Source organism: Microcaecilia unicolor, chromosome 4 (assembly GCF_901765095.1).
Source record: "Microcaecilia unicolor chromosome 4, aMicUni1.1, whole genome shotgun sequence".
Lineage (NCBI taxonomy): Eukaryota > Metazoa > Chordata > Amphibia > Gymnophiona > Siphonopidae > Microcaecilia > Microcaecilia unicolor.
The window spans coordinates 171,569,768-171,621,663 of NC_044034.1; the positions used below are offsets into that span (position 1 = coordinate 171,569,768).

At 43.0% G+C, this 51,896-nt stretch overlaps 1 protein-coding gene and 1 long non-coding RNA gene across 2 annotated transcripts; both read right to left on the reverse strand.

The window, feature by feature from the left end:
• Nucleotides 1–10,343: 10,343 nt before the first annotated feature.
• Nucleotides 10,344–12,499, reverse strand: RASSF10 (Ras association domain family member 10). Its single transcript, XM_030199494.1, has one exon. It carries the CDS (start codon nucleotides 12,163–12,165, stop codon nucleotides 10,813–10,815), a length of 1,353 nt encoding a protein of 450 aa, XP_030055354.1. The 5' UTR covers nucleotides 12,166–12,499; the 3' UTR covers nucleotides 10,344–10,812.
• Nucleotides 12,500–32,870: 20,371 nt separating this feature from the next.
• LOC115467985 lies at nucleotides 32,871–42,214 on the reverse strand. The gene is made up of 3 exons (XR_003941796.1): nucleotides 42,204–42,214; nucleotides 36,846–36,853; nucleotides 32,871–32,971 (listed from the first exon to the last, which is right to left on the reverse strand). It is a non-coding gene; the product is annotated as an uncharacterized LOC115467985 (long non-coding RNA).
• Nucleotides 42,215–51,896: the final 9,682 nt, after the last annotated feature.

A 51,896-nucleotide genomic window follows, 5' to 3' on the forward strand; every position in this document is an offset into this window, starting at 1 on the left:
GGAGGTGTGGGGCTTGAGGAGGAGGATTAGGCAGTAGGCAAGGGGGTAACCCTCATGATGTGCTGAACCCACAGTGAAAGGGGCACCTCCTCAGTCCCCTGAAGTACTCTCTCCCAAGCGACACAGCCTGAGCGGTAATATCTCAACCTGTTAAATCATAGAAGGGATAGTACCACTAAGCACAACACTCAGATGTATTAAAAATAGCGTCACATCTTCCAAAAGCAATGGATACTGCGTCTTCCCTCTGCTGGGCCCCTGTGGAAACAGGAAGTTATGTCAAAGGAGGGGCCGGGGCACGGCAGAAGGAAGACACTGGGGCTAATGCAGGCAGCATTAGGTGATACACTGTCAGTATTCAAAAGGGGGAAATTACATTTAAAGGTAGACAGGGAAGATGGCCTGAGACAGAAAGCGGAAAGGGGTTACTGGCTCTTTTTTTCCCTGTATACACAACGCTGCCAGGTAAGCTGTGGGCCAGCTTAATTTATAGGGCCAGTTGCATCACAGGCACCCTTTATCTCTGGTGCCCTGGGCCAGAGTCTCACCTGGTCCATAGGTTAAGCCGGCCCTGTCTATATGGCTTGATAAAAATGCAGCTTTTTGAACACTGGTGTTAACATCATCGGCCAGCATGAGCCAGTGGAAGAAAGAAAGACATCATCATCTCATCAAAGGAGATACTGTGGTTCCTTAATAGCCTGAAGTTACTGCAAGATGCAGTAAGAGAGAATTGTTGGCTACATATCAATAAAGAATACATGTTTTCCCAACATCCTATAGATAGGCATGAAGTGTCGTTTGAAAGTGTAAACACTATACTTTTGCCCCCTGTTGCGTCTGTGCTCACCTCGCCCTCTGGTGGCCAGAACTGGTGGCTGCTGTGGACTGTCACCCGTTCCAGATTTCAGCTTAGTCCGGTCCGGATCTTCCAGGCTGCCAGGGTTGCTTGTGCTGTTTGAGCCTGCACAGCACCCATAGTTGCCTGGTGATTGCAGCAGCTGAGTTCGAACTGCTTCTGGGCTTATCAGCCATCTTGGAACATTTCTGCTTTGCCTTTGCATTGCATCTAAGGCCCTGGTATGTTAGTGCTTGTTGCTCTGCTGCCTAGTTTTGAATCCTTGTCTTGATTCTTGTCTGTTCTTGCCAGTCAGTGTGTAGTTAGATTAGGTTGTTGTTAGTTTGCTAGTCTTGTCTCTGGGCTTTAGTTTTGCGTTTAGTCCTTGTCTGTTTGTATCCTGCTGGCTGCTCTGCAGCTTTTAGTTCTGTGTCTTGTTAGTCAGTGTTTTGTTCCCTGTTTCAGTGGCTGCTTGCAGCTTCCAGTTTCTGTCCCCTAGCTTGTCCTGTCCCTGCCTTGTGTTGTATTGTCTACCCCAGTTTTCTGCCTTGCTGCCCATGTTCCTTCCTTTCCCCTGTGACACTCAGTCCCTGTGTTGCCTAGCTGTTATCCAGCTCCTGCTCTGCCCTGCAAAGTCCTGTGGGCCACCTGAAGCTGGGAGCTTAACTCCTGGTGGAAAGTGGCCAGGTACAGGTGAAGCCTAACTGTTGTCAGAGTTCTGCCTTGCCCCTAGTGTGGGGTGGTTTTGCCTGCCACTGCCGCTCCTCGGCAGTGGCCCAAGGGCTCACAACCCAGTTCCAGATTTGAAAACGTGACACCCCCAAACCAATAGATTTTTTTCAATTACATTTTTGACAATTACAGTTTTAAAATGGCACATGATCTAAAAAAGAACAGAAAAGGCCTGAGCAGTGGCTGGTCAGCGACTGCTGTAATAGAGCTGTGCACAGTTTCAGTGTGAGCTATGGGATCCAGGAGCAGAGAGAGAGACTATGAGCCAGACCAGAGATCCTTATCCCACAGAAGAAACTGATATATTGAGTTTTGAAACTTATTTTTCCCAAGCCTTTGGAACTCAGCAATAGTAATTTTTCTGTCTCCAGCGTTTAATCCATTTTAATAAAGGTGTGTTTGTTCTTGTTTGTGTGATTCTTTCCTATTCATAATGGATTTCATTTCTGTTTCCAGTTTTTATGTTATTTAGTTTGTATTGTAAACCGCCCAGACAGTGGTATAGCAAATTTTAATAAACATAAACAACATTATGTCATCTCTCCCTCAGATTGGTTTATCACAAATACACCAATAAGTGTCTGAATTAGTACGTGTCTATCCGGCAGACATGGTAGATAATCGATCTGATAAAAGATGGCCATTAGATGCAGTGAGTTAGGGGTGGTTGGGTGGTTATTCTCATACATTTCCCGAAAGGGGGTTTAAACATTCCCCTTTCAGGAAAACATAGGTAAATGAGAGGGAGATTTTAGGGAGCGTTGTTATTCTGAGGAAGATCTGATGGAGGGAGCTAAGTGAGACCATAAACTGGTAGATAGTATACTGCTGCTTGAACTCCATTTTAAGATGCTCCACCGCCTCTACATTCACCCTACAAGGGCCCACAAGATGGGAAAGGGAAAGTGAAATGGGACTTGATATACCGCCTTTCTGAGGTTTTTGCAACTACATTCAACGCGGTTTACATATATTCAGGTATTTATTTTGTACCAGGGGCAATGAAGGGTTAAGTGACTTGCCCAGAAAAGTGTCATTGAGGGCTTTCCTAAAATGTGGGAAGAAAGAGGCACCATCAAACATGTTACACAGACCTGCTCCTGCTTTGAGAATTTTTGGGATGCTCTATGGATACATTAAGTACCATGCTAGAAGTGCAGTCGCAAAAAACTCCAATAGCGTGTTTGCTTGATATCATCAGTGATTTGCCCATTCATTCAAGTGCACGAGTGGTTTGTTTGAAAGGCTTGCCTGATTGTGAAATGATGCTTACTGTTCCAGTGGATCAGTGCAGATCCCCTATTATAATTCTTTAGTGGAATCAAGTGCATGAACTGTTGAGACTGAAGCATTTGTTGGCGGAAACAGTAGGAAAGATGTTAAAAAAGCATTTTATGAAAATATGGGACCCCTTTTGGGGATCACTGGCACTTTAGTACGGACTGCAATAATGAATAATGAAATTTAATAAAAAGATTTAAACATGTAAAAAAAAAACATTTTTGCAGTGTTTCATGGCTTTCTGCTGGTCGCATACCATTGAACTGTATTGAAATTAGAGCTGAGCCATGGGGACAACAATCATGCCATAATACTCCAGAACAGACTGTTGGGTGAGGTGCTGAAAGGAATGGAGATGGGGACGACTTTAGAGCCTTCTACATGGGAAGGGCATTTCTATAACAGGGTGCCACTTGAATGACAGCAAGGAAATGAGAGCTGTTCTGTAAGGGTGTGTTATGTGGCATAGTGCATAAATGCGAGGGGGCATGGGAGGGGCATGGGAAAGTGTGTGCAACTTACATGTGTCCTGGCTGCATTTACATGCTACAGTTTTGCCAGGTCTATGGTTGGTGTAACCGTGGGCATGTTATATCTGGGCACCCAAATGCTATTTCAGAATTTATTATTTACAGAGGCTTGATATGCCGACATATCCCATGGGGAATGACTTCAAAGCAGTGTACAACAATCAATGCTATATGGAGAGGTTTAGGGTACAGTGAGGGGTAGTGTAAAGTGCAAAGTTCACAGAGAAGTTGGGTAAGCAAGAGTAAAAAGATGTCTTTAGGGCAGTTTTGAATACATGGTAGGAAGATTCTAGGCAAAGAGCAGAAGGTAGTACATTCCAAAGCTTCGGTCCAATACAACTGATGGCACAAGCCCTCGTGGATTCTAGATGAATGACAGAGGGAGGGAGTAGTGCAAGGAGTCCTGCTTCAGAAGAATGTAGTGCACAAGATGGGGTGTATTGGTAACAGAAGATGAGAAAGGTAATCAGGAGGCATAGGAAGATATGACTTAAATACCAGAACTAAGATCTTAAACTGGATTCGCTCAGAAAGTGGCAACCAATTGATCATCATTGCATGACATTGGGGCATTGAAAGGAGGTAGCAGTTGTAGAATTGTCCGCTATTCCCCCCCCCCCCCCCCCCCCCCAGACACACATTTGGGCCTGACTTATTAAGACTTTTCTCTCATTCTGTATCTATAGGGGGGGGCTTAGAAATCCCTTAAAATATCTGGGTGAAAGAGTACTAGGTCAGTCCTCTCAATTAACTTTCAGGCCCCTAATCCGCCCCTCCTTCCCCCCCCCCCCCCCCCCCCGACACAGTGTGCCTTTAAATACATGGATAATTGGGCTATTTGAAAACTGATCACTCCTCTTTCAGGTAAAAATACACACTGATAATTTCTTTCAGTTAGTGTGGTGTCAGAACCTATTGTTTTGCTTTGCCTACAGCTGCTCTTTGCTGCCTTCCAGAAGCTGCTGCCCTAGGTCATCTCCTAGTCTTGCCTAATGGTTGAGCTGGCCCTGTCTAGCCCTAAGGATAAGTGTCTATGGGCTTAAATGTACTGCCTGTAGTAATGCATAGCACTAGGCCAGTGTTTCTTTATGGTAAGGCCCAGGAGCCAGTAGAAGCTCCTACTGAACCTAAGCGCTTCTCTGACTCTTCCCTCAGTAACTACTCACCCTCCAGCTTCTCCAAAAATGTGTTACCTGCACCACTGTTCTTTTTCTCCAGCACTGTGTGGTTGTGAGTTTGAACTGTGCACTGCCAAAATTCTTGCAAGTAAGGCTAGTGTTAAGGAAACACAACTAGGGCAGTTGCCCTGGGCCCTCAGGCCATAGGGGCCCCAAGCCTGCCCAAAGCTGAAAAAGGCACAGCCCACATTTCTGCTCTGAATACTGGTCCTGACTGAGAGCAATGCAGGAGTTTGGGTATCTCATGGTTTGAACTTACTGAGAAGTGCACAGATCAATTTGCAGGCAGTGCTGGCTGCAAATCGCCAGATAAGGCCATTGTTGAGGGGTTAAAAACTGGTAGAAAATCTGGCTTGGATGGGATTGGAGTGAAGACTCAGACAGGGTGACTGGTGAGAGAGATGAGTGGGGCTTCAGACTGGCTGGGATGCCATTGAGGGAGAGTACATATTGGGGAAAATAATGCATTAGAATTCAGGGCTGGTGTTAGGGATGCAAACAGGGTAGTTGGAGGGAAAGCTGGGCTGAAGAGCATGGGAGGTGCAGACTTTGAGTTTTATGAGTCACTGAGTGTGCTTGAGCAGCTAGGCTGACCACATCATTATTCAATAATGGTCCTGGCTCTCACTTTGGAGGCATTTTGCCAAAGTGGCCCTGGTTTGGAAACTAGTGAAAATTGCTACACTAGGTTATCTGTGTGTCAGTGAAGAAAAAAAAAGCCTCAACACAGTGAATCTCAGAATTCAAGACCAGCAAAAGGACAGAAAAACAGATTTAGAGGAAGCAAACCTTTTTTATTTTTTTTAATTTTCAGTGCTTGATCTATTGCAAGTGTGGAGGAGTAGCCTAGTGGTTAGTGCAACAGACTTTGATCCTGGGGACTGGGTTCAATTCCCACTGACGCTCCTTGTGACTTTGGGCAAGTCACTTAGCCCATAAGTACCTGTATATATTATGTAAACTGCTTTGAATATAGTTGCAAAAAACCACAGACAGACAGTATATCAAGTCCAATTCCATCCCTGAGGTAACTGTACAGTTTAAAATTTCTATTACAGGTATTTTGCACTGTTCCTATTGGGCTCACAATCTTTATATGTGGAGCAATGGAGGGCTAAGTGACTTGCTCAGGGTCACATGGAACTACAAAGGGAATTGAACCTGGTTCCCCAAGATCTCAACCCACTGCTGACCGTCAGGCAGCAGCGGGAATCAAGCCCAGTTTCCCAGGTCCACAACCTGCTGCACTAACCATTAGGCCACTCCTCCACTCAACCTTGTATGTTTGTCCTCTGTGCAGAGTGTGAGGTGATAGATGCATGTAGAGGGCTTTTTCTACAATGAAATCCTTAGATTTATCTAACATGACTAGCAGAAAGTACAATGATTTCTAGATAACATCTCAAGTCTAATGCACATGCATTAAGAGGGTAATTCTATAAATAAGGCACTAACCTTTATGTGGCAAAAAAAATATGTAACTGACTAGAATATTGGCATAAATGCACAATCCAATTGCATGCTATTCTGTAAATGCATGCATATCTTAGTGTACAGATGGGTGTACACATGGGCGGAATCTGAGGGTGAAGGGAAAGAAGGAGTGGAGGGAGAGATACTGGACTGCAGCGGTAGGGATTCAATTCAAAAGTTGGCTCAGGGCACCACAGTTGAGGCGGCTCTGGGTCTCCCCCTTAATCCTCCAGTGTTTTCCCCTCATAACTGATAGTTCAGAAATATAGTGGCCTCTGAACTTAATTAGGGGCATTAGGTATGTAGGTTTCCTAATGGCAGATACACCTACATGTCTATGTTCTCACATGCTGTGGTGTAAGAACCGCCAGTTAGGCGTGTAAGTTACCAAGTTGTCTCCATTGGTGTTTTAGATGTCAACACATGTATAGTAGTTGCACAAAGCCATTACATAGTAACGTGAGTAACATAGTAGATGACGGCAGAGAAAGACCTGCACAGTCCATCCCGTCTGCCCAACAAGATAAACTCATATGTGCTACTTTATGTATATACCTGATCTTGATTTGTATGTGCCATTTCAGGGCACAGACCATAGAATTCTGCCCATCACTGGCCCCGCCTCCCAACCACTAGCCCCACCTCCCACCACTGGCTTTGCCACCCAATCTCCGCTGAGCTTCTGAGGATCCATTCCTTCTGACAGGATTCCTTTATGTTTATCCCATGCATTTTTGAATTCTGTTACCGTTTTCATCTCCACCACCTCCCGCGGGAGGGCATTCCAAGTATGTGTGCATTCCTGCATAGATTTTAGAAAAGGCTCTGCATTGACAGATCATTTTCTAAAATACTATTAGAATTGGAACACATCCCAAGTAAGTTGCTTCAATTCATATTTCAACATTCTATCTAACATGGGGCTGCCCATGTCTTACTGATATCATATTTTATTTTAATTGACTCATTTTGTAATCAAATTTGTATTTTTGATTTATGGTGTACTTTCTTGGGATCCTAGTTCAGATTGTTTTATATTATTTATATAAGGCTGTATATTCCCCTCATTATATAAATAATGCATTTTGCTATCCACTCTAGACAGCCTACAGCTGGAAAAGCAGTTTACAAGTTTTCAATGAAATGAAATAGATCAGATCCAGACCTGTTTGAGGCCCTAGCTGAGAATCCATACTTCAGAAATCATGCATCTATTGGGAGATCTGAGATCTAAATCAGAATCATTGACCAAGAAAAATGAATCTGGGCTCATTAACCTGATTCCTGCAGTCTGTATCTCGGAATCTCCACACAGTTTGTCAGGGATGTTATCTGAACTGTGAAGAATGAAGACACCTGCTTGTGCTATCCCTAAACCAACATACCCTTAGATTTCAGGAGCAATGACATTCACAGAAGTTGGGAGCTCTGCAGGCATCCTTTACTTATAGTCTTCTCATAGTGCCAAGTGGCACATTCACCTATAGTACTGAAACAATCTGCAATTCAAGCATGACCGTTTTCTCTTTGATCATAGACTGGGGCTCAAAAGGTACCCTGCTTCCCATGGGAAAGCTCTGTGGGAGGAAAGCAAGAGACAATGTTTAACTCCCTACTCTAGAACAGATAAACCAGACAGGGACAAGTCAACTAAAGACTGATAATTCCACAAAAAGGAAATAGAATAGGTAAAATCATACAGTACACAATATCCCACCCCTCCGGATTCTAAATATCGTGCCTAGAGATCTGTGCTGAAATCCAAGCATATTCTATAACAACACGCATAACTTAATTGGCTTAACAAGCTAATCAGCATTGCTATCAGCTCTTAACAAGCAATAATGAGTACTAATTGGCATTAATTAAAATGTATGCAAAGAACTTGCTAAGTGCATTCTGTAATGCAATACGCCTAGCTTCTAATGTGTGCAGGCAAAAAGGGGTGTGGTTATGGGCATAGAAATGGGCCTTTTTTGGGTGTTCTGTAATTTACACACATTGTTATAGAATACGACCAAGTGCCCCTAAATCTACACTAATTTCTGTGCCAATTTTATAGGCACCGTATGTAGAATCTCCCCCTATACCTGCAAAACTTTGTTTCACTCAGAATTCAATGTGCTTCAGTAGCTAGTTGTTTTTTCATTTTTACAAATTACACCATGTTTCCATTAAAAAAAAACCTTGAACATAAAAAAAGGCTGGATAAAAATATATTCCAATTAAATTAAATCTAGAAACCTACTTTTGATGGGCCACACTGATAGGATCAGGTTCAGTTTAGTGAGAGCTGATAAGCGGGAAGAGCAGACCGTGAATTTCAGCTTCTCCCGTTGCACTCTTCAGAATTCTCCTAAACTTGAAAACCCGGCATTTAAATATTTATACATGTATTTAATCAGTTTCACACTGGATCAGACATGCAGTACAATATGTAATGAGACTGTGACATATATTGATGTTTTGATAACCTAATCCCTGTTGTGGGATGAGGGGGAATTTTGTAATGAAGACTCTCCTGTAAATTTGAAAATGTGCCTTGTATGGTAGTAAAACTTAGTTTTCTCCTTTCTTGATTTGATTCTGAGATTTTTGAACATTTCTTGTTAAATGCAGCTCTCAAGGGAAGATACACATTTTTGGAACATGGTATATAGCTATTTAAATATGACTCTTTTAAAACCCAAAAATGAATCATATCTGAAAAAAGTGTCCTGTGGACACTTTTGAACCTGCATTTGGTTATGGAAGACATCTTACTTCTCCTTCTCAGTCCCCGCAGATTAATCCCAGGGTTTGTTCATTCTACAATGCATTGCTACTCTGCAAGGATAGTGATAGAAATTCATCTAAGGCTACCAAGGTATTGCAGATGACAGATTCATATTAGATAAGCTACTGAACTGAACAAGAAACTTCTGAGCAATTTAGGATAATCACAGCTCCATCCTAAGGCCTATATCCCCTAATTCCATATATATAGTGCTCAAAATTGTGTGTGCAAATTTGGACACACATCCAAATCGTGCATGCAATTTAATTGCTTAATGAGCCAATAGCGCTGATAATTTGCCGCTAACAATTGGCAATAATAGAAATTTATGCATGAATCTTTATAGTTGTTATTCTAGAAAGATGTTCATGTAAATTTCTGCATGTGGATCTAAAATGGGGGTGTGACTATGGGAGGGGCATGGGCGGGGCTTGGGCATTTCTAGGATTGGTGCACAGCGTTATAGACTTCAGGAGATCCACATCTAATTTAGGTGCGGGGATTTATACCAGGGTTCAGTTGGTGTAAATCCTCATGCCTGAAATTGGGTGCAGACCCTGGCACTTACCGCGATTCAATAAATGACACCCAACTTTCAGCGTCATTTCTAGAATACTGCATAGCTTGCTTTTTTTTGCTGCCCATATTCTAGCCATAGGCTCTTTTAACTCTCATTTTGGCATTCACTGCACCAACCAAGAGCATTTAAACTGAAACTGACTGCTTGAAGCCGTTAATCTTCATAGATTACTCTGGTAAACGTTGGTATCTCCAAAAGAGAAACATACTAAGCTCTTTTGAGAGCACTGAAACATCTATTAAGAGTGGCAGACTGACTACCATTTCTTACTTTGATGTTTTAATCACAGTTTGCAACTCAAACTCATGAAAGCATCAAAAATCTTTAGGAGCTGCAAGGTATGTAATCATTTTTAATCTGAGTTCTTTGAATGTGCAGAAGGCCAAGCTAATAAAAGCTGACCCCCTTTTTAAAAAACCTGTTACGGAGTAGGTGAGATCTTTCTATAGAACTGACTGACTGACTTATTTATCTGTATTTTGCTCACACCTTTTTCAGTAGTACCTGAGTAGTTTTCCAAAGCTATCCTTCCTTCATCATGACCTGTAAAATGAGCATAGCTCTGGAAAGCTAATTACAGATTTATTAAATTAGCCCAGACTGTTTGTTGACCCTTATTTTTACATATCCAAGTGGATTAATACAGTAATCCCAATTCGTTTTTCAAATGGTACAAAGCACAGAAGAGTTTGTAGACACAAACATATTTTCCTTGCAGAAACAGAGGATTAATATCCTTATTCATCAAAATGTTTCAACTGAAAAGATTCCAGCTGGGAAACAGGTAAATTCCAAAGCTGGATAAAATACAAAACCTTCATCTCATGACATTTTAAATACAATAAAAAGACCAAAGTATTAATGTGCAAGTCCAAAAGGGATGACAGGCCTCTCTGTCAGGAGTGGAAATAAGTTTCCTTTTATTTCTGCATTTTACAGTATAAACTTTAAAAAAAAAAACTTCAGAGGTTACCATTTAACCACAAACTTCCTAGAGGAAGGTAACTTTCCTGCAGAAGCACTAACTAGGCACTTAACATTCCGTCTTTGCAATAAAACCCACTGAAATGTACTTAATTCTTTAAACGCATGGTACAGGTAACTCCTTCCATTCAAAATGCTGCCATTTACCTTTGACACTGGAAAGAACGCCAAGAAATCGTTTACAGAAGTGAATAGATTGCAGTGGCTTCCTGAGGAACATTTGTTAGCACAAAATACAGAAATATGGTTTCTATGTAAACTGGTATTTCCCCCATAATCACAAGTTCCAGTCTGTAGTACTAACAACGGTGTTTCCTCCAACCAAACCAGTCTTTTTGAACGCGTGCAACTTCTTTTTGTTAATTTAAGCAAAACTTGCGGAGAATGCATCCTCCCCCTACCACTGTCCCTGAGCTTTCTGATGGGTTGTATAGAGAAGTCTACACGAGTGATTCACTGTGCGATACCGGTACCGAAACCGAATCCGAATCCTGGCTGTGCATGGAGCTCAGCCCCGTGTCCGAATCCTCGTCGTTGGCCTCACACTCTTTGCACAGTCCCCCCGTCTCGGCCCAAACCCCGGGGCTGTCCGGGGGAGACCTTGGGACGGGGCTGCCGCAGCTGCTGCCATCTCCAGCCCCCGCTTCCGGGGTGTCCGGGGACTCTAAAGCCTGCAGGGTGGCTAACAAAGTCTGCATTTCGGCCTCCTTGTCCTCGCACACTTTCTGTGTATAATCCAAGTCGCCTCTGACCGCCTCCAGGTCTGTGTTCAGTCGGAGGCCTATGTACAGGCTGGTGCTCAGCTGCGTTTTGACCCTCTCCTGCTCCAGGAGCAGCTCGTCCCCGGAGCTGCCTAATTCCAGGGGGCTGCCGCAGGACTCCGTCTCCTTGGCTGCCAGCTCCTCCTTGCGTCGGTCCATCCACCTCTGATTCAGTTCCTCCTCGATTTCGGCTGCCATTCGCTCCTGCAGTTGCTCCTGCTCCGAAAGTCGCTCGTGCAGCTCGATGACCTCCTGGCACTTTTTGGCATACTCCTCGAGCACAGCGAGCGCCTCCGCTCCCCCGTCTGGATCGTGCTCCCTCCCGGACCCCCCTTTTTCGGGGCTGGCACCCTCCAAATAGGTGTCTTGCACGTAGTTCACCCCGTGCCTCTTCATTCTGTCAAAGTGAATTTTCGCTTCGTACCTGTCGATCTCCCTGTCCAGCTCTTTAATCCTTTGGATCTGCTGGCGGATGGTGTGATCCTGGGACAGCACCAAGTGCACCAAAGTTTCCATTCTCTCCACCGAAGACGAATCTTTCGGCAGAGCCTCCTGTCGCTTCTTGTTGATTTTGGCCAGTTTCCGAAACGCTTTCCTCACCACCCTGCGTTGCTTCTCTTGGGTGAGGGTCATTGCCATCCTGGCTGCCCCTTTCAAGTTGCAGGGACTCTCTTTGCTCGGAACCACCCGTGCCTCGGCGCTCCTGGGTCCATTGTTGGGCAGGGAAGCCTCGCTCCTCACCAGTACGAAGCGCACGTTCTCCTGCTCCTCTCCCCAAGCCGTCCAGAGTCTTAGGATCTTGGTTTTGTTGGGTAAGATCCTTTCGAAGCCCCTCCATTTCTCCACCATGCAGTACGACCGGGGAGGTCCCGAGAGCATAGCTCTGGCCCCGCTCTCCGTCTGATGGTTCTGGTTGTGATCGTCCAGGAGAACCTGGACCACATCCGAGCAGGTGGTGCGTCTGGTCAGCCCCGAGACCAGTTTCTCTTCCTGGCAAAGCCACACGGAGATTTTGCACTCCTCCTTCTCCATCTGAGCTTTTCCAAGGGGAACGAACTGCCCGGGAGGCAGAGCAAAGTCAAAACAGGCTGGTCGGACAGGTGTGGAGAAAAGCTTCGTAGGAGACCCGAGGAAAAAAAAAAGCCAGCTATCCTGCTCAAAGTTTCTCTCTTCTCACAGGTGGCTTGGAAGCAACAGCACAAACGCACCCAGTAAATTCAGATTTCAACCCGTCTGTAAGGTCTGAAGTCAAAAAGGCTTCTAAAGCGCTCTAAAGGAAAACGCAGTCTGGTTTGGCGCGGTGTGTGGTTTGAGGCTTCGCTCCCTGCTGGGATCCTCCTGCCCGTGGCAGTGCCTCTCTCTTTCTCCCTCTGCACTGCCCCGGCTGGCAGCTTTTCCTTCCCGCTGATCACATGCATTGCCTGCCCCTTTAGCTCCTGCAGACTTTGCAACATTTCCCCACCCCCGGCCGTCAGGATTAAAAAAAAAAAAAAAGCCAGCTCTGCAGACTACCTTAAGAGTAAAAGGCTTACATGTATGAAATTACGGTAGATGCATATAATTCTCTCCACCGCCTTGCCACTTAAATCACTATTTACCTCTCTGCACTGTCAGCACTCAGTTTTAATGGAAAAATCATGCAACGCTTACAGCACAGTGCCAAACTTTTAGTTGCAGGGACTTCTATTGTTTCCACTAGGCTTATTTAGAATGGCATTGCCCACTCAGCCCCCGATTCCTCATTTGCATAACCCCATCCCCCCAAAGAAGTACCCAGTGCTTGGCAAGAAGAAGTACATATTATTTAAGCAATAAGTTGGATAACAATTCAATTGCATTCGTCTCTCTTCCGGAATTGGGTGAATCTCTTCATAAAGGTAGTTAGTAAACCCCAGTTATATATGTAAATAATAGAAGTGTGTGATAGGAAAGACGTGTTTTTCACCAGAATCCTTTCATTTTTATTTCTCTACTGCACTGTATAATTCTTTTTACCACTTTTGTCTGTCCTAATTAGATTGCAAGCTCTGTCGAGCAGGGACTGTCTCTTCATGTTCAAGCGTACAGCGCTGCGTACGTCTTGTAGCGCTATAGAAATGATAAGTAGTAGTAGTGTTTAGAACTCCTTCAGGGGAGTTGCGTTCAGGCAGAGCATGGATTTTTCCTATCCCTAAGGGTTTACGATCTTTTACTAAAGTGTGCTGAAAAATAGGCTGCGGTAGTGTAGGCGCGGGTTTTGGGCGCACACAGAATCATTTTTCAGCACACCTATAAAAAAGACCTTTGTTTTAATTTTTGTCGAAAATGGACATGCAGCAAAATGAAAATTGCCGTGCGTCCATTTTGGGTCTGAGACCTTACCACCAGCCATTGACCTAGTGGTAAAGTCTCACACGGTAACTGGGCGGTAATGACCTATTTGGTACAAAATGCCACTTGGCGTGCATGGCTGACGCACACCAGAAAATAAAAAATATTTTTTCAGAAGCACGTAGCGGACACGCAACAAAAATGAAATTATCGCAAGGGCCATAAGTGGGAGGCAGCTCTGTGTCCTATCCATGCTTCGCCCATGCATGCATCCCCTGGCATTTATTATTTATTTGGATTTTGCTCACACCTTTTTCATTAGTAGCTGAAGGTGAGTTACATTAAGGCACACTAGGTATTTCCCTGTCCCTGGAGGGTTCACAATCTAATATTGTACCTAAGGCAGTGGAGGGTTAAGTGACTTGCCCAAGATGCCCTGTGCAGCTTATGTGCACTACTACAGAATGCTGCTTAGGTGCCTTGCTGGCATTTTGGGGTGAATACTTACAAGTAAATGTACTTTTACCAGCACAAGGGGTGTTTAAACGTGGAAGGGCATAATCGAACGGGGACGCCCATCTATAAGGGTGGCCATCTCTAAGGACGGCCCCATAAAGCGGCGTTCCTGACCGTATTATCGAAACAAGATGGCTGGCCATCTTTCGTTTCGATAACACGGTCGAGGACGGCCAAATCTCAACATTTGGGTCGACCTTAGAGATGGCTGCCATTGGTTTTCGCCGATAATGGAAACTAAGGACGGCCATCTCAAAACCGGCCAAATCCAAGCCATTTCGTCATGGGAGGAGCCAGCATTTGTAGAGCACTGGTCCCCCTCACATGCCAGGACACCAACCGGGCACCCTAGGGGGCACTGCAGTGGACTTCACAAATTGTTCCCAGGTGCACCCTTACCTTGGGTGCTGAGCCCCCCAACATCCCCAAAACCCACAACTGTACAACACTACCATAGCCCTTAAAGGGTAACGGGGGACACCTAGATGTGGGTACAGTGGGTTTCGGGTGGGTTTTGGAGGGCTCCCATTTACCACCACAAGTGTAACAGATAGGGTGGGATGGGCCTGGGTCCGCCTGCCTGAAGTGCACTGCAGTACCCACTAAAAACTGCTCCAGGGACCTGCATAGTGCTGTGATGGAGCTGGGTATGACATTTGAGGCTGGCATAGAGGCTGGCAAAAAAATGTTTTTCTTTTTTTTTTTTTTTGGGTGGGAGGGGGTTGGTGACCACTGGGGGAGTAAGGGGAGGTCATCCCTGATTCCCTCCAGTGGTCATCTGGTCAATTCAGGCACCTTTTCAAGGCTTGGTCGTGAACAAAAAGGGACCAAGTAAAGTCGGCCAAATGCTTGTCAGGGACGCCCTTCTTTTTTCCATTATTCCACCAGTGGTCATCTGGTCATTTAGAGCACTTTTTTGTGGCTTAGTCATTGTTAGAACAGGTCTAGCTCAAAATGTCTTAGTTTTAGTCCTGGATGTTTTGGTTTAGTTCCATTGTGGCAGAAAAATGTCCAAGTGCTAGGAATGTCCAAATCCCACCCTTAACACATCCCCTTGTGATTTGGATATACTGTAGACAAACTGCATAGAAAAACATACGGAATATGAGTTTCAAAAATACTGATTTGGACATTTTGGTGAGAAAAACATCCAAATGCTGTTTTATGCCACTTTTTAGATGTTTATCTCATTCAAAAATGAACGCCTTAGGCACCTAACTGCTGTTTTCATCCTGTTTTGGCCCTTAACTTCCATCTGAGCACCCTTCACTATGAATTAAAATGTTTTTTTATTATGTATTGTTTTGACATTGTAAGTAGTATACCATGCCATACTTTGTATTGTTTTTGAATTTTTTTACTGCTCTACTTGCCTATTGCTCATGTTTGATCTAGTCTTACTGTACACAGCCTTGAGTGAATTCCTTTAAAAAGGCGGTAAATAAATCCTAATACATAAATAAATAAAAATAAATAAATATTAGGCACTTAATCAACACCTACCTTTCGGTGCCCTATATAGAATTAGAGGGTTAGTACACAATGTAATAGAAAATTCCATTTCGAAAAAGCTAGACAGAACCTACGGCCAGTAGTTGAATTCTCAATCTGTTGCTAAGTTCAGCATTTTGCATTTTGTTCTAACCATCAGGAGCCTTGGGGACTCATTCCCACCTGTGCCTTAAGCAGAGAGTGTTGCGGAAGGATTATATCTCATAGGAACATTCAGACTAATTGCTGAAAGATATTACACTTTTTTCTTAAGCTGCTGTTTTTCCAAAGGCATTATTCAGATCCTGCCAGCAAAAATCACTCAAAATGCTCCAGCGTAATTCTTCTAATTCTAGAAAGTTGCATGCCCAAATTGCTGACTAGCCATTACCCACAATGATCACTGCTGCCACTAGCCCCAACTGGAAATGTCGCAGGTCTATTGTTCCTTACCCAGCAGTCATCACTACGGTGTGTGCATTTTCTTTGTATCATTTGCAGCAATAATGAATGATGTAAAGGATTTTTTTTTTGTTCAGTTATGAACTGTAGTGTTACATGCATCACAGCTGTGAATGTTGTTGGATGCTTCATAAGCTGGCTTTTTCGCTTAGCTTTTGGTGAAACAGGTTGCAGAAATTATCAGTGTTACCCTTCTACCCTGTCCGTCTTTTGTTTGTTTGCTTTACCCTCTTTTTACAATGCATATGTCTCTAAACACCCTGCTTTCTTATACATTAATGGAGTTACATAAGAACATATGTATTGCCATACTGGGACAGACTGAAGTTCCATCAAGCCCAGCATCCTGTTTCCAACAGTGGCCAATCCAGATCACAAGTACCTGGCAAGAGCTCAAAAAAGTACAATACATTTTATGCTGCTTATCCTAGATATAAGCAGTGGATTTTCCACAAGTCCATTTTAATAATGGTCTATGGTCTTTTCTTTTAGGAAGCCATCCAAACCTTTTTTTACACCCCGCTAAGCTAAACGCCTTTACCACATTCTCTGGCAATGAACTTCAGAGTTTAATTACACGTTGGTGAAGAAAACTTTTCTCTGATTCGTTTTAAATTTACTACTTTTTAGCTTCATTACATGCCCCCTATTCCTAGTATTTTTGGAAAGAGTAAACAAGGATTCACATCCACCCATTCCATTCCACTCCACTCATTATTTTATAGACCTCTATCATATCTCCCCTCAGCCATCTTTTCTCCAAGCTGTAGAGCCCTAGCCGCTTCAGCCTTTCCTCATAGGGAAGTCATCCCATCCCCTTTATCATTTTCGTCATCCTTCTCTGTACCTTTTCTAATTCCACTATATCTTTTTTGAGATGTGGTGACCAGGAATTGAACACAATATTCGAGATGCGGTCTTTCCTGGTTTCCTATTTTTAGCCTGTACACCGCACTCTGTTCTGCCAGTCAGCTAGAGCAGTATAGAAAATTATTGCAGATAAATAAACAAACAAACAAACAAACTAGGACTGAAAAATGCACACACAATTTATAGAATAAGACTAGTTGTACTGATAACTATAGATTAATTAGATGCTAATTGGTCTGAACCAATTGTTGGCTATAATTGGTAGTTGTGTGCAAAACCACCCTTAGTTGATATTCTATGTTACTATTACTTATCATTTTTATAGCACTACTAGACTCACCAGAACTGTACACATTATATGCAGGTACTTTGTCCCTAGAGGGCTCACAATCTAAGTTTGTACCTGGGGCAATGGAGGGTTAAGTGACTCACCCAAGGTCTCAAGGAGCTGCAGTGGGAATGGAACCCACATCACCAGGATGAAAGCCCGCTGCATTAACCACTAGGCTACTCAAATTCCAGAGCATGGAACTCCAAGGAGGTATGGATCTGGGAGGGGCATGTCAGGCAGTTACACATACGGGTTCTAGAACATTCTAACATCACATTAATCCCACACAATTATATCTTGTACTAGTTGCCTCTCAGCGATGCAACTCACTGATTTTAAATGTTTTATCAGCGAGATTTTCAGCACCTACCTCCTCATTGGCAACACAGTAAATCTTTTAATTTATTAAAAATAAACCAAACTATTTGCAGTGTTAGGGAGGTAGAAAATAAGACCAAAATGTTGCAGCATTCAAAGAGGAAGGAGAAAATGATAGTGGAAATGGACTGTAGGGCTCACCTAACCTGAGTCAGTCAGTTCCTGTAGAGTCCACAATAGCAGTAATGGCTCTGTGCCGGATGGGCAAATGCAGACTACAGCTGAGTGATCCATCAGTCCATGAGTTCCCCCCCCCCCCCCCCCCCCCACCAACTCCCCCCAAAAGTTCCTTTTTGTTCTGTCCCAGAGCAACCCTGCTATTTGCTCTCCCTGGGTTCCTGTTAATCTTAGTTTACATGGTTTAACACTGGGACCCGTGCACTTGTTTGTCTGATACACACAAAAAACACCTCAGTCAATCCCCCAACACAATTAGACTATTCCAAAACTCAATTAGCCTATCAATAAGATCCATTACAGACTCCCAGGAAAGCTTGCCTGAGCTTCTAGATATATGAATAGAGAAGAGGCCACTTGAGCTCACAAATCACTCTTTCACAGATGCCTTTTTCCCTCCTTTCATTGTGGGGCACAGAACAACAGAATGATGTATATTGCAAATAAGGATCCATAATCAAAATGCAGGTCATGAAGAACTTCCTTTACCTACAGAAAAAGAACACTTTGCTAGAAATGTAATTTGGAGCCTTCACCCATGAATTTTCAGAAGGTATTTTTCAATATCAATTATGTGACTAGTGATTTTTGTCCCAGCCACTCAGTGCCTCTGATACTGGCTAAACTAAGCTCTTTTTTAACAGTGGGCAGTGGGCTCTTAGAAATAGAATCTTAATTTGTAGAAGCCAGAGGAGAAGCAAATACATTTTACTGATTTGTAAAAATAAATTTGGTGGGAATTAAATCTATATATATGTTCATGCTTTCTGTGCCCCCTTTCTCCTTCTCGCCTATACAGATATTTACAATCTATGAGGGTCAATTCAGTTACATAGGGTTACAGCCACATGCTAAAGCGAATGGCTTCCTAATGCAAGCATAATATACAAATTTTGCTCCCCAGTTCTGTAAGCAGACAGTATGCAGATAGGCTGAATGCAAACCTTTCCTGACACACATAACAAAGTGGTTTACAAACATAACATAGTAGATGACAGCAGAAAAAGACCTGCATGGTCCATCCAGTCTGCCCAACAAGACAACTCATGTGTGCTACTTTTTGTGTATACCCTACTTTGATTTGTACCTGTGCTCTTCAGGGCACAGACCTTATAAATCTGCAGCTCGTCTGTGGAATGATCTACCTTCTGATTTTCGTTCCCTATCAAATTTATTTGTTTTTAGAAAGGTTTTAAAAACACACTTATTTTCTAACTAATTAATTTTGCACCTGTATTAGGTTTTTTTTTTTTTTTAATTTGATGTTATATCCTGATGAAATACAACAGTATCTTTTATGTCACCCTGCCTTGAGTTCTGTATTTGAAGATTAGGCAGGTTATTAATCCTGTATAACATAATATAACTAAGAGCACTAAAAACTGGTCTGTGCTATCCCCAGTGTGGGTCTTTCCTGTGTGCTATGGTTTGCTATTTACTGCCGGTAAATAGCCAAATTTCCTATTTCTGCAATAATGGCCACACGTGTACACTTACTGACACCGATTTTGTAGGTAATAAGGGCTCATGCACTAATCCTGCACTAATCAGTTAGTGTATGGCAGTGCCCATGCGCTAAACAATTAGCATAGCTGTGCCCATCCTCCGCACCCATACATTTTATTTTTTAGCATGTGGGTAGCGTGTAAACATGCAAAAACTACTGTGGGACACCTGGTACTGCAGTCTAACCTGCGGTAAGCACACATCTGCATCTGAGCAGAACTGCTAACAGCTTCATTAGCATAGATTTAAATATGTTGTGCACTGTCTACCTGAGGCTTCACACACAGTTTAGCTCATACACAAAACTCATTTCTACATAGGGTGCACACAAAATTGTTCACAAAAGCTGACCTAACCTGTGTAAAAAGCTTAGCATACTTTACTGCATTGGCCCATGTGACAGCCATTACAAAGATAATCACTTGTACAGATTCCTACAGCACTGGATGTGGTACATCTTGTGACATTCCCTCCAAGAAGTTTACACTGAGAAATACAGAAGCCTATATTGAACACAAGATAATACACAGAGAAAAGAAGAGTGAAATAAGCCAAATTCGAAACTCATGAGCATAGCATCAATTGCCAAATCTTAGTCAGGGCTGACTAAGCTAGGGCGGCAGCTCTGGGGGTGGCAAATAGCAGCTTCAGTGAAAGCAAAGCAATAGGTCTTGACAGCCACAGAAATTCAAAGAACAATTAGCACATACTTTAACCCACAGAGAGGGGGGGTGGAGAGAGAGAGAGAGAGAGAGAGAGAGAGAGAGAGAGAGAGCAGGCAGTTTCAAATAGCCCATTTACCCAGGTAAATAGCTTTGCAAATTGCCCTCATCCTGTAAGTATGGTGTCCAATTATGCATTTTAATAGCATTGTTCTGAGAGAGATAATATTGAGGCAATCATGGTTGTTCACGTTATCAAAGTCTTGGAGTGAGGTCTAGGGGTCCCAGAGTTAATTGAGGATGTGGAGGAGTGGCCTAGTGGTTAGTGGGGTGGACTACAGGCACAGGCAGCTTCTTGTGACTCTGGGCAAGTCACTTAACCCTCCATTGCCCCAGGTATAAATAAGTACCTCTATATAATATGTAAGCCGCATTGAACCTGCTATGAGTGGGAAAGTGAGGGGTACAAATGTAACAAAAAAAATGTACAGGGCTGAAGAAGTTTCCCCTAAGGGCTTGATACTAGGGATGGGCAACCCGAAACAGTGCAATCCGCTTAAGTGCAAGGGTCTGGGACCAAAGAAATGCATGCAGTTAACCAGAGCATGCACTTAACCGTTGTGACCCAAAGAAGCTTGACATCTGATAAACATATGTACAGTACTGTTTATTATTATATATACAGTATACAGTCTCAGTTAACTGACATTAGGCTTGCTTGAAGTAACCAGTTATAGTCCTCTGTACACTCTTGGGTCTGTGAGTTCCATAGACTACGTCTGCCAGACGGTAAAAACTGTCATAGCACTGACATCCAGTGGCCTCCAGAGAGCCCGCAAGGTGTTGAGACTCTCCAGCGTTCTTGCAAAAGTGACAGGGGAAGGTTGTTGAATTTTGTCAGCATGTGCCTCGCTGCTCATTTCTTCATCTGTTCCATCATCAACCATTGTTGCCTGCGTGCAGGCGCATATCTCGACATCAGTGCTGTCTTCAGCTGTTTGTAGATCGTAATCAACAGCTGCGTAGCGATGGAACTCCTCTTCAGTAACACCGGCTGGGATGCCAATAACCTGTTTATCTGATGCGTTTGCAACAGCTGCATCTGTTTCGTCCCTCTCCACATCCTTAACAAAGCTTGCCCGCTTGTAGCAGTTCACAATGGTTGCCTGTGTAACATGATTCCAGGCTTCTTTCTGCATATGTAGGGAATCCAACAGTGATAGATTATGAGCCAGTTCAACAGCACGTTTGTCCTTGCCAGTCTGGTCATCCATAACGCTCATCACACGACGTAGCACAAGAGCCCGATAATGTTGTTTGAAATTGGCTATTATGCCCTGATCCATAGGTTGGATCAGAGAGGTAGTGTTTGGTGGCAGGAAGACCACCTTGGCGTTAGACAGCCTGACATCATCCCTGTGTGCAGCACAATTATCACAAAGCAACAAAATCTGACGCTTTTGTGCCCGCATTCTAATGTCTAACTTCTTTAGCCACTGCTTCCAAATTTCCCCAGTCATCCATGAATTTGCATTAGCCTCGTATGACACAGGAAGTCGCTTAACTTTCTTGAAGCAACGGGGCTGTTTGCTCTTTCCATTGATGAGGGGTTCCAACTTCTCACTCCCATCCATATTGCAGCAAAGGAGGATTGTCAGTCAGTCCTTCGATGTTTTACCTCCAGTAGTTTCGGCATGTTTGAATGCAGGTGTTCCATCAGGAATCGCTCGCCAGTAGAGACCATTTTCGTCAGCATTGAAAATGTCACGAGGTGCAAACTTGTTCAAGATGGTAGGAAGAAGTGAAACCACCCAATTTTCAGCACCAAAGTCATCAGCGTCTTGTTTCTCACCATGCTGTTTCTTGAATTTTATGCTGTTCCTCTCCTTCCATCTTTCCAACCATCCAACAGTGGCTTTGAATTCAGTTAGTCCAAGACTTTCAGCTAGCTGGTTAGCTTTCTCCATAAGCAGTGGACCTCTGACAGGAAACTGTCTGCTCCTGACTCGAGAAAACCACTGAAGAGCATCTTCTACCTCCTCAGCTTTTCCCGCCCATTTTCGTTTCTATTGTGGATTTGTATTGTTTTGCCAGTCTTCCAGAAGCTGGTCTTTCTGCTTCAAGACATGTGAAATTTGACTGGGATTGACACTATATTCTTTAGCAATAGATGCTTGACTTTGTTTGTTTTCTAATTTTTTAAGAACTTCTATTCATTCAGCCAGTGTTAAAGTCTTACAGTTTCGCCACAACGACGACCCCAGTGTACGCCCTAACAACATTCTTTCACTTATTCTGCCTGTGGCAGTTAAAGAGGCAGTAAATTTGAAATCTTGTTGGTTGTCACGCACCAATCGGCTTCCATATTCCATGTGCACGCTTATGCGGAGTCTTTCCTGCAGAGGAGCGGTCTTGAACCATGCATATAAGCGAATCTTGCACTTATCAGTGGTGCGCTAAACCGAAGCTTGTCCCCATAGAAATTGATGGTGCCAAAAACGGGACCGAAGTACAGCATGCAGTTAAACAGAGCATGCGCTTATCCGACGTTCACTTAAATGGAGTGCACTGTCATTTTTATTTCATATCCTTTCCCATGTCATTTGGGGGATTTCCATTTTGTTTGGGGTTCTCTTCCCTCCCCCTCCCCCATTGCTTGTGTCATCATAGTAGAAGACACAAAATGAACATTTTCTGGCTCCCTTCTCACATTGACATTTCAAATGTCTCAAAAGTCTAGAAGGAGATGCTTGAGAAGCAGGTCATTTTTCAGTGGAAAGAAGTTACAAATCAAAAGGTAGTGAAAGAGGACAGTTTCCAAAATTCCATAGGGAAATATTTCTTTAAGGAAAGGATGATGGAGGCACTGAGCAGCCTCCCAGTATCAGGACTTAACACAATGCTGGACAGGCACAGAAGACTCCGCGTTAAAGGAAAAAGCCAGAGTTCAAGTAGTCTATGGTATGCAATGGAAAGAGAATATGGATAGACCAGATGGGCTTTGAGGTCTTTCACTGCCATCATACCCTGCTGGGTCAATATTCAAAGGAATTGATGTGTTTAGCACTTATCACTAAGGACTAGTTGGCACAAAAAAAATAGCACTTACTGCTATTCTATCAATCATGCTTACAGTTAGGCGTGGCTTATAGAATAGTGTTTAGTGCCAGAAACCGCGACTACATTTGGCCATGACCATTTATGCCAATGAAAAACTGGTGTGAATCCCCATGTGTAAATTAGGTGCAGATCCCGCTAATTCTATAACAAGATGCATAAATTTTAGGATTGCCCCTGACCCACCCATGCTACTTCCATGGCCACACCCCCTTTTTAGATCCACACACTAGAATTTACATGCATATCTTTGTAGAATACACCTAAAAGGATGCGCATGTAAATTCTAATTATTGCAATTAGTGCCAATAATTGCCTATTATTGCCCAGTTATCGGTGCACTATGCAGGTCCCTGGAGCAGTTTTTAGTGGGTGCAGTGCACTTCAGGCAGGTGGACCCAGGCCCATCCCCCCCTACATGTTACACTTGTGGTGGTAAATGTGAGCCCTCCAAAACCCACCCGAAACTCACTGTACCCACATCTAGGTGCCCCCCTTCACCCCTTAGGGCTATGGTAGTTGTGTTCAGTTGTGGGGAGTGGGTTTTGGGGGGGGGGTTGGGGGGCTCAGCACCGAAGGTAAGGGAGCTATGCACCTGGGAGCAATTTCTGAAGTCCACTGCAGTACCCCCTAGGGTGCCCGGTTGGTGTCCTGGCATGTGAGGGGGACCAGTGCACTACGAATGCTGGCTCCTCCCACAACCAAAAGGCTTGGATTTGGTCATTTTTGAGATGGGCATCCTTGGTTTCCATTATCGGCGAAAACCGAGGTCATCCCTCTCTAAGGGCGACCATCTCAACATTTAGGTCAACCATCTCTTAGGTCGACCTAAATGTTGAGATTTGGGCGTCCCCGACCGTATTATTGAAACGAAAGATGGACACCCATCTTGTTTTGTCTCTCCTCATACGTCTTGTAACGCAAATCCCATACCATTCTTGTAGCTTTTCTTTGCACTGCTTCAATTCTTTTTACATCCTTAGCAAGATACAGCCTCCAAAACTGAACACAATACTCCAGGTGGGGCCTCACCAACAACTTACACAGGGGCATTAAAACCTCTTTTCTTCTGCTGGTCACACCTCTCTCTATACAGCCTAGCAACCTCCCAGCTATGGCCACCGCCTTGTCACACTGTTTTGTCGCCTTCAGATCCTCAGATACTATCAACCCAAGATCCCTCTCCCCGTCCATACATATCAGACTCTCACCGCCTAACACATACCTCTCCCATGGATTTCTACTCCCTAAGTGCATCACTTTGCATTTCTTTGCATTGAATTTTAATTGCCAAAGCTTAGACCATTCTTCTAGCTTCCACAGATCCTTTTTCATGTTTTCCACTCCCTCCCGGGTGTCTACTCTGTTACAAATCTTAGTATCATCCACAAAAAGGCAAACTTTACCGTCTAACCCTTCGGCAATGTCATTCACAAATATATTGAACAGAATCGGCCCCAGCACCGATCTCTGAGGCACTCCACTACTCACCTTTCCCTCATCCGAGCGAATTCCGTCAACCAGTTCCTAATCCAGTTCACCATGTCGGGTCCTATCTTCAGTCTGTCAAGTTTATTCAAGAGCCTCCTGTGGGGAACCGTGTCAAAAGCTTTGCTGAAATCTAAGTAGATTACATCTATAGCACGTCCCTGATTCAATTCTCTGGTCACCCAGTCAAAGAATTCAATGAGATTCGTTTGACACGATTTACCTTTGGTAAAACCATGTTGTCTCGGATCCTGCAACTTATTGGCTTCCAGGAAATTCACTATCCTTTCCTTCAGCATCGCTTCCATTACTTTTCCAATAACCAAAGTGAGGCTTACCGGCCTGTAGTTTCCAGCTTCTTCCATATCACCACTTTTGTGAAGAGGGACCACCTCCGCTGTTCTCCATTCCCCTGGAATCTCTCCCGTCTCCAAGGATTTATTAAACAAATCTTTAAGAGGACCCGCCAGAACCTCTCTGAGCTCCTTCAATATCCTGGGGTGGATCCCGTCCAGTCCCATGGCTTTGTCCACCTTTAGCTTTTCAAGTTGTTCATACACACTCTCTTCCATGAACGGTTCTGTATCCACTCCATTCTCATTTGTACTTTTGCCAGTCAATCGCAGTCCTTCTCCAGGATTTTCTTCAGTGAAAACAGAACAAAAGTATCTATTTAGCAAATTAGCTTTTTCTTCATCACTATCTACATAGCGGTTCGCAGCATCTTTCAGTCTCACAATTCCTTTTTTAGTCTTCCTCCTTTCACTAATATATCTGAAGAAATTTTTGTCATTCCTCCTTACCTTTCTAGCCATTTTTTCTTCTGCTTTCGCCAGACGTATCTCTCTCTGGGCTTCTTTCAGTTTCATCCGGTATTCCTCTCCGTGTTCCTCTTCTTGAGTTTTTCTGTATTTCAGGAACATCAACTCTTTGGCCTTTATTTTCTCGGCCACTTGCTTGGAGAACCATATTGGTTTCCTTTTTCTCTTGCTTTTATTTACTCTCCTTACATAAAGGTTTGTGGCCCTATTTATAGCTTCTTTCAGCTTCGACCACTGTCCTTCCACTTCTCGTTCGTCCTCCCAGCCCCTCAGTTCCTTCCTCAGGTATTCCCCCATTTTACTAAAGTCAGCACGCTTGAAATCCAGGACTTTGAGTTTTGAGTGGCCGCCCTCCATTTCAACCGTCATATCAAACCAAACCGTTTAAGTTGCACAAGCAAATTGGAAGTGCATCCAAATTTGTGTATGCAACTCAAAGCGCATATATAGAATCTGGGGGAAAGGGGGTAATTTGTTAATGAGCACCTAGTTTAAGGCAGCAGAAAGGTACATAAAATAGTGGTATTTCCGGTCTTTTACGCACGTTCTTTGCTGGTAGAATCCACACAAGTATACACATACAGGGCAATTCGAGAAACAGGTGCATAGAACTACACGCCACTTTCATGCCTCTTCAGTGCCGATAATCGTCAGTGACATGTGTATATAGAGCCGACAAATTTAAGATAAGTGAAGGAATTTCATCTGAATAATTAAAATGTTTTGAAATACCTATAAAATTGAAAAGTTGGGCGCTTTATATACAAGGAAGAAAGATAGTCAAAAAACATTAAAAAGAGAAAAAGATCAAAAATAACGAAGACCAGTGACGATAGAAGGGTTTGATGGAATAAATATATGATCCATCACTCCTCCTGGCTGAGGTCTTCAGAAAACAATCACCGATTTTGGTTTATATATATGCACATATTGGTATACTGTATATAGTATATAATCTATAAAGTAGAGCATATATGCAAGGAGAGCATATGCATGGGTGGAGCATGGGCAGGCCATGGCATATCTCCAAACAATGGCCTCAACTCATTGACTGGTGCATCTAGGCTCTCAACAGGCAGCATTGGAGCACCACTTCCGGAATTGCCCTCATAGTGGCACTGAATATGCATGTATTTAAAATGGTACAACTACCATTTGTTAAAAACCTGCTGACCGTTGAACCTGATGTCTCTACGTTTCAATCACCTTATGAAAAAAAGTCTGTGATACTGAATTATTTTCCAGAGCGTTTGAAATTAGGATTGCTTTTCGATTACAATTTTAATCACAAGATTAAAGGCATGCTATTTCTCTCCCCCCCCCCTCCCCCCCCCCCCCCCCCCCCCCCCCCCCCGCAGCTTTTTGTGACTATGGGCAAGTCACTTAACCCTCCATTGCCCAAAGTCACAAGGAGCTACAACGGAACAAATCTACTATAATAAAACTCACCTCAACGTTCTGAAGACAACGTTCTGAAGTCACTCAGACTCCATGGTGGTGAAGCCACCCCACTGACCATGACTCTGTGCCCCGCCCTTGCATCAAAAGTCATGACGTCGAGGGCGGAAAACATACAGAAAACTAAAAGAAGGGATCGCACCCAGGGAGGGGGAGGAGCGTGTTTCCCTACTTCTCCCCCTGCCTAGGAAACGCAGGCTACCAACCTCCCGACCCACCCACGGACAAACTCTGGAAGGAAACCACCTCCAAAGCTCCGGAGTCCCAATGAAGCCCCGCCCACACACTGTTCGAGGTCCAACACCCCCCCCCACGCACACCCCCCCCCCAAGCCACCCACCAAAGCTAAGGAGTTTCAAAGAAGCCCCGTCCACAGAATGCTGGAGGTGCAACACCCATCCCCTCCCGCAACCCCCCCCCAAGCCACCCACCGTCGCGTAGCTTTGCCAGTGGGGGACCCGAAACCCCGCCAGCACATGTCCTGTCTTCTGACTATGGCGTGATCTTCGGCATTGCTAGCCTTTGCAGGCCTCTGCAGGCAGGGCTTCTGTGCGTCTGACATCCTGCATGTGCAGGACGTCAGACGCACAGAACCCCGCTCTGCACAGGCTAGCAGTGCCGAAGATCACGCCGGAGTCAGTAGATAACACAGGACTTCTGCTGGTGGGATTTTGGGTCCCCCGCCAGCAAAACTACGCAACGGTGGGTAGGATGGCAGGGGGGGTGCATCGCGCAGAGGAGGCGGTGACGGCACTCAACAAACACACCCCTGTAATCTGCCAGCACTTCCTTCATTGTTCTTCCAAGCAGAATCCACCCCCCCCCCCCAACTGAACTATACAACACACACACACACTCACTCTCTCATCTGGCAGCGCTTCTTGAAACCCCTGCCCCCTCCCCCCCCACACACACTCACTCACTCATCTGGCAGCGGTTCCTGAACCCCCCCCCCCCCACACACACACACACACACTCACTCTCTCATCTGGCAGCGCTTCCTGAAATCCCTGCCCCCCTCCACACACACTCACTCACTCATCTGGCAACCCCCCCCCCCACCACACACACACACACTCTCTGATCTGGCAGCGCTTCCTGAAACCCCTGCCCCCCACACACACACTCACTCACTCATCTGGCAGCGGTTTCTGAACCCCCCCCCCCACACACACACACACACTCATTCTCTCATCTGGCAGCGGTTCCTGAACCCCCCCCCCCCCACACACACACACACAAACTCACTCTCATGTGGAAACGCTTGATAAACCGCCTCCCCCCCCCCACACACACACTCACTCTCTTATCTGGCAGCGCTTCCTGAACCCCCTGCCCCCACACACACATACACTCACTCACTCTGTCATCTGGCATCGCTTCCTGAACCCCCCCCCCCCCCACACACACACACACACACACTCTCACTCTCACTCACATCTGGCAGCGCTTCCTGAACCCCCCACACCTAGGGCTACCATATGGCTCCAGAAAAAGGAGGATGGATTGAGCCAGCCGAGTTTTACTTCCATTGCCAAAGCAATGGAAGTAAAACCCGACTGGCTCAATTACTTCCATTGAAAGCAATGGAAGTAAAACCCGGCTGGCTCAATCCGTCCTCCTTTTTCTGGAGCCATATGGTAACCCTACCCACACCCCTCTTCTTCCAAGCTGAACTTCCCCCCCCCCCCCCCAACACATCCCCCCCCCACCCCCCTACACACTCTCTCTCTCCCCCTCAGACACCAGAGAGAGAGGGGGGGCCTGACACCAGAGAGAGAGAGAGGGAGGGAGGTATCTCTGTCACACACACACACTCTCTCTCTCCCTCACACACTCTCTCTCTCTCTCTCACAGACAATGTCTTTCTGTCTCTCACTCTCACACACTCTATGTCTCACAGTGTATCACATTCACTGTCTATGTGTCACACAGTCACTCACACACTCGCTTGGTCTCATACACTCTGTCTCACAGAGAATCTGTGTCTCACACACACTCTCTCTCGCACACACTGTATCTGTGTGAAACACACTCTCTCTCACACTGTGTCTCACATACGCACTTGCACACACTCTCATTCTCACACACACACTCTCTCACAGACACACTCACACCCAGACTCACTCTCTCTCTCTCACATACACACACTCGCACTTTCACTCTCTCTCTCTCACAGTCACTCTCACATACACTCTCCCAAACATACACACTCCGAGGAAAACCTTGCTAGCGCCCGTTTCATTTGTGTCAGAAACAGGCCTTTTTTACTAGTAAATAAATAACATACTGTTAATTGTGCTTACAAATGCTGCCCTAAAAAAATAAATAATAAAAAGTAATGAAAAGATAAGAAATACAAAATACAATTTACAAAATATAAAATACAAATTACAAACTAAGGGGCCCTTTTATGAATGTATGGTAGGCTACTGCACGGGTAGCATGCAGCAAAACAGCATGATCACTGGGCACACCCAGGTGCCCTGCAGTAATTCTGCTTTGCTGCACGCCATTTGCCACGCTAGAAATCATTTTTATTTTCTAGCGTGGGGGTGGGGAGTAGGCATGCCCAGTGGTAATTAGGCAGCATGGGCACATTGTCGTATGCTGCCTGATTACTGCATGAGTAGCACATAAGCCCTTACTGTCTTCTAAATAGGTGGCAGTAAGGGCTCAGGTGGTAATTGCTGCATGCTAATTTGACAACTAGCACATGGCCATTAATGGCAAAAATAGAAATTCAGCCATTTTAAAGCCAAACTAAAAAGTGACTAGAGCATGAGGGAAACTACTGCTGGCCACTTTATAGCACAGCTTAGTAAAAGGACCCCTAGCATGCAGAACAGCTATAAACAGCCTTACAGTTTTCACAGCCTACTTCAGAAAAGCAAGCCTATTTGAAATGCATTTCCTTTGATCATGGAGCAGGCTTATTTTCAAATGCATTGAAGAAACAAAGAGAATGTTGTAAAAAGAGCCCAGGATGTCCAGAGAACACACCTGGAAGGGGCCACAGAGAAAGATTCATGCCATGTAATTGCTCAATACTCACTTTAGGAGATGAGGAAGACTAAAAAGAAGAGGAAGCCTGAGGTCAAATTCTTTCATCAGGTAATTTCATAAAGATTTACCTTTTACGGTTTGTTCAATCAGCAAAGTGAAATTTAACTACAAATAGTCCTAGTATTTTTGGAAAGCGTAAACACACACTTCATGTCTGCCCATTCCACTCCACTCATTATTATATAGACCTCCATCATATCTCCCCTCAGCCGTCGTTTCTCCAAGCTGAAGAGCCCTAAGCACTTCAGCCTTTCCTCATAGGGAAGTCATCCCATCCCCTTTATCATTTTCATCGCCCTTCTCTGCACCTTTTCTAATTCCGCTATATTTTTTTGAGATGCGTTGACCAGAATTGAACACAATATTCAAGGTGCAGTCGCACCATGGAGCGATACAAAGGCATTATAACATCCTCATTTTTGTTTTCCATTCCTTTCCTAATAATACCTAACATTCTATTTGCTTTTTTAGCCGCAGCAGCAGCACACTGAGCAGAAGGTTTCAACGTATCATCAACGACGACACCTAGATCCCTTTCTTGGTCGGTGACTCCTGATGTGGAACCTTGCATGATGTAGCTATAATTCGGATTCCTCTTTCCCACATGCATCACTTTGCACTTGCTCACATTAAACGTCATCTGCCATTTAGATGACCAGTCTCCTAGTCTCGTATGGTCCTCTTGTAATTTTTCACAATCCTCCTGTGATTTAATGACTTTGAATAACTTTGTGTCATCAGCCAATTTAACTACCTCACTAGTAATTCCCATCTGTAGGTCTTTTATAAATATTTTGCGAGCTTCTGCTGAACTAGCAGTGCTTTGAAGAGTCTTAGAGGCGTATTTTCAAAGCACCTAGTAACCTATGGAACTTTGTTACTCTAAGTGCTTTGACATTGAGTCCCTTAGAGGGGCATAATCGAACGTGAACACCCATCTCCATGGGCGTTTATGTCCAAGAACAGGTATGTGAAGGGGCGGGACACACCGTATTTTTGAAAAAAATGGGCGTCCATCTTTTTTTTTGATAATACGGTTTGTGCCCGGCAAATGCAACGGATTTGTGCGGATTTGAGCTGGGCGGTTTCGTTTTTCAGCGATAATGGAAACCGAAGGCGCCCAGCTCAAAAACGAACAAATCCAAGGCATTGGGTCATGGGAGGGGCCAGGATTCGTAGTGCACTGGTCCCCCTTACATGCCAGGACACCAACCGGGCACCCTAGGGGGTACTGCAGTGGACTTCAGAAATTGCTCCCGGGTGCATAGCTCCCATCCCTTGGGTGCTGAGCCCCTTAAATCCCCTCCCCCCAAAACCCACTCCCCACAACTCTACACTATTACCATAGCCCTTATGGCTGAAGGGGGGCACCTACAGTGGGTTTTGGGGGCGGTTTGGAGGGCTCCCATTTACCACCACAAGTGTAACAGGTAGGGGGGGTTGGGCCTGGGTCCACCTGCCTGAAGTCCACTGCACCCACTAACAACTGCTCCAGGGACCTGCATACTGCTGTGTTGGAGCTGGGTATGACATTTAAGGCTGGCATACAGGCTGCGAAAAAAAGTTTTTAAAGTTCTTTTTTTTGGTGGGAAGGGGTTAGCGACCACTGGGGTAGTCAGGGGTAGTCATCCCCGATTCCCTCCGGTGGTCAGCTGGTCATTTAGGGCACTTTTTTGGGACTTGTTCGTGAAAAAAAGGGTCCAAAAAATGACCCAAATTCTCACTAAAAGCGCCTTTCTTTTTTCGATTATTGGCTGAAGGCACCCATCTCTCCCCAGCCGATAAACACGCCCCAGTCCAGCCTTCACCACGCCTCCAACACGCCCCCGTCAACTTTGCCCATTTCCACGACAGATTGCAGTTGAAGACGCCCAAAATCGGCTTTCGATTACACCAATTTGGGCGCCTTTGCGAGATGGGCGCCCATCTCCCAATTTGGGTCGAAATATAGGCGTCCAACACTTTTGGAAATAAGGCTGTTAATGTTACATAAGTACATAAGTACATAAGTAGTGCCATACTGGGAAAGACCAAAGGTCCATCTAGCCCAGCATCCTGTCACCGACAGTGGCCAATCCAGGTCAAGGGCACCTGGCACGCTCCCCAAACGTAAAAACATTCCAGACAAGTTATACCTAAAAATGCGGAATTTTTCCAAGTCCATTTAATAGCGGTCTATGGACTTGTCCTTTAGGAATCTATCTAACCCCTTTTTAAACTCCGTCAAGCTAACCGCCCATACCACGTTCTCCGGCAACGAATTCCAGAGTCTAATTACACGTTGGGTGAAGAAAAATTTTCTCCGATTCGTTTTAAATTTACCACACTGTAGCTTCAACTCATGCCCTCTAGTCCTAGTATTTTTGGATAGAGTGAACAGTCGCTTCACATCCACCCGATCCATTCCACTCATTATTTTATACACTTCTATCATATCTCCCCTCAGCCGTCTCTTCTCCAAGCTGAAAAGCCCTAGCCTTCCCAGCCTCTCTTCATAGGAAAGTCGTCCCATCCCCACTATCATTTTCGTCGCCCTTCGCTGTACCTTTTCCAATTCTACTATATCTTTTTTGAGATACGGAGACCAGTACTGAACACAATACTCCAGGTGCGGTCGCACCATGGAGCAATACAACGGCATTATAACATCCGCACACCTGGACTCCATACCCTTCCTAATAACACCCAACATTCTATTCGCTTTCCTAGCCGCAGCAGCACACTGAGCAGAAGGTTTCAGCGTATCATCGACGACGACACCCAGATCCCTTTCTTGATCCGTAACTCCTAACGCGGAACCTTGCAAGACGTAGCTATAATTCGGGTTCCTCTTACCCACATGCATCACTTTGCACTTGTCAACATTGAACTTCATCTGCCACTTGCACGCCCATTCTCCCAGTCTCGCAAGGTCCTCCTGTAATCGTTCACATTCCTCCTGCGACTTGACGACCCTGAATAATTTTGTGTCATTGGCGAATTTAATTACCTAACTAGTTATTCCCATCTCTAGGTCATTTATAAATACATTAAAAAGCAACGGACCCAGCACAGACCCCTGCGGGACCCCACTAACTACCCTCCTCCACTGAGAATACTGGCCACGCAATCCTACTCTCTGCTTCCTATCTTTCAACCAGTTCTTAATCCATAATAATACCTTACCTCCGATTCCATGTTCTTCACTGTAGGGTTCAGGAGCCAGTGGTGGCTCCCATCAACTTTCCGCTCACCTTCTCTGGAGGTAGCTGTTCTATTCTCTTTGGGCACTGCATGGCTGTTGGTGAGGTTGAGCTGTGCAGTGTCCAGATTCCAGTGCTATTCTTACCAGATTTTGCTGGAGTTTGAGCAATGCACAGTTAAAGTCACTGAGAATTACGCAGTGGTAAAAGAAAACAGAATAGCAATTTTGGAAGCCTCCAAAGATGGTGAAGAGGGGGTTAACATAATGAAGGTGGGGGGGAGTATAGCAGGCTTGGACAGGATGGGGCTAGGGACAGGATAGTGGAAGCCAAAGAATATAGAGAAATGGGTGGGGCTTGAGATTGCCTGGGGTGGGGATGGGGAGAGGGTGTAATGGAGGAAATGTGTTTGGGGAAATGAAATGAGGGAAGAATGTTTAGGGGGAGATGAGGAGAGGAGGGAGGAAGTGGAGTGGAGAAGGATTGAAGGGAAGAGACAGGCTGATAAAGAGAAAGTGTAGTGGAGTAGACTTCATTTTAGTTAAGCAAGTCACTCTAAGCTGGACCAGCCCTGTTATTGGAGAGGATCTCCCTTAGCCCAGAATGCTAATCACTTTGTTTGGCAACAGTCCTGGCTCTCTTATTGAAGGTTTTTTTTTGGGTTTTTTTTTGCCAAAGTGGTCCTTGCTTGAAAACCAGTGAAGATCACCCTGTTAGATCAAGCGAAAGGGAAGAGCTTCAAGGTCTCCCAGGCACCAAATACTTGATTATGTTGCAGCTTAATTATTTGTTCATCCATATTGTACTCAATACTTCCTGCCCTGCCAGGATTCACTCACAGGCTGGTCAGCCTGCAAATTAACATCTGTACAATAGGCAGGTTATCCTCCCAAGGCATCTCCGGCTGTCTTTCAGCACAAAATGCCTCTCCATCCATCATCAGCACAATGTTCTTCACTTCTGTCTTGCAGTGGGCTGCTGAATTGAGAGTCTCTTGTCATTTAAACCAGTTTGCTTTCTCCACGTTATTTTGTAAACAATTGTCAGGAAGTGTCCATGTGGGTGATGGGGTTGGGGAGTGGGGGCCGTGTGCCCTTTAACACCCATGTCCAACTAATCATTCCACTCCACTCAAACGTATAATCTGTCTTCCCCTTACCACATTCTTTACTGATTTTGCAAATGTGTAGAAAATTACAGAGATGGTAGTTAGCAAGACCTCAATACCCAGGCACACGGTAAAATAGTACAAAATATAAAGCAGCTGTACATAATAAATGTAAACTGTTCAGGTTGTACCACAGAAGGCGGTATATCAAATCCATGACCCTTGACCTTTTACTAGTTAATTCAACACTTTTCTTTGTAATTTCTGTGATGTTTGGGGAGCTGGGGAGCTCATATGTATATGAGGATGTCTTTATGTGGAACATTTACAGGTCAAGGCAAATCTAATTATGCAAATTCTGTGCATTTCTATTGATAGCATGTAGCTACATTCTAGATGTGTAAAATGTATGTAAGGTGTGTATGTATGTATTAAGACACAAGAAGTAATCTGCATGGAGCGGCAGTTACAACCCTGACCACTTTACTGGGCCGACTAGATGGGTCATGGTGGTCTTTATCTGCCACCATTTATTATGTTAATATGTCATAATTATAGAAAATGGGAAGAGGGAAAATTAGCTACAAATGCTGAGCTTCCTTGAGATTTTGTGCAGAGATAGATGGAAGGATGAAGGGACGGTAAAAGAGCAGCTGGGGAGGAAGGAACAGCAGGCATAAGTTGCAAGAGTTTTCTATCCTTCACTATCAATTAAAATGTTCTATTACGTATTGTGTTGACATTGAAAGTAAGTTATAAAAAGTAGACCGATACACATATATAAAAACAAAGAAATAATTTATTCAAACCATAATAATTTAATCAAATCCAATAATGTATCAATACATACCTAAAAATTTTTAGGTATGTATTAATACATTATTGGATTTGATTAAATCCATCCAACGTTTTATACACTTTTATATGTTTGAAAAGTGGCTTGTCTTATCTCTTCCTCCATTTTACTTTTGAATGTGTAATGCATTTATTGTACTTTATTTTATCATTTGCTTTTATGGCTTTATATATATATATATATATATATATATACATAACTTGAGATGATGTTATCACTATTTTATGTTTTTATTTGTAGTTTTACCCCTGACGCAGCCTGAGGGCAAAACGTGGCCACGTCGGGTACTGCTTTTATCTTGGTTTGAATAAATTATTTCTTTCTTTTTATATATGTGTATCAGTCTACTTTTTATAACAGACTTTTATGTAGCAAGTAGACTGTTGCCTTTTTTGTTTTTCTTTTTGACATTGAAAGTAATACACTATGCCATACTTTATATTATTTGAATATTTTTACTACTGCAATTGTCTATTCCTCATGTTTGATCTATTCTTACTGTTCACCGCCTTGAGTGAATTCCTTCAAAAAGGCGGTAAATAAATCCTAATAAATAGCATGCTTTATTAAAATTACAGCAGAGGTCAGAGCTTCTGGCTTATGAATCTAATCCCCTTAAGACAGAAAGGGCAATCTTCTTTCATACCTTTTCTTAGAGCAGGGGTGGGCACCCTGTATCCCACCATTGAATTTTATGCAGCCCCTGAGACCATGGCAACTATACACAGAAAACATCATTAACCAGAGTTTTGGCAACTTTAAACAATATATTTTACAAATATTTTCAGAGCAGCCACTCTAGCTAGTTGGTTTCCATCATTTTGAGTTACATTTTTTCTTATTTATCACAGAAGGTCTACAGAGCTTTGTGCATTTCTGGTTCTGACATTACAAAATGTTTTTGCCCTCTAGGAGCTGTATTGGTATTCATGCGGCCCTCTGTGTATAAACTAGGTTGCTCACCCCTGCATTAGAGAATCCAAATCTAATCTAATAAAAGTCCTCACTGTTTTAGCAGGACCCACTTCCTGGTATGCTGTGTTTCTTTGTAGCTGGTGATCCTGGCTTGAATTCAGATGCTTTTCCTCAACAACTGCCAGGAAGCATTAAAACATTCAGGTCTGAGGAGTCTTTTAGCTTACAACAAGGTTAGGGGATCAGCCAATGCTATCCTTATGGGCAACGCAAACAGGTGGAAACAGGCACAGCTTTACTCATTTGGTCTCTCTCCCAGCAAACAGGTTCTTTCTTATAATCCCTTAATTAGAAACTCAAGACACCAGATCAAATGTGCCAGGAAATTGCAGACCCACTATTTTTCCAGAATTCATCACCAGGGATCCATTCAAAATATAGAACTGTTTCCTGGGTAGCATGAGTAACAATCTATCCCTGAGACCAAATTCTACTCTTCGTCCACTTCAATGTAATGCTGCTTGGACTGCTGGCATACTGGCAGGGTTCAATCCCCTCAGGTTGCAGGTTTCCTGCTGCCAAGTTACTCAGCCTAACACAGGACAACACCTGTAGGGGTATTGTCCAGGATCGAACAAAACTGTCCACTGCCATCTGAATTACACCTGGATATTCAATGTTGGACCATAACCAGCCACTGGCATTGAACATCCAGTTAGCAGTGGTACCTGGAAATTATGTGGGTATAGCCGATATTCAGTGCTGTACCCACATACCTAACAAGCCTTTTCTGTAGCCAATCTTGCCAGCAGTGGCGTACCTAGCTTGCTTGCCACCCAGGACAGGTCGCCACTGTGCCCCCCCCCCAAGGCGCATCACTGCTGTGCCCCCCAAGGTGTGGCACACCCCCACCCCCTGAGGTGCATCACCCTCCCACCCCCCCCCCTGAGGTGCATCATACCCCCCCCCCCCCCCCCAAAGTGCATCACCCCAACCACATTTCCTCCTAGCAAGGGAGTACATGGAACAGTCGTGCGGCTGTTGGCTCCACCGGTCCTCTGACCCGGAACAGGAAGTAATGTCAGAGAGGGCACAGGACCGGCGGACCCAACAGTCACACAACTGCTCCATGTTCTCCCTTGCTGCCTGCACCCAGGGTGGATTGCCCCCACCGCCCCACCCTTGGTACTCTACTGTTGTCCAGTTAGAAATGCAGGCAAGGCCCTGAATTCCACTTCCGGGATTGTCTTGACTCCACCTCCAGATCACTCCAGCACTGCCCAGATAGAGCTGCCATGGCCAGAGCTGATATTCATTTAGGTACGGCTGATTATCAACAGCTGGTCAGCTCAACACGGTTTAAGCAGGCAGGAGCCTCTCTTGCCCACTTGAACTATAGTGAATATCATTGAAAAGGACTTTATGGTATTACTAAGCCAAATATAGCAAAAAGAAATAGAATTACTAGTTTATATGGGAAAAAAAAACAAGATTAATACTCAGAGACTTTGTATATGGCCATAGGAGTACCTTCACTATATTAGCAGCTGTTAATGGTTCCCATGTATAGCAAATTCTGTTATAAGCAGTGCAAACTGATAAAGATGCAAGAAAGAGTCAAGTGACAGCAGGGAAGTCATCATTTATTGCAACAGCAGCTGGGAAGATGTTCAGCACACACACATTGAAACGCAGCCAAACTGTCATTTTTATACATTGTTGAACTGCAAAAGCCCCTTTATTTCAATATTCCCTCCCATCCAAAAGTCCACTCAAGTCCTTGGCGGTTCATCACTATTTCTCCTTTTTCAAATGCCCTGAAAAGCAGGTCCCTAAGGCTCTGTGCAGGTCAGGTAGGGCAGTTCATGACATTTCTTGCATGTTAAATAAGTCTTGACATGTCACAAAGTGTCACTAGGGTAATCTCACGATTCATTAATCAATGTCAAACTATAACACTGTATATTACTTCTCATATATAATTCTTCTTATGTTAGACCTCAGAGGTGTTGTTGATGTGAATTTCCACTTTGATGTTATAAAACATCCAGAAATCAAACTTGTATGCCTCTCGTCATTGGTCAACCATCTATAGTTTTTTTATTTTTTGCTTTTAAATTTTTAACTTTTTATATAGAAAAAATTCATTTGTACATAACTTTAAATAAAGCTTCAAATCATTGAGCTTTCAACCACTCCAAAGGCTCACACCAAATTTTTAACTTTTTATATAGAAAAAAATTTCTTATGTACTTAGCTTTAAATAAAGCTTCAAATCATTGAGTTTTCTACCACTCCAAGGGCTCACATCGACACGTGTTTCGCCATCAGGCTTTTTCAAGACTGTATGCCCCTAGAAAAATAATTATAATGGTTATCTTAATATATTCCATTTTATTTATATCATAACCATTCAACAACAGATCTATTACCTTACTCTCTCATGTCTGAGTAGATTTTCCTTAATCGCAAGCCTCCAATATGGCCGCGGCATTTTTTCTTTCTTTAAATGAAATCAAATGACTCGAACAACCAATCACAGGTACTTTCTATGACGACACCACTACAACAGTGTTTGCCATTCAATTTCCCTATTCAATCCATAAGGCTCGACTGATTTTAGTTTAAATATCCAATTCTGTTCTTTATAATTTAAAATGGATTCTATGTTACCCCCTAATTCATTGGGTATAACCATGTCAATAATTCTCCATCTCAAATCATTATATGTATGTTGTTTTTCCATCCAATGATGGACAATAGGAGCTTCAATTGACTGTGTGTTGATTTTTGACTTGTGTTCATTTAATCTGATTCTTATAGGTCTACTACTTCTCCCAACATATACTTTATCACACGGACACTGAATGATATAAACTACATTCCTCGTGTTACAATCAGTTTTATACTGCGCTTTAATCTTGTATTTATTCGTGGGGGCTATCCAACAATCACCTACTATAGATAAAGAGCACCATTGACATGTGCCACAACTTCCATGGCCAATGTCGTTGGATATATTCCTACAGGTAAATTGATGTTTAACAAGTTCTCCCACATTCTTCCCCCTTTGTAGGGCTGTAATCGGATGTTCTTTAAACCTGTCATTTAATTGTAAAACATGCCAATGTCTATGTATAGCTTCAGTCAATGCTCCCGAAGCTTGAGAATAGGGCAATACAAATACAGGTTTATCATTATTACTGGGACGCTTATATTGTAGCAACAAAGCTCTATTTGCATATTTAGCACGTAGATATGCTTTTCTGATTATTTTTTTAGGATAGCCACGAGCTGTAAATCGTTGAGTCAAGATTAAAGCTTGTTGTTTAAATTCTTCATTTGTTGAACAAATTCTTCGTAGACGGAGAAACTGACTAATAGGCAAACTTGCCTTCAATTTGGTGGGATGATAACTATGGAAGTTTAAATAATTGTTACGATCAGTCGTTTTCTTATATAGGGTTGTGCAAAAACCAGCTGGTGTTATGTTAATTTTGATATCCAAAAAATTCATGGTATAACTTGAGAAATGAAGCTCAAAAGATAAATTCTGATCCAATTGATTCATCCAACCATGAAATGTCTTTAATTCATCCTCTGATCCAACCCATATAAAGAAAATGTCGTCCAAAAAACGTTTCCATAGTTTTATTTTCTTGAACCAATGACTCGTATACAATTGAGTCTCCTCAAAATTCGCCATACATAATGTTGTAGTGGTGTCGTCATAGAAAGTACCTGTGATTGGTTGTTCGAGTCATTTGATTTCATTTAAAGAAAGAAAAAATGCCGCGGCCATATTGGAGGCTTGCGATTAAGGAAAATCTACTCAGACATGAGAGAGTAAGGTAATAGATCTGTTGTTGAATGGTTATGATATAAATAAAATGGAATATATTAAGATAACCATTATAATTATTTTTCTAGGGGCATACAGTCTTGAAAAAGCCTGATGGCAAAACACGTGTCGATGTGAGCCCTTGGAGTGGTAGAAAACTCAATGATTTGAAGCTTTATTTAAAGCTAAGTACATAAGAAATTTTTTTCTATATAAAAAGTTAAAAATTTGGTGTGAGCCTTTGGAGTGGTTGAAAGCTCAATGATTTGAAGCTTTATTTAAAGTTACGTACAAATGAATTTTTTCTATATAAAAAGTTAAAAATTTAAAAGCAAAAAATAAAAAAACTATAGATGGTTGACCAATGACGAGAGGCATACAAGTTTGATTTCTGGATGTTTTATAACATCAAAGTGGAAATTCACATCAACAACACCTCTGAGGTCTAACATAAGAAGAATTATATATGAGAAGTAATATACAGTGTTATAGTTTGACATTGATTAATGAATCGTGAGAGAGCTGTATATATATATATATCATAGTGGGCAATTTTTGATATCACTAGGGTAATCTCAGACATTTGGACTTGTCCTTTCCATTTTGGGCACTGACTCAAAAGGGACTGACTGCAGGTTGGTGATGGAAAACAGTCCTCATGTCCTTTCCCACCTGTATGCAATTACTTGTTTTTTCTTTCCCCCCCCCCCACCCCCGCTTATTTAGTCCCTCCCATAATAGCCTTTCTTACATGTCCAGACATGCCTTTGCTCATTGTATAGCTAGAGGAATTACACATTTGTACTGATATGTATTAATGATAGATTTCCCCTTATAGTTTTCTCTCACACAGCAGAAATTAAAAAAAAAATATTCATAGCATATAGCAGAAGCGCAATAACAATCAAGCATATTAGAATGCAAACCCCTGATCAATGGTTTATGTTTTATCTTACCCACAAAAGTTACAAACAAAGATAGGCAAATTGCCCCAGAGGTGCACGGAGCCGTAGCTAACATGGCACCATGCACCGAGGGGCATGCGCGTTCATGCCAGCGGGGTGCCAGAGAAGCGGGGTAGGCGCGTTCCCGCCGCAAATGGGGGCACCCCGCTGGCATGGGAGGAGAGAGAGCGGGGTTTTAAAACCCTGGGGCGGAGCCTGGACGGCCTCTTCTCGCGTCCGGGCTCCAGTTGCACCCACCCCTCCCTCCACAAGCTATCCTTATGTTTACTGTGTTTTATACATTCTGTCGCAGTTTTGGCGGGGTACCCAAGCCTGATGGTGTAAGCTAGGCAGCTGGGGCAGCTGCGCTTACGGTTGAGCTCCCTTGCTCAACGGCGGGGAGCTCAGGTTACGATTGGTCAGTCTTGCTATGACGGCGGACTGGGTTGGACAATGAGCCTGAGGCTGGATAGGCTTGGGTATACCCATGGTTGAGATGTTTTGTATCCAAATAAAGCTGCGGCCGTGTTATGCCATATAAAATACTGTGTACGTGTAATTATTGTATTTCCTGTACTGTTGTGAATTTGTAATCCGAGGTGTCTCGGCTGCCCATGTTATAAGAACAAAAGAGTAGCCCTACTGGGTGAAATGAAACATCCATCTAGCCCAATATCCTGTTTCTGTAGCAGAATCCCATGAAGTAGCCAGATTCCATGCTGACCCCCAAGGATAAGCAACTTTCACCAGATCTATCTTAATTGTTTATGGGTTTTTCCTCCAGGAATTTGTCCAAACCTTTTTAAACCCCAGCTATATTAAATGCTTTTACCACTTGTTCCACAGCTAACTATATATTGAGTTAAAAACTATTTTCTCCTATTTGTTCTAAATGTGCCACGATAGCTTCATGGAATGTCCCCTAGTCTTTGTACATTTTGAAAGAATAAACAATTGAATCATGTTTACCCATTCCATTCAGGATTTTATAGACCTGTATCATTATCTCCAAGCTGAAGAGCCCTTAAATCTTTAGCCTTTCCTCATATAAGAGTTGTTCTACCCCCTTAATTATTTGGTTGCCTTTCTCTGTACCTTTACACTGCATAAAACCATCCTCCCGAGCTTCTCTGTTGTGCATAGTAATTAAAAGGGAAGCCCAGTTCAAATACCACTACCACTCCTTGCGGTCTTAGGCAAGTCACTTAACCCTCCACTGCCTTAAGTACAACCTTGAATTGTGAGGCTTCCATGGACAGGGAAATACCTAGTGTATCTGAATATAACTCACCTGAAAAGGTGTGAGCTAAAAATAAGTCAATTAGTCAATAAATAAATAAATAATTCTTACAATAATATTTTCAGCTGGGTATGTAGGATTCTGTCTGTTCCTTTTGCATTAATAAGTGGTTCCTGTTTTAATGCAGTCTCTGTAGAAAGGTGGCTTACCTTAAGGACCATGTGTGCAGGTAATGGACATATATAATATTCGCCAAACAGAGAGGGTAACCAGCATACATAAATAGTACACAAACAAAAAAGCAACACTGGGCCTTCAAGACTGAGACAACAGGAGTGTTTATTAGTGAATGACCCGACACGGGCCGTGTTTCGGCGTAAAACAACGCCTGCCTCAGGGGTCAGAGTTTGGGCATGAATTATGTGAATTATGTATGTATCCAATGCCTCCGAGAATGAACGGAGAGAATCTAAGCAGCCAAAAAAGCTGTCACAACGGACAGCAGCGATTTAACAGAAATCACCTGTTTCAGCCTCATGTTCTGCAAAAACATTTGTTCATTCTCGGAGGCATTGGATACATACATAATTCACATAATTCATGCCCAAACTCTGACCCCTGAGGCAGGCGTTGTTTTACGCCTAAACACGGCCCGTGTCGGGTCATTCAGTAATAAACACTCCTGTTGTCTCAGTCTTGAAGGCCCAGTGTTGCTTTTTTGTTTGCATATATAATATTCAGCACTAATTAATCTCCTACCCAGTTAAGCAGCACTGACCGGGTCCTGACAGGATATTTAGTGGCTCATAATCAGATAGTACCACTGAACGGTCAGGGGGCCTGGGTGGAGTTAGGAGTTACTCAGGCAACAGTAATATTCAGAGGCAGTCCTAATATAACTATTCAATTTTTATTTATTTATTTATTTGGATTTTGCTCACACCTTTTCCAGTAGTAACTCAAGGTGACTTACATTCAGGTACTCTGGGTATTTCCCTGTCCCTGGAGGGCTCACAGTCTATTGAGCAGATGATCAAAAGCCCCACACTGCTCTAAAAATAGCACTGGAACAGCATTGGGCTTTACCGCACCTATGATCAGAGATAATTGCATGCAAATTTAAGCACACAATTCTCTCTGATCATGGGTTAGGTCACTTCACAATCCTCCCGCACTTCTTTGACAGGTCTGTTAAACACAAGGGCTGGAGGTCCATGGGACCACCAGACCCCAACTACCCTCGCCCTGAGCCAAGTGAAATGGGGGCTGGAGGTCTGGTGAACCTCCGGTCCCTCTGACCCTCCCTAACACAAGTTTGGGGGCTGGAGATCCAGGGGTCTAAACCCCCCCCTTAGCATCCATCAGATGTCCCTGGTAGCCCAGTGGGCCGTGGGTCAATCCCCCTCCCACCTGGTGGTCCAGCAGCCCTTCCCCACCCCCCTTCGGAGGAGGGAGGTGGCTTCCCTCCTCTTCCATTGGCGCTGCCTGGAAAATGGCAGCGCCCAGCCCTGGGATGCACTTGGCGGGGCTTTACACCATATAAGGGAGAAACAGGGCTCACCATTCCTCCCCAATGGTCTGCAAACCCTAACGCCAGCTTGTGAAGGGTTTGCTGCGGCAAGCGAGCCAATGTTTGAGTGCTGGTCGCTGATCATTGGGGATGAATAGGTTTAGCATGCATTTGCTCTAACCATTAGGCCACTCCTCCACTCCTTAACTTAGAACAGTAAAAAGGCAACTATCTGGCTACCATTGCTGAATAATGGTGGCACCTGGGTAACTCCGGTGGCCACCCCAGACTCAGACATTCAATAGCCAGGTCTAATTCAGTCAGCATTAGCCAGAGTTTACAGAAACGCTGACCCCCTGCAGGCTGAATATCAGCCCTGAAAATTTTATATAGACATCAATTCTGCCAAATTCCTGAGATGGATAAATGATTAAAATATATGTAAGCATTTTGTCCGGTGCATTGGATAAGCTCAGGGGCACATTTATCCCTTCACTCAGGGAGATTTATTCCAGACTGCAATATTCTCTCTCTTCCCAGCTGAATTTTGCAAAGGTCATTTGTAGTGAATAAAAAAGAATTAATCTCCTGTCCTGATCAATTAGTAGCTAATTCCTCTTCCATTTCATTTCACAAACTACTTGAGAGAAATGTTCTTCATTCCATGAAGCCATGTTGGGACAGTATAAGAATAGAATCACTCTTCTACAAATATGGGAAAAAGATTCAAACCATTCAGTCACTGAAGACTCTCATACTGAACTATGGTCATCTTTAATTAAACCTCTATCTGCACCAAATTTCCTACAGTCAATGCTCTTCTTTTTTTTAATCATAGAGCGATTTGGACCCCACATAAGTTGCATTCTGCAAATCTCATCTCCTCAAATCTCTGCTGGCCCTGTCACAAACTACCAGGAACATTGGTTCACATGATCTTTGATTGTCTAGATTCAATCTTTCTGGAAAGCTATCTGGCGTACCATTTGTAAAATATTTCATTTAGATATTCCTCTATCCTTGTCGGTTATTTTCAAGTCTTGTTCTTTGGATCTTCAATTAGCTAGACAGCACAGGTTATTGTTTGATATTCTGATTACAATAGTGCAACAAATTATCCTAGCAAATTGGAAAAATTAATCATTCCTTAATGAACATTTTTGGTGGCAATCTGTTTTGTTATACAGTTGGTCTTCAGGCTCAATCATTTAAAAAAATGTAATTTGGTCTCCAATAACTGACTTTGTGGACTCTTTATGCAAACCCATTCGATATAGGTATCTTTTTGCTATCCTTCAATTTTTATGCAGGATCCTCTTTTCTTACCTACTTTTTAAAAAAAATATTTTGATCGCATTTGGTACAATCATGAGATGAGAGCCAGTCAGTGGTATCCTAATATAAAGGTACCCTGGGCGTATGAGGCTAATTATTATTAATTAACAATCTCTAGGTCAAAGGCTCAGGTAAATCTCTAATTTGAGAGCAATATTACATGATTTAGTTTCTACTTTTTTGCTCTTAGCAGTTTTTTGAATTTGATACATTATGCAAAACTGGCACATTTTCTAGTTTTAGCATAAGTTTTAAATTGCATTATTACATTATTGTTGTTTCTGTTACATATGCAAAATTAATAAAATCTCATGGAAAAAGAAAAAAACTCCTCTCTTTTCTTCCTAAAGCCCTACAGTAAGTAAGGAAAGACGTTTTGTCCATCTTGAAGTGTTTTCCAGACAGAGTAATAACTAGGTTTAGGAGTTAATTTTAGAACCAGTCACATAAGTGGATGCAACCGGTAAATGTCTAGAAAGCCGATATTTTCAAAAGGGAAAGTATATGTGAACTTTTCCTGTTAAAATCACCACTTATATTTATTTTTTATTTATTTATTTATTTAGATTTTGCTCACACCTTTTTCAGTAGTAGCTCAAGGTGAGTTACATTCAGGTACACTGGGTATTTCTCTGTCCCAGGAGGGCTCACAATCTAATGTGCAACCAGTGGCAGCAGACACATGTAAGTATTTAGCTTCTTACCATGTGTATGTCTACAAGGTTATACATTGCATTTTGCAAAATAAACACATAAACCCCAAACTCACCCAGCTCCGGCATCAGAAACACCTACTTTATTCACACATAAAAATATATGTAGGATTGCTGCCCACATCTACCTATATAAAAGATAAGCAGCCAGGGCTCAGCTCACAAACTAGGAATGAATGTTAAAAACTGTTTTGCCCTATAGGGCAACTTGATCCTTAGCAGTACTACCACAAGACTACCACTAGGGGTCACTGCTGCCATTTTGAATTTAGCAAACAGAAAGGGCAGGAGTGACTGAGGATTTTTCCTGCCCGACTTCACTAGACACCAGAGAAATGACAAAATAGACCCTGTAGGGCCTTTAAAGAGGTTGAGGGGAGGGGGTATTGATGCCTGGGAGTATTTCTAGGTAAAGAGGCATGTAATTGGATAGGGGGGCTTCAGAAAGGGTATGGATCTGGATTTAGGAGGAGGGGAACTTTTGGGTAGGGATATTCAGTTTTGGGGGGGGGGTCTTCAGAATGATGGAATTGTGATCAGGGGATTTGGGTGACAGCTCACATTGCCCTCTGGTGACCCCTTTTGGATGCAGCTTTGCAGCCCAGTTCATCTGGGATGGTAAAATAACCCACGATTTTGGCTGAGGTTGTTTTTTCTGTAATAACATGGCTTGCGGTATTCACTGCAAGCTGAGCTTGTGAATTTACATACTTGTGAGCTGCTTTCCATGCATTTGCAGGATTTGCATCTCATTAGTATGTATCCCATAGTAATGTAATATATCATGCATTACAGTACTAAAACTTGCATTACTGACCTTTAGCATGCATTAGGTTACATATTATGCACATTGCAACCGTAGCACTATTCCCCTATACCTAAAGAAAAAAGTGCAAAGAAGGTAATGTCCAAAGATGTTTTCCAGATAAAATGTCCTGCTGGAAAATTCCTCTTCTGAAGTTTAGCTAACCCACTTTTGCAAGGTTGAAAAGAAATTTTTATGTCAGCACAGTGGTGATTTCTTTTCCCAGGTCACTGACCTAGAACCTTATCAAACCTGCTTCTTTCCTGATCTCACTGTGTTTGTTTGTTTGCATTTGTATCCCACATTTTCCCACCTCTTTGCGGGCTCAGTGTGGCTTACAATAAGATTTGAATAAAGAGAATACAGTTGATACAAATTGGTTATGGGTTACATTGTACAAGTTATGCGAGATAATCAAATTATCATTAGGAATATCACAATGGGACATCAACAGGGAGACTTTGGGAGGAGATAATAGGAAGTTTAAGGGCAGTGTTAAGACATATAGGCACATGGTTTACCTATTCCTGTAAGTATATGTATGAGTTATGTGGAATTGGGGGAATGAGAGATCTTGAGTGGATGTGTGATGCATTGATGTAAGTGAGTGTAGACTCTATGTGTTTAGGTTTTTTCCGTAGGTTGTCTCAAACAAGTGGGTCTTCAGTAATCTGCGGAAGGATGCTTGTTCGTGGATCGCTCTTAAGTTGCATGGCAGTGAGTTCCAAAGCTGCGTGCTCGTGTGAGAAAAGGTTGACGCGTGTAGCGTCTTGTATTTCACGCCCTTGAAAGTAGGGAAATGGAGGTTGAGGTATGTTCGGGAAGATCTCCTGGCATTTCTGGGTGGTAGGTCAATCAACTCGGACATGTATGCTGGGGCTTCGCCGTAGATGATCTTGTGGACTAGTGTGCATACCTTGAAGGTGATGCGTTCCTTCAGTGGAAGCCAGTGTAGTTTCTCTCGTAGTGGTGTTGCCCTTTCATATTTTGGTTTTCCGAAGATGAGTCTGGCTGCTGTGTTTTGGGCTGTTTGAAGTTTCCTCAGTGTTTGCTCTTTGCCGCCTGCGTATAATGAGTTGCAGTAGTCCAGATGGCTGAGGACGAGGGATTGCACTAGGTTACGAAAGACGAATCTTGGGAAGAGTGGTCTTATCCTTTTCAGTTTCCACATGCAGTAGAACATCTTCTTAGTTGTGTTGTTTGCGTGGGTTTCCAGTGTTATGTGGCGGTCGATAGTGACTCCAAGGATTTTTAGCGTTTCTGAGATTGGAAGGTTTAGGTTTGCTGTGTTTATCGCGTTGAATTCGTTGGTGTTGTGTAGGGAGGTGAGTACCAGGCATTGAGTTTTTTCTGCATTTAATTTCAGACGGAATGTGTCTGCCCATGTGTTCATGATGTGTAGGCTTTGATTGATTTCGTTGGAGATTTCTTTGATGTCTTGTTTGAAAGGGATATATATTGTCACATCATCAGCGTATATATGTGGATTGAGGTTATGGTTTGATAGGAGTTTTGCTAGAGGGATCATCATTAGGTTGAAAATAGTTGGTGAGAGAGGTGATCCTTGTGGAACTCCACATTCAGGTATCCATGCCTTGGACGTGGTTGAGTGTGATGTAACTTGATACGAGCGCAGGGTTAGGAACCCCTTGAACCAGCTTAGGACATTTCCTCCAATGCCGAAGTATTCAAGTATGTGTAGTAGGATTTCGTGGTCGACCATGTCAAAGGCGCTTGACATGTCAAATTGTAGGAGGAGTATATTGTTCCCGGTTGCTATTATTTGCTTAAATTTGGTCATAAGGGTGACTAGTACTGTTTCTGTGCTATGGTTCGACCGGAATCTGGATTGGGCATCATGCAGTATTGAGTGTTTGTTTAGATAGTTTGTGAGTTGTTTGGTTACCATCCCTTCGGTTAATTTGGTTATTAGTGGTATGGATGCTACTGGTCTGTAGTTGGTAATTTCGCTCAAGTTTTTCTTTGTATCTTTTGGAATTGGGGTGAGTAAGATTTTTCCTTTTTCTTTTGGGAAGAGTCCATTTTGTAACATGTAATTTACATGATTCGTTAGGTCAGTTGTGAATTGTTGAGGGGCTGATTTCATGAGGCTGTTTGGGCATGCGTCTAGTTTGCAGTTGGATTTGGCATATTTTTTGAGAGTTTTAGAGATGAGGTCTTCTGGTAGTGGTTCGAACTCGGTCCAGGTTCTGTCTGCTGGGTGTGCTCCTTCTTCTGGGTCCAGACAGTCTAGAAGAGTGGCGTATTCTATGGGACTGGCGGGTATTTTGTGTCGTAGTAGTATGATTTTCTCCTTGAAGTACTTCGCAAGGTTGTCGACGTCTGGTATATTTTCACCGTTATTTGTAGCTGGTGTGGTATCTAGCAGTTTGTTCACAAGGCTGAAGAGTTTATGTGTGTCTTTGTAATTTGGTCCTATTATTGTTTTGTAGTGTTGTCTTTTTGTTTGTTTTATGGTGTATTTGTATTTTCTCCGAAGTAGTTTCCAGTCGTTTAGTGTTTGTTCGTCTTTCTTTTTGTTCCAAGCTCGTTCTAGTTTCCTGACTTGTGTTTTAAGTTTTTTCAGCTCTTCGGTGAACCAAGGGTTTGTTTTTTTCCTGTGTGATGTTCTGGTTTGGGTTGGGGCGATTTTGTCTAATGTTGTTGTACATAGCTCATCCCATTCTTGGAGGAATTGGATGGTGTCAGCGTTTGTTGTCCATTCGTACTGGTAGATTTGTTGCCAGAATGTCGCGGAGTCTATTTTTCCTCTCGTTGTGTATGTTGTGTATGTTGTTCGCTCGGGTTTATTGGTCGTGTTTAAGTGTGTTTTTCGCCAGCAGAGAGTGACATTTGCTTTATGGTGGTCTGACCATAGTGTAGGTGTCCAACTTGTGTCCGTGATCATGATGGTTGAATCCGATTCGAATTTGTTTGTTATGATATCTAGTGTGTGTCCTTTTTCATGAGTCGGTTGCATGTAAGGTGCTTGTAGATCCCAAAGTTTTAGGAATTCTTTGAACTCTCGTGTGCTTAATGAGGTGTCATCTTCTAGGTGTAAGTTGATGTCTCCTAGTATGAGGATGTTTGAGGAAGATACGCAGGTATTCGAGATGAAATCCATGAGTTGTGTTTGGGAGTCTTGCCATTTCCCTGGGGGTCTGTAGAATAGGATTGTGTTGAGGTGGCCTGTTAGATTTGGATGGTTTATTCTTGTCGATGCAATTTCGAGTTGTGGGGAGGTAGATTCGCCCGTGATTGTGATGGTGAATTCGGGTTTGTAAATTATAGCTATTCCACCTCCTCTTTTTATTCCATTCCTTGTCCAGTGGGTGATTTTGTATTCTGGTGGGCATATTTCTAAGATGGCTGGATCTGTAGGACTATGGAGCCAGGTTTCTGTGATAAATAGGAGGTCTAGTTTATCTGCGATGATACAGTCTAGTATGTCTACTGAGATAAATATGTCGTTATATCTTTTAATTCATTGTTGTTTAATTACTTTTCATTGTTTTTGTTACATGTATTTTTGTATATATCACACAGAATGGGGTCACACAGTGATTTGGGTTATAAATGTTTTTAAACAGATAAATTGGAGTGGAAGGTGGAAAGGTGATGTTGCTACTGGTTTAAACGTGATGCCTTTCTCGTGTTTTGTGTGGGTCTGCTTAGGGCATTTAAGTGTTGATCTTATGAGAAGCAAGATCAGGGGAGAATAACAGCATTTATGCAGAATTTTCAAATGGACGCTTGGTATTTTGCCCACACCTTTCTCTACCCGCTAAATAGTAGGTGAAAGGTAGGCAGCTGCTTTGAGTACATACAGGTTACACTTGCTAATAAAGGAAACAGCATGGGTAGGTTTTCTTTGAAGACTTTCCTAAGGTAAACTTTTTAAAGCTGCTGCTATGCTGACCACTTGAAAACTGCACTGTACATGTCTTCTGATGCTCCAATCAGCAGTGGAGAATCCACAATGACCACCTAAACCAGTGGTTCCCAAACCTGGTCCTGGAAGCACCCCAGCCAGTTAGGTTTTCAGGATATCCACAATGAATATTTATGAGAGTTGATTTGCATGTACTGCCTCCACTGCATGCAAATCTCTCTCATGAATATTCATTGTGGATATCTTGAAAACTTGACTGGCAGGAGTGCCTCCAGGACCAGATTTGGGAACCACTGACCTAAACTACCATGAAGGAAGCAGAGATTTGGCTCAACAATTACATAATGTGGAAAATGATCAGTTAACCTATAAATCCAATGCTTTTCTTCCAAGCAGTATGTTCAGACTTTATGTGAAAAGGTAAATCAGCTCTGCCCTTCAGGTGTTAGGAGCTCTTTTAGTACAGTGCAGTATATCTTGAACTTTCCTGCGCGCAAAACCTAGATTTAATATGGCATTTTATAGGGCATTTCTTTTATTGTTTTTTTGGCAGCTCATGCGCTAATGTCATTAGCAGTATCTGCAAAAAAATTAATGCAAGAGCAGTTACCGCCTCCTATTTACTTTTCTACATAGTTGTAAACCACAAAAACTTCAAGAGAAGTGAAGTAAATGTAACCACTCAACAAAAGTCAAAACTTCACTAAAGCAGTGCACAGTGCTTTAAAAGACCAAAGTGCACTCACCATCATTTAAAGGTAACAACTTTTCATATAATTTATATGTATATTTCTGTATTTTTTTTTTTAGGAATGGAAGGAAAAAAATCTCAGAAATTATGCAGGTATAAATTAATTTTCACCTGTCTGCTTCAATCATCGTCTCAAAAAATCTCCATAAGTTTTTATTATCATTTAAAAAGACAGGTAACTTACAGGGTCTTTTACAATGGTGCACTAGCATTTTCAGCGCTTGCTAAACACTAGAGACACCCATAGGAATATATGAGCATCTCTAGAATGTAGCGTACGCTTATTTTTAGTACATACTAAGGGGGTTGTTTACTAAAGCTTAGCTTAAGTTATCTGCAGCAGGGCCCATGGGAATAAAATGGGTCCTGCTACAGATAACTTGAGCTAACCTTTAGTAAACAGAGGGGTAAAAACGCTAATGCACCTTTGTAAAAGACCCCTTAGCTTTTAACTCTACTTGATGCACCCCGATGTTGGCCATCGTTTCATGGTGCCAAAACTGCTGCTTCAGGGGGTGGAAGCTTTAAACAAATAGTCTCTATAGTTCAAATCTGACATATTGAGCACTTTTTCCAAAAAAGGTTTGCTTTTTGTTGAGTGCTTTTTGACATAGTTGCCACCACTCACTAAACATTTCTGCCTACAATGGACAAATTTTTGAAAGCCGTCATGAAAGAACTGCACATCCTGTCTTGTAATATGAGACTTGTTATATGCCACTGGTTAATATATCTTAAAATCTCATTTCTGGGATGTCCTGGTGACTTATAATGGTAAATCTTTAGTTTGATTCTTCGTTTTGATAGGGGTACTGGGGGGTGGAAGAGTTGTGGTCATTATGGGATAATGATTCCTAGAGGTTTGGAATTAGGGATCATGGTTATAATGTTCTGCATGTAACCAGGCTACATGCAGTCCAGGAAGGTCACTACAATGTTTGGGAAGAGGGAATAATATATGGTAGAGGGAAAGCCCCAGAAAATATGAAGGTTCATGTTCCAGATCCCAGCTTGGTTC

What these genes read in the sequence shown, in the direction of transcription:
- RASSF10 (XM_030199494.1), bottom strand. Translation starts at nt 12,165, where the DNA reads ATGGAGAAGGAGGAGTGCAAAATCTCCGTGTGGCTTTGCCAGGAAGAG.